Here is a 72,089-nt window from a genome sequence, read left to right on the forward strand (position 1 = left end):
GCAGTTTATTCCATGTGTACCATCGTCACAAACTTTCAATATTAATTAATTAATTATTTTTAATTTCATGATAATAATAATAATAGAATAAATTTATAAAGCGCTAAATATTAATAAAATTACTCTAAAGCGCAGTACATAAAACGCAAATAAACATAAATTAAGAACAAAGAATAGATTGATTACATGTAATTTAACATATGTGTATTAGAAATTATAACATTAAAATTATAAAGTTACATACATACAATTACGTCAGTAAAAACTGTCAGTGTTTTTTTCAGTTTTTTGGGAATGGAGGCTGGGGCCCTCAGAATTGGGAATTTCATGCAGTCATTTAAAAACCAATTAATCAATGATTATTTTTTTTAGATTGTGAAATTCTCAAAACAAATGAAACTTCAGATTTTTTTGTCTTTCCAGACTTTCATACAGTACTTCTACATAAGCCATCTTTTATGTGGTAACCCGAACAACAAGTACTGGATCTGGGAGAAAAAGAAGTTTTTGCTTTTTCAATACTTATTGTTTCAAAATTTGTTGCGAAGTCTTAATAATATACTTTTCATTATTTTTAAACTATAAAAGTAAGTTTACCGTTATGAAGAATCAGCAGTTCTCAGTTTGCCATGTTTATAAACAAGTATTGTATTTGATGCGGTATTGCCATACAAAGAATATTTAATATATTTATGTAATGTTAAACCTCATTATGATAAAGTGGCACTTACCCACATTGGCCTAAATCATCGGTAGCCTGGCATAGTATCAACGTGAAAGTTTGAGTAAAATAAACAAAATATACAGCGTTTGAAATCATCATTTTATATCCCGGTAAACATTAATTTTTGGCATGTCCGTTTAGTACCTTTGTATTATAGTTCATTGGAGGAAAATAATCCATGGGTATATTTTACTTTATAATTTCATTATAGCCATAAATAGAACACTACAGTGTATATTCCTCGTAACAAATTGAGATTATTAAATGGAATCTGAAGCGGAACTCTATATTACTTTTTTTTAACGATTTGAAAATTATACACGTAACAATTTTGGCATTTAGTGTGTGGTGCAAAAATTAATATGATATAACAAGCTGCATTAAAAGAAATTAAGTAAGATTTCTTTTAATCCAGTTCATGATCTATCAATATTACAATTATCATTCAAGCAGTTTTGATTACTGTCTCTTTCTGCCAGACGTGTTTATATGTTTCATTTAGATTTGATCACCCCCTTTTTATAGTCACTGAATTGACTATATCTTAGATATTTTATTGACTTAGTGGGTCTAAAAAAAAGGACGAATAAAAGCAACTTTTCCTGAAACTCTTTTTACTGAGTATATTTTGGTAAATAAATGTTTCATTCCGAATTCTTATACATTATATTTGATTGCTTTCAAGGTAAAAAATAAAATAGATATTGTAAAATAGATACTGTAACAAATGATAAGATTCTCAGAACATAATAGACCCAAAATGTGCAAAAATTTTATTTTTATAATATTTAAGGTGAGTTTGTCTAAGTAAAATGTAATATATTCAAAAAGATTTTGATGCCATTAAAGGCGGTTCTGCAATCATGAACACACTTATTGCACCTTAATTTTCCAGATGTGGGTATGAAGGGGGGGGGGGGGGGGTAACGAAGGTTTTTCTGTTATGCGTGAGTCAGTGTAGTGAAACTCTAAATTTACCAAGAGAATAAAAGATTGTTTGGAGTAACAAAACTATCTTAGTATTTACATCTCTCTTTTCCTGATATTTGATATTTTCCTGATATCATAAACATAATATGATGCTTCAAAACACTATGGAATTATTCTTCCAACTATAATAAATAAAAGATTTATAAACTTAGAACAAAAATTAAACCTGAATCTAAGTTCCTGTCTGATTTACAAACTGATCATTTTGATAGTTTTGTAGAATTGCACGATCCTAATGACATTCTTGACACTTTCTCTAATTGTTGAATAATGCCTTGACATGTACACCAAAGTTAAAAAAGTTTAAAAGTGAAACTCAACCAAAATGGCTAACATAGGAAATTAATGAAGTTAAACTTTTCGAGATTTTTTATTACCATCAGAGAGATTTTGAAAATTTGACAATGGAAAACTTTGTTTATCAGATCACCATCGCGGACAATTCAAAACCCAGAGAAATGAGGGAAAATTTTACTCCTACCCATATATCATTTACATTGACTCAGAAACTAACAATTTACAATGAATTGCTAATATTTTAAATGAGCACTTCAAAGGAATTTCAAGAAAACTTTTACATAATGTACCAAACTGCAGATTTTACTCAGAATTATTAAGACAATTTACAAAGTTTTGGTGATGAAAACTTGTTTACCCTTACGCTTTTTAGCGAGACTGGAGTTTGCAAATCTTTAACATATAAATAATTTAACTTCTGAAAAATCAAGAAATTTCACCTTTTGAAAACCAGAAAACTATTTTACAATATCTTTATACTCCATTCTATTAATCATTGTCTGACTATCTCGAGAACTTCACCAAGTAGGTACATAAAGAGAATATAAGCTCCAAAAATGGGCCGCTTAAATTATACTTGAAGCGTCCCCTGATGCACCATCAAAGACATTTTTTGAAAAATTGGTCTAGCTATCTTTTTTTTATTTAGTAACGTTGCACAAATGTATCTTATTGCATAAAATATTTTCCAACAGAGAACTACTTTCCTACAAGATTTATTTGTTTTTCAAACTTCTAATGGTTTTACATTCAGAATCAAATTTGACATTTGCCTACAAAACACCAATCAAGTTTATTTGTTTAAAAATTCCCTCCAATTATTCTAAATAAAACCCTTCAAACTATTGTTAGCTACAAAACCTGATTCGTAAAAGATACTAGCCACTATAAAGGAAGTTAAAAAGCATATGTGGAACATTGTGACATGTAGACAGCAAACAAACTTAATATACTTCCCTTTTTTGATAATCTAAAAAACAACTTACAAATACAAGTTGGTCTACTACATTGCCCAGTGACTTTATCACAGGTAAGCTCGCATGGTGTGGGACATTTTGACATACACATGCGTCCAAAGTAACCTTCTTTGAAGGATTCGCTACAGTTCATTCCATATGTACCATCTTCACAAACTGTGAATATTAATTTATAAGTTATTTTAAAGTTCATGTGGTCATTTATATACCAATAAAGTAATTATATTGTTAAAGTGTCAAATTCGCAGAAAAAAAATAAAAATTCATAGAACTGTTTTCTTTATTTTCTGAATTTTCAGATGCTTTGACAGTACCTCTACAAAAGCCATCTTTCATGTAGTAGCCTGAACAACAAGTATTGGATCTGAGAGGAAAAAAAGTACATGTATTTGCATTTTTCAATATTAATTAATACAAAACTTGTTACGAAGGTTTAATAATATACTTTTCAGTATGTAAAAACAATCAAATAAGATTCCTGTGATTAGATGTTGACAGTTCTGAATTTGTCATGTTTATAGACAAGTATAGGGTGTGATGCGATATTGTCATACAATGAATTTTTGATACATTTAGGTAATATTAAATCATTATTATGATAAAGTGGCACTTACCCACACCGGCCTGAAAAAAAAGTTTGTTTGGCAGAGAATTAAAGTAAAAGTTTGTGTAAAATACACAAAATCTACAGCGTTTTAAATCATCACTTTATTTTCCGGTAAACATTCATTTTAGATATTTCTGTATTAAAGTTCATTCGAGGAAAATAATTGATAGGTATATTTTATTGTATTATTTGATTAAAGCTAAATAGAACATATCCTTCCTGTTTCAAATTGAATTTTATCAATGCAATCATAAGCAAAACTAATTTATATCGATTGTTAACAGATTAGGCATGGGAAAATGCAGTACCAAAACTACTATGATGTAAGACGTTGCATTAAAAGAATTTTAAAGAACTTTTTTTTTTTTTTTTTTTTTTGAATTCAGTTCGTATCTTGTGATGTGTCACAAAAACATTTTTAATTAGGAGACCTATTTTTGTATTTATATGAAGCATAATTTATTTAAAACCTGTACATGAGTAAAAAAAAACACTTGGTATTACATATATCGACGACGTTTTATCAATTAACAATTGTTCCTTCCATTCATTTGATTGTTGACTCGATAAATCCCAGTGAGCTTGAAATGAAAGAAATCACAGAGTCTGACACATCTGTTTCATATTTGAATATTTTACTAGAAGAAGACCTTAATGGTAACCTAACGACAAAACTTTATGATAAACGTGATGACTTCAACATTTCTAGCGTCATCTTCCCTTATATTATAGCAATATACCCTTATCACCAGCATATGGGGTTTATGTCTCCACCATGATCTACGTGGTAACAATTTCTCAAACTAGACAAGCTATTGACAAACAAGTTGATGAAACAAGAATATCAACAGTCTGGTTTTAAGTTATCATTTCGCAAGTTCTACTGTAGATACAATGACCATTTAGGCAAATACAAACTATCATTAAGTCAAATGCTGACTGACGTTTTTTCATATTAATTGTTAGGCCATTATTAACACATTGAATTGTCTCCTAATATTTCCGTTTTTCCAATCCTGACAAGGAGCACATGGTGGATGTGATCGGTAGACAGGGGATGCTTACTCCTCCATGGCACCTGATCCCTCTTCTGATGTTTTTAGAGATCCACGTTTGGTTCGCTCCTGATTTGTATCGTTTAAATGGACTTTTGAGTTTGAATACTGTTCGTTCGTCTTTATTTATTTACATAAATTTTTGTTCCGTTTCCTTTTCACTGAGCAAATATTTGATCAGCAGTTATGACGTCATGAAAAGGTTTAAACTGTGTCTCTATCCATGTCACAATGCATGGAAGAGGAAGAGAGACGGAAAAGGAAACAGGAAAATTAAAGTTTTATTTCTTAAAAAGAGGTATTAAAAAACTCCGTGTTTATTTCCATGTATTTCATATAAATAAAAGAAAAATTGATTATGGAAAAATAATTGACTGTTTGAACTTTAAGTTAAAGTATATATGTAGAAAGATAATAAAACGATAAACTACGCACTTGTCGAATAAATAAACCCCTCTCAGGTATACTTGTGCTGGAGAGGCTATACATCCTATCCTTTTTTCCCAGAATAACTTTTTACAAATGGACAGATATTTTAAATTTTATATTTCAAGTTCACGGACCCGCCATACTTTGCACCACTTCACTCTAACTCTTCATCTGGGATCTCTTTTCAACATCCATATTGTCATATTCAACATCATGTTCACTATCAGCAGTGTCGTAATTGTCAGAAAATTCCTGACTAATATCAATTCCATCTGCTATTTCGAAGTTTTTTGCTAAGCTGTACCGATATCTGGGTTTGTAATCACAAGGATGTATACTTCCCTAGCCTGACCTGCTACATTCTGGTCATCTGGAATACTGTTTGATGTGAATTCTTTAACTTCAGAACTGATTTCTATTAATTGCTTGAGGTTCTTGTTTCTACCCGAGTCTTTTCTTTTCTGTGATCGACGTGGAATGAATTTTCCTTGTTTAACAGATCCGGGTATTACATTTCTGCGCCTTGGTTCTGCAATTATAGAGAAATACAATTGAAGGATTATAAGAAGGACAAATTTTCTACACTTTCCATAATTTTTTTCTTAGTTGAATCGTATTTTAATGTATCACATGTGGAAAATATAAAATACCTGATATTAATTGCATGTCTTCTCTTTTATGGCTAAAACAATTCTACAGACATCAATGTTGAACTTGAAGCGTTTTAATTGTTTCTAAATGCAGTAAATGAAACACAGTAAACACGAGGTAAAACTTATGGAAACAATAGCCACAACCTACCACATATGGTGACAGAGCAGAAATGCAATACATCCAAAGGACAAAATCATTAGCACGGAAGAACCAATAACAAGAACCCAGGAATTTTTCTTAAGGAAGCTCTCCAAACCATTGTCAGCTATAAAACATGTGTAAAAGTTACTAGTCACTCTAAAGTAATTGAAAAAGTATTTGTGAAATATTTTACATTTAATAAACACATTTCATATGCATACTTGATAATTTAAAAAAACTCACAAATAGAGGTTTGATTGCTACATTGTCCAGTGACTTTATCACAGGTAAGCTCGCAAGGTGTGGGGCATTTTGATTTACACAGACGTCCAAAGTAACCTTCTTGACAAGATTTACCGCAGTTTATTCCATGTCTTCCGTCTTCGCAAACTTTGAATATTATTATTTTTTTTAATCATTTTATGATGTCATTTACAAAACAGAAATGCAATGATATTGTTTAATTGTCAAATTCGCAGAAAAAATAAACCTGAATCTTAAAAGCCTTGTTTTCTCCTTTTTCAATTTCCAGTAGATTAATACAGTACCTCTATATAAGCCATCTTTCATGTGGTAACCTGAACAACAAGTATTGGATCTAAAAGAAAGGTTTTAATATATTTATGTAGTGTTAAAACCTTATTATGATAAAGTGGCACTTACCCACACCGGCCATCATCACCCGTAGTCTGACAGAGAATTAAAGTGAAAGTTTGAGTAAAATAAACAAAATCTACAGCGTTTGAAATCATCATTTTATATCCAGGTAAACATTAATTTTTGGCATGTCCGTTTAGTGTCTCTGTATTGTAGTTCATTGGAGGAAAATAATTCATGGGTATATTTTACTTTATAATTTCATTATAGCCGTATATAGAACACTTCAGTGTATATTCCTCGTAACAAATTGCGATTATAAATGTAATCTGAAGCGGAACTCAATATTACTTTTTATTAACGATTTGAAAATTATACAAGTAAAAGATTAGGCATTGGAGTGTGCGGTGCAAAAATCAATATGATATAACAAGCTGCGCAGGTATGTTAAGGTAGTACCCAGATCATATTTCGGCGAATTTAGACTTTTTTCGTAAAATTTAACATTGATAAATCGCAAAAGTCATAGATAAAACATTTACTATTATTATCCCTTGTATAGACGTCACTGAGTCTTAGGCTAAAAGAAGCACTCCACTACGACGTCATCATGTGACGTCTATAAATAGAAAAATTGCCTTAATGAAAAAGTGAAAAGTTCAACACTACCCCGGAGCTAATTCATTTCTTTTAGTGAAAATAATTATGTAAAAACATCACTGGGCCATGAAAAGTGCTGCTAGAATCCTACTCTCCCGACACAGAAAAAATATTCCAAAGTTTCACATGAAACCTTACCAAAATTTTACATTTTATACATACGATCAAGGAATTGTTATCAATTCATGTTAACCACACGATTCTAGCAGCACTTTCCAAGTACTATAGAATACAAGCTTTCGATACAAACAGAAAATTTGTTTCAAAGTATGCGGCGTAGTGTTGAACTTTTGCATCTTTGTTGTTATAGAACGACAGAGGAAAGGCTGATCGGGATTTCAAAGCACTGCCTGTGTTCATTATAAGAAAACATGATAAGAATATATCACCGTACCTGATTCTGAATCTTTAATTCCTTATGAATCACACATAAAATTCACGGTATATGATTTAAAACTCCCATTTCATTTATTTGTTTACATGAATTCTCGTCACGTTTAATTTCACAAGGCAAATATTTGATCAATACTTATGACGTCATGGGTTTGGTATTAACCCCCCGTGCTAAATACTTAGCTATTTATACCACCCAAAAACGACAAGATTTAGTTTATATTATGTTTTGAATGATTCCATTCATTTCTTTGACCTGAAATTAAACTTTAAATATAGATATTAAGAAATCATTATTTCTAAAGTTCACGTCATACCGCTTACTATGACGTCATATTGTAAAGGCAAGTAGGATATTTCTGGGTGTAGTCTTAACATACCCGCGTGCATCAAAAGAAATTTAGTAAGATTTTTTTTAAATTCAGTTCATGATCTATCAATATTACAGATATCATTCAAGCAGTCTTTACGTGTTTATATCTTTCATTTAGAATTGATCACCCCTTTTAATAGTCATTTAATTTACTATAATTTAGAGAATTCAGTAATTCAGTGGGTTTTTAAAGAAGAGGCCCAAGGGCCTTAACGGTCACCTGAGTATAGTACAACAATTTCAAGGATGCATAGAGTATAAAATGAACTGAAGGATGAAGCTTTGTTGCCCAAAAGCAAGAAAAATAGGGTGATCAGGATCAACAAAATAATTAGTCTTAGTATTAATTAACATTTCATAAATTATGTTCTAATCTGTTCCCTATTTATCACTATAACCATACAGTATTTTAAAAAAATTATCAATGCTTCTGTACTATTTTAATCTCTTGTTGATATATCTTACATTGGCCTCTCTTGGTCTTTGTTGAACATTTATTAGACAAGTTATTTTTGTCTCATTTTTATTTATCTACTACTTACAAGTCTACCTGATCATTAAAACTATGAAAGTACTTTTTGTATTATACAATAAGAATTCTTGCATAATTCTCTTATTCTATTTACCTTTCAAGTACATTATTTACAGTGATTAATTATGAAAAGTAAATGGGCAAAGGGGAATAACTCCTCTCAGTAGATTATAAATTAATAGAGCCCTGGCCAGGACCAGAACACTTGACCAAATGGTCCAGATGTTCAAAAATCTGGTAAAAATACCCTTCCTTATTAAAACTTTTACTCTGTTTGCCTCAGATATGCCCAGGTGCGGAGAAGATTTTTAAAGAAATAATGTATTTTTACTACAGATTCACTATATTATCAATAGGGTCACCCCCCCCCCCCCAGAAACACCAGAGCCTCTGACCCTGGGACCATAAGTTTGCTCATCATAACTAATCACTTTGTTTATCTGCTTAACACTAAGGAGCAGACAGGATTACTTAATAGAATTAATGCATTTTCACTATATTATCAAGAGCCCCACCTTTACACCAGCACATCTGACCAAGGGGTCATGAAATTCACTACTCTGGAAGAAGCACTCTTGCTGATCATAACCATACACTTCTTTGCTTTTTAACCAGAAGCAGATAAGAATATTTTCAAAGATATTTTGCTTTTTCACTTTATAATCAATAGACCCCCCCCCCCCTTCACCAGAACCCTTGAACCTGGTGTCATGAATTTCACAATTTTAACATTCTTGCATATCATAACAATGTATACTTAGTTTGTATAAATAATACCCAGGTGTCAGAGAAGAAGATTTTCAAAGAAATAATTCACCTTCACTATAGGATCTATATAGCCCCGCCCTAGCACCAGAACCCCTGTCCCCGGGGCCATGAATTTCACAATTTTGGAAGAGGCATCCTTGCTTTTCATAACAATGTACTTAGTTTGTTTGAATAATACCCAGGTGCAGAGAAGAAGATTTTTAAAGAATTCAAACATTTTCACTTTATAATCAATAGAGCCCCACCCTAACACCAGAACCCCTGATCCAGGGGCCATAAATTTCACAATTTTGAAAGAGGCATCCTTGCTTATCATAACTATGTATTTGATTTATTTAAATAATACCCAGGAGTAGATAAAATTTTCAAAGAAATAATGCACTCTCACTATATGATCTATAAAAAGCCCCGCCCTAGCAACAGAACCCTTGACCCTGGGGCCATGAATTTCACAATTTTGGTAGAGTCATCCTTGCTTATTATAACTATGTATATAATATGTTTCAATAATACCCAGGAGTAGAGAAGAAGATTTTCAAAGAAATAATGCACTTTCACTATATGATCTATATAGCCACGCCCTAGCACCAGAATCCCTGACCCTGGGGCCATGAATTTCACAAGTTTGGTAAAGGGTTCAATGCTTTTTACAATCATGTCAACAGTTTGACTGCTTGATGTCCAGGAGTAAAGAAGAAGATTTTTAAAGATTTTAAAGATTGCCCCAGGGGGGCAGGGGCCACGAATTTCCCAAATTTTGTTTCCCTTTACCCATAGATGCTATATGCCAAAATTTGTTGAAATTGGTTCACTGGTTCTAGAGAAGAAGCTGAAAATGTTCAAAAGTTTACGACCGACGGACGACGCACGCTGCACGACGACGGACGAAAAGAGATAGCAATAGGTCATCTGAGTAACCAAGGTGACCTAAAAAGCCGAATAAACACTGAAACTTTTTTCGATTGAGTAGTTTTTGGTCAATAAGTGTTTCATACCGTTCTTACAGTTTTCAAGGTTAAAAGTAAAGTAGATATTGTAAGAAATGATAATATTCTCAGCACTTGATTGACTCAAAACGTGCATTATTTTTTTTTTATCGTATTTAAAGTATGCTTTTTCTCGGTAAAATATCATATTTTCAAGATGATGTCGATGGCGTTACATTGTGATTTTGCAATCATGAACACACTTATCATCCTAATTTTCCAGATTATCTGGGGTTGTATATGAAAGTTTTTTTTCTCTTATGCCTGATTCAATATAGTGAAATTTCACATTTACCAAGAGAACAAAAGGTTGCTTGGGGTAACAGATACATGTTTGTTTTCCCTTTTTTAAAATAATACTTGAATAAATATAAAGAGCATTTTTTTTATTTTATGAAAGTATCAAAAAGTAATATGAAGGTAACGAACAGTATTCAATCTCGAAAGTCCAATGAAACAATACAAATTTGGAGCAGAGCAAACACGGACCTTGAAATTTAGTGGTAGGGTCAGGTGCCATGGAGGAGCGAGCATCCCCTGCCGTGTGCTCCTTGTCATGATCGGGGAAAATAAACGGAAAAATCCGTAGATAGTTCAGTGTATAAATAATGGCCTAACAATTAGTATGAAAATTGTCGGTCAGCAATTGACTCAATGATAGGCTGTATGTGCTGACAAGGTCATTATATCGACCGTAAAAGTTGCGAAATGATGACTTCAAACAAGACTGTTGATATTCTTGCTTCATCAACCTGTTTGGCAATAGTTTGCCTCGTTTTAGAAATTGATCATACGTAGAGCATGCTCTTGCGTATCGAATCAACTGAGAGACATAAACCCCATATGCTGGTGAAAAGTGTATATTGGTACATAAGTAAGGGAAGTTGATGATTGAAAAGTTGAAATCATCACGTTTATCATAAAGCTTTGTTGTTAGGTTACCATTGACGTCTTTTTCTAGTAAAATATCTAAAAATGAATCTGTGTTATCTTTTATTTCAAGCTCACTGGGTTATATCCAGTCGACGTCTGAATGAAAGTAACTAGAAATGATTTAAAAATCTCGTATTTCCGTGTTCATTATAAAGTTTGCAATCACAAATACATAATATGATTCTTTAAAACACCATGGATTTGTTTTGTAAATTATAGTAAATAAAAGATGTATAAACTCAGCTTTCTTTGAATTTGAAATCGGTTCATGTTAAAAACAAAGAATTTTAAGTCAATACAGCGTATGAGTAATAAACAATTTTACTGATAATATCAATATAGCATCTGGTATTGAAGTTTCTTGCAGAACAGGAAACGACAAATTTAATTTGATATTGATACTTATCTTTGTCCAATAAATCTCTAACAAGGACTTCTGGCTCCTCTATCTGGTAAATGATGTGTCCTCAACAATTCACGATCAACACTCCAGAATAAATTATTTGGTAAGTTATATCTTGATACGATGTGTACTCTGAACTGAAAAATTCATGGCAGGTAAAGTGGAAAAAAAAATGTTGAAGATAACAAATAGTGACCGATCTCTAAGAAATCTACAAACGATATATGTTTGGAAAATAAAAATTTTATTACTCTGAATAAAACCTTCATACACTATGGACAACAATAATATTATTCAGATAATATTGTTTAAGAAAATTAGATCCTTTTTTGATATTGAAAAGCTAAATGAAAAAAAAAATCGATAGTACACTTGATAGGATTACTTTGTACCCTACCCTTAAATTCCCGTATATATTAAATATTTTAATACTTTGATTTACTATAAATTCTGATGCGGTAGTTTCAGAGATTTTGCAAATCTCCTCAGCTTTTGGAGTCTTTGGACCTCCCCTTCAGCCACATACAATGATTTTTCTAGTCATGTCTTTTTGCATACAAACATAATATTTTGTACCACACTATTTATCAAGGACGAGTTTTGTATTTCCGTATATAGCTTACAGTTTCACATCACATACGTATGCATGAATATAATTTTTGAAAATACTAAGAGTTCATAAATATGAGTATTTGTAAATAAAGGCTGAACAAACATAAAAATATATTAAGGTTTCTTTAGAATTATATTAAAATTCAACAACGCTGATTTAAACTGCAATTAAATGATAGATAATTACCATCCAAACGATAGTGAAGGAGATTAGTTTATATTCACACTCGAGGAGCATGACATGTCGCAGCACGTAGTCGACGCAACCCATACCTAGGGACACACACTGGATGTCCTTATTACAAGGAATACAAGCTTCCTTTTAAGAGGTCTACCTACCATACAAGATCCTGTGTTAGGTGACACCAGCAGAAATGCTGCAGGTAATCATCTTGTGCTCATTTGCAGGTTGCAAAGCCTCCTATAGAACGCAAGACTGTAACTTTTCGTAGGATGTCACAGCTTAATATCGAAGAGTTCTTGACTTACCTTGACACTTCGCTAATTCTTTGTGATAAAAACGGCTCATTGGAGAATCTCATCACTAGCTATGACCATGAACAAACAGTCCCAGAAGAGACAAGAACAATCATCCTTCGTCCAAATACACCATAGTACACGGAGGATCTAAGGACTTCAAAGTAAGAAAAACGTCGGGCTGAAAGACAGATGAGGAAAAACAAACTTGACTATTCATATACAAATGTTCAGAGATAAATCCATTTAAGCAACCAGACTAATTCTAGAAACAAAAAAAATACTATTCAGATAAAATCGACGAGATTGGAAACAATCAGAAAAAGCTATATAAACTTACAAACTCACTCATAGGTAAAGAAAAAAACCCTACATTTCCTTCTAATGACTGTGAACAGGACCTTGCAAATGCTTTTGGGATTTTTTTCTGGATAAAATTAACACTATTAGAGACCATCTTTCAGTATTGAATAAACAGACCTCTATGGATGATCTAGGAGCAAATTACAAATTTGAAGGTGAACCATCAGATTCTTTTACACAGCATCAGAGGCAGAGGTTCGGAAGATCATTACGGCTTCTCTATCTAAATCATGAAACTAGACCCAATACCAACATCCGTCTTGAAATCCTGTGTTGACAGCCTTCTTCCAACAATTACAACCATTGTAAATGAGTCAATATTAGAATCAGCTATTCCGATATCACTGAAAAACGCTGTTGTTCGTCCTGGTTTGAAAAAAATGGGGATTAGACAAAGAAGTGTTCAAGAACTATCGCCCTGTCTCGAACCTTCTATTTATTTCTAAAATCTTGGAAAAGGTTGTTAATTCTAGGCTGGAAGATCATTTACAATAGTCAAAAGACCTGCATGATAGGCAACAGTCAGCATATCGTGTCCATCACTCAACTGAGACTGCTCTCTTGAGAGTTCACCACGAAATATCATCTGCACTAGACAAGGGCTCATGTGTTGTACTATTGATGCTGGACTTATTTGCAGCTTTCGATGTGATTGATCACACTATTCTTCTCGATCGCCTAGAATTTTCATTTGGCATAACCGGTGCGGCCTTGTCAGGGATACGGTCGTACCTAAGTGATCGACATCAGCGCAATGGTATAAGTTTATCTGAGTCGAGAAATTTCCATCTTGATTTTGATATTCCCCTGGGATCGGTCCTTTGAGGAAAGCTTTACAGCCTGTTTGCTAATCCAATTTGTGATATATGCCGTAAAAACAATATGAGTTTCCAATGCTATGCAGATGATACTCAGTTGTATATGGCAATAACACCTACTAGCAACTGCATTTCGTTTTCAATTTTGCCTATCCGATATTAATTCTTGGATGCGCTCCAACATGCGAATAATAAATCAAGAAAAAAAACGAAGCTTATTGTTTTCGCCCCAAAAAACAGAATTTATTATTTTAATGAATTTAGGATCAATTTTGACGTAAATAAATTAACGTCTCAACATGAGTGAAAAACCCAGGCGTCTTCTTTGATTCTATGCTGAATATGGATCGCCAGATTCGAAACATACCAAGTCATGTTACCACCAACTGCGAAATATTGGCCGCATTCAGCTTTTAATATCAGAGAGTGCTTGTAAGACACTTGTATGTTCACTTTTGAGATATCGTTTAGATTACGGCAATGCCTTACTATACGGTATATGTACCAGCTGTCTCGTTTAAAGTCATCATTTCGTAAGTTCTATGGTCGATACAATGACCTTGTCAGCAAATACAATTTATCATTGAGTCGAATGCTGACTGACATTTTTCATACTAATTGTTAGGCCATTATTTACACACTGAATTGTCGACGGATTTTTCCGTTATTTCCCGATCATGACAAGGAGCACACGGCGGGTGTGATCGGTCGGCAGGGGGTGCTCACTCCTCCATGGCACCTGATCCCACCTCTGATGTTTGGAGGTCCGTGTTTGCTCTGCTCCTATTTTGTATTGTTTAATGGACTTTTGAGGTTGAATACTGTTCCTTATCTCCATATATTTCATCCTGGAAAAATTTCAAAGGGTTCGAAACAACCGCCAACATCATTACACGTACCGAAGAAATACGAGCACATAGCATCCGTGTTAGTCATTTTGCACTGGCTACCCTCAGAACAGCGAATCCAAAACAAGCTGCTTCTACAGACTTTTAAAGCTTTAAACGGAACACCGCCATTATATATATATATTTACATATATATACAAAAATTGGTCCGGTTTACACGCCATGTAGTGTAGATCCCTTTGCTTAGAGAACTCTATGTACCTTGTTCAGTCGCGTGCGCGGACTAATTTATATGGTCACGGGCGGTTCGACGTGGCTAGTGCAACATTGTGGAACAGGCTACCTCAATACCAGAGATTTGAGAGGAATTAAATTCGTTTTGAAAATAATTAAAAAATTATCTATTTACTATTGCGTACCCAGATTATTCTTAAGTACTTATTTTCAAACTTGTTCACTTTTTTTAAAATTATCATTTACAAGGGACAGCACAGCATTTTTACATGTAAACATTTCTAGTCCTTTTCATACGTAGAGCATGTTCTTGCGTATCGAATCAACTGAGAGATATAAACCCCGTATTCAGATGAAGAAGGTATATTGCTACATAAGTAAGGGAAGTTGATGATTGTAAAGTTAAAGACATCACGTTGACCATAAAGCTTTGTTGTTAGATTACCATTAACGTCTTACGTTACGATACGTATATCGTATCGACATACGAATGGAAATGACCATTGTTAATTGACAAAACGTCGTCGATATATCTAAATGTCGAGTTGAACGCTACAGCAAGTGTTTTCTTCTTTTCACTTATAAGATTTTGAACAAATTCTGCTTCATATGAATAAAAGAATAGGTCTGCTAATATCGGAGTGCAATCGGTACCCTTGGGAATTCCGACAGATTGTTGGAAGATCTGGTCTCCAAAACCCACATAGATATTGTCAATCAAAAAATCAAGTATCTTTTTAATATCAACTTCAGAGTACTTGTGTCTACAATCAGAATTTTTTTAAGAAAATAATTTTGCAAATGACCATTGACAAGATAAGTAAATTTACAAGTTCCATTTTTTATTGAAAATGCAGCTGTCGATGATATCAAAAAGCCTAGACTTTAATTTAGCATGGGGAATGGTTATATATAAAGTTGAAAAATGTTTATGCTGTTGATATTGGTAAAATTTGTGATTTCAAATTTTCCATACGTTCCTTGGAGTTTTTAAGTATCCATATCTGATTTAAACCACTTCTCGAATATATTGTTGCACAGTACTCTTGAACTTCCTCCTTCACTACTATTAATATTTTACTGAGGAGTAAAGAAAGAGGCTGGGTTGAACATTTACTGGAACCCGCTATGTCTCTTTGCTTGTAAGGATTTTTATGAAGTTTCGGAATCCAATATAGATATGGTATTTCAAATTCATGTTTGTTGCTGGGAATAATGGGAATATATATATAAAAAAAGGTGTAAGTTGGATTACCACTTGTTCAAATTAATTCCAGTTCCTCTAGAATACAATTTAAATAATGAGCCTTACAAACAAAGACAATGTTGTTATCTGCTTTGTCAGCAGGGACCAGTACATACTGATCGTGTAATCTATTTAATTCTTTTTTCACTTCTGAATTCGTATTGAACACAGAAGGATAGTTGGTTTTTATTTTGCCCCTCAATCGCTTAATGCGAGATTTTAACATACATCCGATACATTTAACCCATTCTGACAAGGTGTCAAGGTCTTATTTTTCATGTCTGGTCCATCGTCTGTCGTAATCTTATATATATATATATATATATATATATATATATATATATATATATATATATATATATATATATATATATATATATATATATATATATATATATATATATATAAGCTAAGTATTCTGGCATAATCAAGAGGATCTTTCCTAATGTATAGATACATTTACAATATTATATGCATTGATTGATTGATTGTATATTGTTTTACGTCCCATTCGAGAATTTTTCACTCATATAGAGACGTCACCATATACCGGTGAAGGGCTTCAAATTTTGACCTTTACTCGGCACTCAGGGCCATTGAGCAGTGAGGGATCTTTATCGTGCCAACGCCTGCCGTGACACGGGGCCTCGGTTTTTAAGGTCTCATCCGAAAGACCCGCAACTTTCACTCCAAAGTGCCGAGCGCATGGCGAAGGAACAGTTGCTACCTATTTTTTATCGACGTAGGTCTGTCGCGGCCAAGATTCGAACTCACGACCTCCCGATCACGGAGCGAGCGCTCTACCGACTGAGCTACCGTGAACGGTATATATGCATTGAAAGTAGCTGTTCATGACATTGAAAGTCACATAAACAAGACGGACTTAAGTCCTTACTTAACTCCACGTAATCACATCAAGATAAGTGTATAAGGTAGACGGAGAGGGCATTGAGAAACAATGACGTTGTCGAACGTCATGAAACTAAACGGCGACAGCGCCGGGTGATCATATAATGTCTTTTTTATTTTAGAATAATTTGGCAAATAACAACGTAGCAAGCTAAAATTTTCAACATTTTTCAAACTTTTGTTGATTTATGTTTTCATGAATTTTGTAAGGACATACTACATAGTATTAATTTTATCGCATCAGTCCACGAACTTTCTGACAAACCCTCGTGTATATATATATATATATATATATATATATATATATATATATATATATATATATATATATATATATATATATATATATATATATATATATATATGTATATAAATATATGTATATATATATATGTATATATATATATATATATATATATATATATATATATATATATATATATATATATATATATATATATATATATATACATAAATATATGTATATATATATATATATATATATATATATATATATATATATATATATATATATATATATATATATATATATATATATATATATATATATATATATATATATATATATATATATATAAAGGGTTACAACTTGTAAGTTTCAGTCCTAGTATTTGAATTTTTTTTTACGTTTTTATCTCTAAAAATGTTTCTTATGTGCAGCGCTTTATAGTAATTTTATATTATATTTAGCGCGTTATAAATTGTGTAATATATATAAAAATAAATAAATAGAATAATTATAAATCATCCTATATGAACAATTTCCTTACCTGAATTTTTATCCGAATTTTAGCCAAAATACCAATTTTCTTAACTGACCAAGCAAAGAAAGTTGATTGACATTGATACTGTCCTCTTGTCTGACCATAGAAGTCTTACAAAGAACTCATTTTACTCTATTTTGTATGTAATGTAACTGAAGTGTAACTATTATTGAATAGTTCATAAAAAAGCTGATAGATAATGGTTGAATAAAGTGTTGAAAAGTCGTATGTTTTGTTGCTATTGATACACCTCTTATTAATAACTTTTCTCGAATATGTTGATGTACAGTACTCCTGAACATTCTCCACCGCTCTTACTATTTTGTGAGGATTAAGAAAAGAGTCTTTTACAGATTATGGTAATGTCTCAAAACATAGAATATACATTTATCCTTATGCATACTTTTGATTATACGATACTTAATATACCGGTACCTTTCAAATACTCTACGAATATGGGTGAAATGTGATCTTGATATATCAGTATGTAATTTATAATAAAAATTAATCTATATCAGGGTTCAATGCAATCAGACTGTAGAATTTTGATTATCAAGAAGAGTTGGTACTTTAATGAGATGAATGAATGGACAAACTGTAAAAATACGGAAGAAAATACCAAGGGAAATTATGGAAAGACATCACTTAGCATACAATCTACCAAATATGTCCATAATTGGTACCAGTGTCCTTTCTGGTCTGTTTATTGATGCCTGAGGATCGGAAAGTCTTGAAAGACCTTTTCATTGGGATTCCTGAAATTTCTACACCGTCACTAGTATTTATATCGTCATCAAACTCGTCACTATCAAATATATCTTCATCCTCAGGGCATGTCAATTCCTGTGACACCTTTAGCTTCCGGACTAGACTGTAGCGCGTTTTTTGTTTTGGTTTACTGTATTCTTCTTCCGGTTTGTCTATTTTATTTTTATCTGTAGAAATGTTGGCTCCTCTACAATCCTCAGCTCGAGGAAGTAGAATGAGGCTAGTTGAGTTGTTATGCATATTTCTGTCACTTTGATACCTTTCACTGCACAAAGGAATTCGAGTCTGGTTTGACGGTGAAGTATTATCTAATAAACACAAGAGACCATTGGATCATTGATTAAGATTTAATAATGTCCCCTCCAAAAAAATAATAAAGTCATGTTTATCTGGTGAAATCTTTTTTTTTAATCTTGAAATTGAAATTGGAACGATTGAATTATTTATCAATGTGTTTTTAAGTTGTTCATTTAAATTTACCCAAGGTTTCTTTTCTCTTCTGTCTACCTTTACTGAAAAAAAACGAAAGCATAATATGTTGTTATGAAAAAAAAGTTTTCAATTTTCAAACAGATGCAAACACCACCAGAAACAGACATAAACGGAATCAAAGAAAGAAATGTTTCCATCTTTGTTTACATGTATTGCTTACAGCTAAGTAATGCTAATAAGGTATAAAAAGTTAATGAAGGGACATGAGAAGTTATTGAAAAGAGTGTGGACTCTTAAATTGCCACATTCGAATCTTAAACATAAATCATTATTAATGAAATGGGGGTCCTACTTCTCCAAAGCATATTATCCCATCTCTGATGATTTTAGAAAGCTGTGTTTGTTCTGCTCCATTATTTTTATTGTTCCGATGGACTTTTGAGCTTATTTATAGTTCTTTTTCTTCATATTTCATATAAAAAATAAAAAGATGGCGAATATGTCTTGCTACATAATGATGACAAAAAAATACAGACAATGGACAATACATAAAATTACTGACGGTGCAATGGGCAACAACCACAGAAAATACTTTTTACTACTTGTAGAAATATACCCTTATCACCTGCATATGGAGTTTATGTTGATTCGATACGCAAGAACATGCTCTTTATACAAACAATTTCTTAAACTAAGAAAGACATTGACAAACAAGTTGATGGAAAAAGGATATCAACAGTCTTGGTTAAAGTCGAAATTTCGCAAAATCTTTGGTCGATAATATGACCTTGACAGCAAATGCAGTCTATAAGTCGAATACTGACATTTTTCGTACAAAATGTCAGGCCATTACATCTGTGGAATGTCTAGGGATTTTTTGTATGCTTGATCATAACAAGAAGCACACGGCGGTTGTGACCGGTTGGCAGGGGATGATTACTCTTCTATGGCACTTGATTTTTTTTTCTGCTGTATTTACAGGCCCGTGTTTGCTCTGCTTCCAATTTTTGTTTCAGTTATTGTTTCAATGTACTTTTCCGCTTGAATCCTGTTTGTTATTTCTTATTTATATATTGTTATTAAATCTTATACGTGAAAAGAAGAAAACACATGCTGTGGCATACAACTCGACATTTAGATATATCGACGACGCATTGTCAATTAACAATGGTGATTTCCATTCTTATGTCGATACGATATATCCCGGTGAGCTTGAGATAAAAGATACCATAGAGTCTGACACATATATTTCATATTAGGATATTTTACTTGAAAAAGACGTTAATGGTAATCTAAGCTTTATGATCAACGTGATGACTTTAACTTTTCAATCGTCAACTTCCCTTACTTATGCAGCAATATACCTGCATACGGGGTTTATATCTCTCAGTTGATTCGATACGTAAGAGCATGCTTTACGTATGTACAATTTCTAAAACGAGGTAAATTATTGACAAACAAGTTGATGTACAATTTATCATTGAGTCAAATGCTGACTGACGTTTTTCATACTAATTGTTAGGCCATTATTTACACTCGGAATTGTCGACGGATTTTTCCGTTATTTCCCGATCATGACAAGGAGCACACGGCAGGTGTGACGGTCGGCAGGGGATGCTCACTCCTCCATGGCATCTGATCCCACCTCTGATGTTTTGAAGGTCCGTGTTTGCTCTGCTCCGATTTTGTAATTTTAAATGGATTTTTGAGCTTGAATACTGTTCGTTATTTCCATATATTTCACTCCATATTTCATAGCAATTAATTTACTTACCAAACTTTATACAGGAGAAACACTCCTATACAACTACATGAAATGATAACAAGAACCGTGGAGGCTCCAGCAATGATCCACAGCTTATCTTTCAAGAAATTCTCTATCTTTTTCTCAATGCTGATACTCGTGGTGTTTTCATGCGCATCAGGCTGGGCAGTGTTGTAATTCATCAAACGTGGAGTTTCTTCAGGGCTACTTTCTAAATTGACGAGAATCTTTGCTTAGAGTAAAACCTTTAGGATGTGACCATTTATAATAGCATTTTTCAAATATTTTTACATATACCAAGTCAGTGCGATAACTTCTGCCAATTAGTGGATCAATTTACTAATATCTGATTTCATATTACCCGAACATTTCCCTGTTGATTTGCTGCAGTTGCGTTCACATTCTATTGGACATATTCCCTTACATCCTCTTCCATAATAACCGTCAGGACATTCACTACTACAGTTGAACCCGTATGTTCCAGGATAACATTCTATAAATGACAATTTTATATAGTACATATTTCTTCCAATTATTTTAAAGTGCATTTATATACATTGCCCTATGTCATGTCTGTAATATTTTAATGTCACAATCCGTTATGAAACGATGATTATTCAAGCAATAAGATTGCAGAGAATTTCATGACATATTGAATGCCTTATTCAAATGTGACATTAATTATTTTGATAAGTTATAATGTAAACATAGTAAGTAAGCAAAACTATTTTTCGCTCTGGTCGAATACTTAGATAGATTAAAGCTGAACAACATGAAAGCTCATGTATCTAATTCAATGTCTTTTATGCAACTTCTAAAATGTCTAGAAAATATATCTAACCTTCAGAAAAAAAATCCAAGAACTCGACAGATTTTATCAAAACATTTGATCACTGTCATAGAATTATTTTCTGTTTTATGTTTTATGTTTCTCGTTTAAAGTCATCATTTCGTAAGTTCTATGGTCGATACAATGACCTTGTCAGCAAATACAATTTATCATTGAATCAAATGCTGACTGACGTTTTTCACACTAATTGTTATGCCATTATTTACACACTGAATTGTCGACGGATTTTTCCGTTATTTCCCGATCATGACAAGGAGCACACGGCGGGTGTGACCGGTCGGCAGGGGATGCTCACTCCTCCATGGCACCTGATCCCACCTCTGATGTTTGGAGGTCCGTGTTTGCTCTGCTCCTATTTTGTATTGATTAATGGACTTTTGAGCTTGAATACTGTTCGTTATCTCCATATATTTCATGAAAACTTTGAAGAACGTGAATGTGGTAAGAAATCAGGAAAAATACCACTTTTTTCTATTGAAAACACATCTTAATTATTTTTAATTGCTAAATGTTACCTGTACATTTGTTGTCTTTGAGGAAATAATCAGAGCAACATGAGCCAGGACTGCAAAATAACAGTAAAAATCTGAAAGTTTCTTCCGGCTACTGGCAAAAGCATGTATAAAACCTACAAAAACTGTTTTCCGTACCCACACATGTTTGGATCGTTTGTGACAGCAAGATGTAGGACATTGAGGAACATAACCAAAAACAGAGCGTCCATTTTCAGTTTTGGTAAAATTATTTCAGTGGCTGCTTCCTGGTTTTTTTTTTCTAATTTATGACAGTTTTATATTTTTAACAACAAGGAAAAACATTTCCTTCCTCTTTAGTTTATGCAATTCAAGTATTTATTTTTATAGAATATCAATAGCATGTATCCTTAAACATCCTTTAAACATATTTAGCAATACAAAAATTGCGAGATATTTTTGAAGGCAAAATAACAACTAGTATATTTTCTTTAAAAACCTGTTCTCCAAGAAATTAGTGAACTATCTAATAATTATAAAAACCTTTCTTTGTCCAGGATTACATAATAAGCATACAGCTAGTTTTCATTGTAGCCTTGAATTAAAACACATTCACAATCATACGTTTACATATTAAAAATAGATGCTGTCAAAAGACAGTAATACCCGCACTTAGGCGTTTACCCTTAAATGCGCTCTCCTTCAAAATCTGGTAACCAGGGAAGACGCACACATTTAAATCAAACATAAATTGCTCTGGTGAACATGCAGTCCGTATGGGCCTCTTATGTAAGTATTTCATTACCAGTCTGATATTACATAATCTATAATGAATTTTTGAAAGGTTTGTGAAAAAGGGGGGTTAATTTTTGACCCATAATTGGAACTTGTTGAATTTATTGTCAAAACAACAAATATTGTTATTTTAGTGCATAGTTTTTTGGTGAACTGAAAAATTTAGATGCCCAAATGACAACTTGTGCAAATTTTTATCAGTATTTGGGTATGACTCGGAAGGCCTATATCATTATTACAAAGAGAAATATTAATAGTCAATGGATTTATTATTCTATGAAGTTAACAGAAATAATAACAGATGGTAAGTACATTATGAATATATTATTTTAAAAGTTAAGTATAGAACGGGATAAAATGGTTAGGGGCCTATAGTTTAAAAAAGGGTCAAATATCATTGGAATGCCATGTGCAAATTATACATGAGGCAAGTCCCTGGGGTCATTTCCACTCTTTGGAACCGGAAACAAAACAGCTTTCATTACAGCAAAAGCCCCTAAGTCATCTTTGTATTATGATACACTAAATAGGATATATGGGGTCATGACCCCCCAGAGGTCATTCCCAACCCTTAAACTTCAAATGATCATATATCTTGAAAATTCAATATTGTCCCTTGGGTCGTTATGCATTAAGTGGTAAAAGGTTATGACCTGCTTCATAATTGTTTCAGTGATAATCTGCTTGATATTTTATTCATGACCACCCTCCTAGAATCAGAAAATGAAAATCATTCAGAGACCCACGAATAAACTTCCTGTACATGTGCATTTTTGTATTTTTCACAATTTGTTTTATATCAAAACGAGTTATAAATAATTTGTATATTAGGGATGGAGTTATGTTTTCATGGTTTTAATTGTTAAAAAATCCTAAAATTTGTGAATATTAACCGGCCGTTTCCCACTTGTCATCATTATGTGCTGATCTTCTCACAACATACATATTTATTAAATCAATAGATCATGGACTTTTTGGTCATATGCTTAGCTCTCTTTTGGGGGAATTCAAAATGGGGCAAAATGTTCAGGCCCATCGAAGGCAGATAGGGGCAGGCCCACCCCCTCCACTTTTTTCTGAGTATGCAATTTTGCTATGGTAATTAAAATAAATTTTCCTCATTGTCCAAAAATTCCTGACAAATATCAATTTCCTCTGTTATTTTGGAATTTTTTGCTAAGCTGTTCCGGTATTTGGGTTTGTTATCACAAGGATGTGTACTTCCCTGACCTGCTACATTCTGGTCATCTGGAATACTGTTTAGTGTGAATTCTTTGATTTCAGTGCTGATTTCTATTAATTGTTCAGGGTTCTTGTTTCTACCCGAGTCCTCGTCTCTGAACGTTAGTGAAACTTCGTTTCTTTTCGAAATTTTCTGTGATCGACGTGGAGTGAATTTTCCTTGTTTAACAGATCCGTGTATTACATTTCTATGCTTTGTTTCTGCAATTATAGAGAAATAAATTTGAAGGATTAAAAGAAGGACAAATGTTCTATACTATACATCTACATACAACCGTATATATCTACCGTTTGGTTCTACAATTATAGAGAAATAAAATTGAAGGATTCTAATGAATACAAATATTCTATAGTATTCAAGATTATTTTCTTAGTTGAATTGTATTATAATGTATCGTATATGGAAAATATAGAATACCTGATATTAATTGCACGTGTTCTCTTTTTTGACTGAAACAGATTTTAAACATCTGTGTTGAACTTTAAGTTTTTCAATGGTTTCCAAGTGTGAATAAATGAATACTTATGGAAACATTAGGCATAACTTACCACATATGATAACAACAGAAATGCAATACAACCAAAGGACAGAATCATTAGCACGGAAGAACCAATGACTATAACCCAGGAATTTTTCTTAAGGAAACTCTCCAAACTATTGTCAGCTCAAAAACGTTGCCTAAAAATCACCATCCTCTCCAAAATGTCAAAGCATATGTGTATTATTTGAACATAAAAGCAACAAACCTATTTCAGAAACATCCTTTTCTTGATAATCAAAAAACAAAACCCTCACAAATAAGGACACTACATATTTAAGTGACTTTATCACATGTAAGCTCGCAAGGTGTGTGACATTTTGATGTACACAGACGTTCAAAATAACCTTCTCCGCGAGATTCGCTGCAGTTTATTCCATGTGTACCATCGTCACAAACTTTCAACATTAATTAATGATTCATTTTAAATGACATGCAGTCAGTTATAAACTAATTATTTAATGATTTTTTTTAAATTGTGAAATTCTCAGAAAAAATGAAACTTGATACTTTTTTTAATCTTTTGAATTTCCAGACGTTTCATACGGTACCTCTGCATAGGCCATCTTTCATGCGGTAAGCTGAACAGCAAGTACTGGATCTAAGAGAAAAAGAAGTCTTTGCATTTTTCAATACTTATTGGTACAAAATTTGTTTCGAAGTTTTAATAATATACTTTTCATTATGTTTAAACTATAAAAGTAAGTTTACCATAATGAAGAATCAGCAGTTATCAGTTTGCTCTGTTTATAGACAAGTATTGGGTGTGATGCGGTATCGCCATACAAAGAATATTTAATATATTTATGTAATGTTAAAACCTTATTATGATAAAGTGGAACTTACCCACACTGGCCTAAATCAGCGGTAGTCTGGCAGAGGATCAACGTGAAAGTTTGAGTAAAATAACCAAAATCTACAGTGTTTGAAACCATCATTTTATATCCCGGTAAACATTCATTTTAGTCATGTCCTTTTAGTGTCTCTGTATTATAGTTCATTGGAGGAAAATAATTTATGGGTAAATTTTACTTTATAATTTCATTATAGTCATAAATGGAACACTACAGTGTATAATCCTCGTAACAAATTGAGATTATAAATAGAATCTGAAGCGGAACTCAATATTACTTTTTATTAACGATTTGGAAATTATACAAGTAACAGATTAGGCATTGGAGTGTGCAGTGCAAAAATCAATATGATGTAACAAGCTGTTTATACGTTTCAGTTAGATTTGATCACCCCTTTTAATAGTCACTGAATTGACTATAATTTAGAGATTTCAGTAACGTAGTGGGTGTAAAAAAAAAGGACGAATAAAAGCAACTTATCCTGGGTTTTTTTTCTGATTATTTTTGGTAGATAAATGTTTCATCCCGAATTCTTATACATTATGATTGACAGCTTTCAAGGTTAAAAATAAAAAAAAAAGATATTGTGAAATAGATAATGTAAGAAATGATAAGATTCTCAGCACATTATAGACCAAAAATGTCCAATAATGTTATTTTTATAATATTTAATGTGAGTTTCTCTAAGTAAAATGTCATAGATTTAAAATGATTTTGTTGCTATTAAATTGTGGTTTTGCAATCATGAACACACTTATTGCACCTTAATTTTCCTGAGGGGGGGGGGGGGGTCGAGTTCAACGAAGGTTTTTTTCTGTTATGCGTGAGTCAATGTAGTGAAACTCTAAATTTACCAAGAGAATAAAAGGTTGTTTGGAGTAACAAAACTATCTTAGTATTCACATCTCTCTTTTCCTGATATTTGATATTTTCCTGATATTATAAACGTAATATGATGCTTCAAAACACTATGAAATTATTTTTCAAACTATAGTAAATAAAAGATTAATAAACTCTCCTTTTTTAGATTGCGAAGCTACTCAGCACAAAAATTAAACCTGAATCTACTTACCTGTCTTATTTACAAAATGATCATTTTGATAGTTTTGCAGAATTGCACGATCCTAATGACATTCTTAAAACGTTCTCTAAACTGTTTAATAATGTCCTTGACAGGCACACCAAAGTTAAAAGAGTTAATAGTGAAACAACCAAAATTACTATTAGGAAATAGGAAATTAATGAAGCTATACTTTTACGAGATTTTTATTATCATCAGGGAGATTTTGAAAATTTGACAATGGAAAACTTTGTAGATCACCATCACGGACAATTCAAAACCCAGGGAAATGACAGGAAATTTTTACTCCGGCCAAAATATCATTTATAGTGACTCAGAAACTAACAATTCACAATGAATTGCTAATATTTTTATTGAGCACTTCACAGGAATTTCAAAAAAACTTTTACATAATCTACCAAACTGCTGATTTTAACCAGAATTGTTAAGACAATTTACAAAGTTTTGGTAATGAAAACTTGTTTAGCCTTACGTTTTTTAGCGAGACTGAAGTATATGACTTGTATGATTTGTTGAACGGGTTTGATGTAAATAAATCGACAGGCAATGAACCTTCATTATATTGGACCTCATATCCTAAAACTATCAGTCAGTATCATTGGTGCATCAGTCACCCATTTAATTAATGTTTTTATCAGTTATGTATTTTATCATCGAAGTTGAAAGAAGCAAAAGTCACCTCTGTATACAAAAAGGCAACAGGGCAAACCCCGGTAATTACCGTCCCATTTCTTAACTACCAACATTATACAAAGAAATAGAAAAGCACATAGCAAATTACCGCAACTTTTAATCTGAATACAAAATCTCAGTATGGGTTCATAGAATTTTACTATTGTTAAGTAGGATTCATTAAACTAACTGATGCTTGGTTGCATGTTATGGATCAAGGTAATCTCATAAGCATGCAACTTTTGGATTTCAGCAAAGCTTTTGATTTAGTGAGTCATGACATTCTTATAGATGAATTTAAAAATAATTACAATTTTGATCGATTTGCAATTTAATGGTTTCACTCATATTTGAATGACATGACACAATGTGTAAAAATTGGTACAACTTCTTCTGGTTTCTTATATGTCACAAAAGGTGTGCCACATGTACATGGATCAATATTAGGCGAATTAATGTTTCTGTTATATATCAATGCCTTTACCTACATGTTTGTCATAACAAACATTGATATGTTTGCTGATGATGCAGCTTTGCATGCTTATGGGAATAATATATCGTGTAATGAAACATCTCTAAATTTGATTTAGGAAATATTGAAAAAATGGTGTTCAGAAAATCAAATGTTTTTTTCATATTGATTAAACAAAATGTAACAACAAAGATAAACGAAATCAAATAATCCAAAGTTTTGTTTACATGTTCATGACGCCTTGGCAGTTTTGAAAAGCAAAAACTACCCGGAATTATATATATAGACCAAACAGTGTAGACCCAGTTTCTGAAAAATCAAGAACTTTCACCCTCTGAAAACCAGAAAACTATTTTACTATATCTTTATACTGCATTCTATTAATCATTGTTTGACTATCACGGGAACTGCACCAAGTAGTTACATGTAGAGAATATAAGCTCCAAAAATGGGCCGCTAGAATTATACTTGAAGCTTCCCCTGATGCACCATCAAAGGCATTTTTGAAAAATTGGTCTAGCTATCTGTTTTAATTTAGCAACTTTGCACAAATGTATCTTATTGTATAAGATATTTTTCAACTAGAGAACCACTTTCCTACAAAATTTATTTGTTTTTCAAACTTCTAACGATTTTACTTTACATTCAGAATCTAATTTGACAATTGCCTACCAAAACACCGATCAAATTTGTTTAAAAATTCCCTCTAGTTATTCTAACCTAAACTCTATAAACTATTGTCGGCTATAAAAGATGTTTCGTAAAAGGTACTAGCCACTCTAAAGGAAATTAAAATGCATATTTGGAACATTTTAACATAAAGACAGCAAACAAATTTGAGATACTTCCCTTTTTTGATAATCTAAAAAAAACTCAAAAATAAAGGTTGGTTTGCTACATTGCCCAGTGACTTTATCACATGTAAGCTCGCAAGGTGTGGGACATTTTGATGTACACAGACGACCAAAGTAACCTTCTTGACAAGATTCGCTGCAGTTTAGTCCATGTCTTCCGTCTCCGCAAACTTTGAATATTATTTTTTTTAAATTATTTTATGATGTCATTTACAAACCAGTAATGTAATGATATTGTTTAATTGTCAAATTCGCAGAAAAAATAAACCTGAATCTTTAAAGCCTTGTTTTCTCTTTTTTTCAATTTCCAGTAGTTTAATACAGTACCTCTGCATAAGCCATATTTCATGTGGTAACCTGAACAACAAGTATTGGATCTGAGAGAAAAAAGTACATGCATTTTTCATTATTGATGATACGAAACTTGTTACGAAATTTTAATAATATATTTTTCAATATGTAAAAACAAGCAACTAGGTTTCCTGTAATTATTCGTTGACAGTTCAGAATTTGCTCTGTTTATAGACAAGTATGGGGTGTGCTGCGATATTGTCATCAAATTAATAATTAATACATTTATGTAATGTTAAAACATTATTATGATAAAGTGGCACTTACCCACATTGGGCTGAATCACCGGTAGCCTGGCAGAGGATCAAAGTGAAAGTTTGTGTAAAATACACAAAATCTACAGCATTTGAAGCCATCATTTTATTTTCCGGTAAACAGTCATTTTAGATATGTCTGTATTATAGTTCATTCGAGGAAAATAATTTATGGGTATATTTTACTTCATTATTTGATTAAAGCTAAATAGAACATATCCTTCCTGTTTCAAATTGAATTTTATCAATACAATCATAAGCGGAACAAATTTTTATCAATTGGTAACAAATTAGGCATGGGACAGTGCAGTATTGAAATGACTATGATGTAAGACGTTGCATTAAAAGAATTTTAAAGAACTTTTTTTTTAATTCAGTTCGTATCATGTGATTTGTCATCAAAAAAATTAAAATCAGCAGACCTATTTTTGTATTCATATGAAGCAGAATTTATTCAAAAACTTGTACATGACAAAAAAACCACTTGCTATTAGATATATCGACAACGTATTATCAATTAACAATAGTTACTTCCATTCATATGATTGTTGACTCGATATATCCCATTGAGCTTGAAATAAAAGATACCGCAGAGTCTAACACATCTGTTTCATATTTGGATATTTTACTAGAAAAAGACCTTAACTGTAACCTCATGACACCAGCATGTGGGGTTTATGTCTCCAGCATGCTCTACGTGGTAACAATTTCTCAAAAAAGACAAGCTTTTGACGAACAAGTTGATGAAACAAGAATATCAACAGTCTGGTTTAAAGTTATCATTTCACAGGTTCTACCGTAGATACAATGACCATGAAGACAAATACAAACTATCATTAAGTCAAATACTGACTGACGCTTTTCATACTTATTGTTAAGCCATTATTAACACATTGAATTGTCTGCGAATATTTCCGTTTTTCCGATCATGACAAGGAGCTCATGGCGGATGTGACCGGTAGGCAGGGATAGTTACTCATCCATGGCACCTGATCCCACTTCTGTTGTTTTAAGAGGTCCGCGTTTGGTTTGCTCCTGCTTTGTATTGTTTAAATGGACTTTTGAGCTTGAATACTGTTAGTTATATCTTTATTTGTTTACATGGATTTTTGTTCTGTTTCCTTTTGACTGGGCAAGTATTTGATCAGTAGTTATGACGTCTTGGGAAAGGTTTAAAGTGTGTTTCTAATAAAAAAGATTTAAATAATTTTACTCTTCCTACCAGTTAATTAATTTGTGAGAAATTTATACAAAGCGGACAATTTATTGCTGCAAAGAATTACAAGTAACCAGATGTGCCTAAACATTTCTTTTATTACAAAGAGAATACAATATTATTAAATGTGATAATTCCTGACCATAATATCAAAAACATCTGAATCAGAAATTCGATCTTATCACTACTGGACGAAAAAAGTGCTGAGAATCCCAAATTTTACTGATAATGTTTGATAATTACTGATACTGTGCTGTTCTTGCTGATAAATACTGATATTTACTGTTATTCTTACTGTTCTTACTGATAATTTTAGTTGTTTCTGATAAATACTGATAATTACTGTCGTCTTTACTGTTGAGTCTGATAAATACTGATAAATACTGTTGATGTGCTGTCGATGCTGAGATTTACTGATAATTACTGTGGTCATTGTTCTTGAGCTGAGAAGGTGCTAAAAATACTTGAGTGATGATTAATTATTTTAAAGAAAGTATTTTATCAACAAAATTCATTACAATCTACTTACTAGTTAAATTCTAAATGAGAAAGTCACATGAATTATTTGTTTTCACATTCCATTATTCATTTATTTATTTTTATTTTATTATTTTTTACATCTTAATGTTAAAATTAGATCATAAATGTTTATGTTTTCCTTTATCTTTATATTTCTCCTTTGTTGTAAATATCTGAAAAGGGGGGGGGGGGGTCATGCAGTTGTTACTCTACCTATGCAGGTACTTTTTAAAACAATTTTTTATTCACAAAGGTTTTTTAAAAAAAATCCCATCTCATATTTTTTCCGCGCGTATTTGTACTGTCGTTAAAAATTTTAGGAAGCATCTTCAATACAGTCAATGGTTGCAATTAAATTTATATTTTCATGTAGAGAACCTGAATATTTGACTAGTAACATGGGTTCCGTCTGCTCTGTTAGTTGAGACCCCCCCACCCCACCCCTTTACAAACCATTCTCCTTTTAACAAGGCAGTATTAAATATTTCTCACAAAAAATCTATTCATGTAACATATAATATGCCCTTTAATGAAGAATGTGACAGGTTCAAATAATAAGATTTGATCATGATCTTAAATTTGTTGAATTATCTCTTTTAGCTAGTGCTCTCTAGATCTATAATTTATGTCCCCCTCGCATTTTTTTTAATATCATTTTGTGGTATCAAGCTATCTATCTTTCGTTGCTTTTTTTAACAGATAGAAATCTTATGCAGTGTGATTTTCATTAAATGAAATACGGAGATCTTTCTTCGTTAGTACGATGTGCGTAATTACTGGTAACGGCTAGATCAGTTTAAAAAAAATAATAACCTGCTTATACGCGGTCAGTCAGTTAAAAAACAAAATAAAACAAAATTTGAAATTACTCGGTTGTTCTTAAAACACTGTAAAATATTCACATGTCCACCACGTGTAGAAGTTTCTACTTTCGTTTTGAGAATCGGGTCAAATATTAGTACACGTTGTATTTCTTACGATATGCATTTAGTAACATTGGTAAAATTAGAAATAGCCTTGTACAGAGAGTATAATATTTGTTGTCCATTTCTCTTTTTGCGAGACCAATGTACTCAAAGTACACGCGACATGATTCAGTTAGTTATTCAGACTGTAGCAGAAAAAAAGGGGGATGAAAGACTGTTAACTAAGCTGACAGGCGCAAGGTTGATTCTTTAGTTTTAAGTTCCATAAGTTATACATGTAATAATTACTAAATATCTTTAATATACATCAATAAATTATTTTAGAGAATCAAGAAACAATACAGAATTCAGCTATTATAATAACATTTATTCATGAGTGCGATCAGCATGTTAATTACTATTACATTCCGATAATTCATAACAGATTTTTTTCTCGGATTCAGCGATGTTCTGAACTGTGAACAGTTGATGCTAATATCATTACACAAATTGCTAAATCACTAAACCATCTTTTAAAAAAAAATCTCGTATAAATTTTGCATAATTATTTATTAGATAAACAAAGTCGAACTCTCCCTTATCAATTTCTCGTCTCCGTTTTACAGGCCCATAAACACTGTTAACAGAGATTCAAATGAATTTACATGTAGCACCCTCCCCCTGGATATTCTTTAAACTTTATCTCAAGAAATGTACGTAAAACTAACAAATGAAATTAAATACTGAGCAAAGATCGACGTGAATTAAAATAAATCTATTTTATTTTAACATGTTTAAGTTACTTCATTTAATTAATAAGTTTGTACAATGTATATAACTTCATTTCCATTTTTTTTTTATTTTGTACTGTGTCCTATATTGCTAAATATTTTTCTATCAATTTGATTTGCCAACCAAATCGATAACAAATATTAAATTTTTTGTGCATTCATAAAGATTGTTCCTGCTCCAAGTAGCAAGTACATGCACAGTGCAGGTTCATTTGTTTATTATTAACACCGGTGGCCGCAGACGCAGAACAATAGGTAATTAGTGCCCATTGTTACGCTGACCACTACAACTTACATGGAATATACAAGTTGTACCCGATTCTGCCCCAGTGCCTAAGACATGTACACAATAAAGCCAAATCACGGGTAGATCTTTGATTTCTGATCAATTTAAACGTGTATTCCATTCAGATCTGTGACCTTACAATATCAAAATCGATCAACTTAATAATCCATTATTTACATTTAGTAGGTCCCATTTCTTATTTTCCATTCCATAAAAATTAAATTAAATGAATGAGATTTTTATAACTTATTGAATAAAAATGTTTTATGTGGTGACTTATAAAATTGTAAGAGACCAACATCAAAATTACATGTACACGTGTATACCATTGCACTTACACTATAATTCTGACAAATAATTTTTGATCAGCCCCCATCTGCCGGTTGCACATGTATAAACATGTAGCAGAGTTGTATTCTGGGACGATCTACGGATGCTTGCATTACGTATTCCTAAAAAAATAAATTATAAATAAATAAAGAATGTGCCTCCAGACTGAACATATTCACCCCTTTTTTCATCTCTCAATTTATTTAAAAAAAAAAACAAACATAAAATTTATCAGTTTCGGGCAGATTTTCAGGGGAAAAAGATCCGAAAGACCGAACATTAAAAAAAAAAATAAAAAACTATGCATATCTTTTGGGAAGAATTAAAAAAATTGATATCATGTAATGCCATCTTTAAAAAGAAAATGATTGTTTGTCCTCTCTTGACCGAGTGAAAAAAGGTCCGAATCAATTTTTTTCTATTCTGCTGGAATTCTTTTTTATCCCGATTTTAGCCCACCCATTAATAATTATTTCCACTTCAGTGTTTTTAATGAAAAAATTCACCAACCTCCTTACCCAAATTTCTTGAGTCGGGCTATCAATCCTTTTTTTTATTTTATTTTTTTTTATTTATTTTTTTTAAAGCCTTAATGTTTTAGTATTACAGTGACTTATGTTAAAATGAAATCTTCATGCAAAAGGAAAATTCCATTTATTCTGCTTACAGACATACATGTACTTTTTTCATAGATTCTTGGAAAACATTTGCCTTTACGCTGACAATTTATTTAATGGTTAACTTTAATTATAATTGTCAAGATTTTCACAACCGTATTATAATTGAGACCAGTATCATATTTTTGTCACAAGCAGTAAATATCAAGAAACATGAAAATGTTGTTGGGAAAATTAAATGAAAAAGAAAGTAATGATTGAAGAAGGTTTTAATGTTCAACCCAAAGCTCTATTTTAGCACCTTCTCGCTCAAGAACAATGACCACAGTAATTATCAGTAAATCTCAGCATCGACAGCACATCAACAGTATTTATCAGTATTTATCAGACTCAACAGTAAAGACGACAGTAATTATCAGTATTTATCAGAAACAATTAAAATTATCAGTAAGAACAGTAAGAATAACAGTAAATATCAGTATTTATCAGCAAGAACAGCACAGTATCAGTAATTATCAAACATTATCAGTAAATTTTGGGATTCTCAGCACTTTTTTCGTCCAGTAGTGTATTATAGTTTGAGTATGAAGCTCAAATATATATATTTTTTGTTACATTTAAATCACTAATTTTCGTGGGGATTTAATTTTTCGTCGTTTTCGAGGTATGGAGACACCAACGAATCCATATGTCCGCAACTAAGTGTAAAATGTCAAATGCATTACTACTCAACACTTCCCCAACCACGAAATTAAATCCCAATATTTTTTCTCAAACCTCGACAAATTGACCCTACGAGAATTTGTGATTTACAGTATCTAACTTCCTTGTCCTGTTCTTGATTCATATGTTATAATTTAGAAAATAACTTTGTGCAACATAATGACATAGAGTTCTGATTATTTGGATAGATCAAGCTCTTAGTATCGTGACTATTGATAATAGACTTGAAAATAATATATAAATAAAAATGAGACAAAACTAACTTAACTTATCTCATTAAATGTTCTTCAAAGACCAAGAAAAGCCAAGGTGAGAAGGAATGAGATGGGTTTAATAATTGTGGTAAAGTACTATTGTTTTGTTTAGCCTGCTGATAGTGACATCTGGGGTACAAGTACATCTACTTTATTAGTTGTTACTGAGTACTAGACTAATTATTTCGTTCATCCTTTATCATCCTATTTCTCTTGATTTTTGCGCAACATAGCTTCATTTATCAGTTTAATTTTTTTTTTTACTACTATCGATCCTTTACATTGATGTATTATTCTCAGGGTCTCTTGTCTTTTCTTCGTGTCTTTGTACCAAGGGACTCATCCATGTCACAATACATGGAAGAGGAAGAGAAACGGAAAAAGAAACAGGAAATTTGAAGTTTTATTTCTTAAAAAGGAGACACAAAAACTTCGTGTTTCTTTCTATGTATTTCCTATAAATAAAAGAAAAATAGCTTATGGAAAAGTCAAAGACTGCTTGAACTTTAAGTTAAAGTATATATGTAGAAAGATCATAAAACGATAAACTACGCACTTGTCGAATAAATAAACCCCTTCTCAGATATACTTTTGCTCGAGAGGCTATACAATTTCCTATCCCTTTTTCCCAGAATAACTTTTCACGAATGGAAAGAAATTTTAAGTTTTATATTTCAAGTTCACGGACCCGCCTTATTTAGCACTGCTTCACTCTCACTTTTCTTCTGAAATCTCTTTTCAACACCCATGTTTTCATATTCAACATCATGGTCATTATCAGAACTGTCGCAACTGTCAGAAAATTCCTGACTAATATCAATTTCCTCTGTTATTTCGAAGTTTTTGGCTAAGCTGTACCGATATTTGGGTTTGTTTTTACAAGGATGTGTACTTCCCTGATCTGCTTTATTTTGGTCACCTGGAATACTGTTTGGTGTGAATTCTTTAATTTCAGTACTAATTTCTATTAATTGTTTGCGGTTCTTGTTTCTACCCGTGTCTTCTTCTCTGAACGTTAGTGAAACTTCTTTTCTTTTCAAAATTTTCTGTGATTGACGTGGAGTGAATTTTCCTTGTTTAACAGATCCGGGTATTACATTTCTATGCTTTGTTTCTGTAATTATAGAGAAATAAATTTGAAGGATTAAAAGAAGGACAAATGTTCTATACTATCCATGATTATTATCTTAGTTGAATTTTATTATAATGTATCATATGTGAAAAATATACCTGATATTAATTGCATGTCTTCTCTTTTTTGACTGAAACAGTTTTACAGACATCAATGTTGAACTTGAATCGTTTTAATTGTTTCTAAATGCAGTAAATGAAACACAGTAAACACTACATAACACTTATGGAAATAATAGCCACAACTTACCACAAATGGTGACAGAACAGAAATGCAATACATCCAGAGGACAAAATCATTAGCAAAGAAGAACCACCAACTAGGACCCAGGAATTATTCTTAAGGAAGCTCTCCAAACCACTGTCAGCTACAAAACATGTGTAAAAGTTACTAGCCACTCTAAAGTAATTGAAAAAGTATTTGTGAAACACTTTTACATTTAGATAAACACATTTCATATCAATACTTTTCTTGATAATTTAAAAAAAAACTCACAAACAGAGGTTTGATTGCTACATTGCCCAGTGACTTTATCACAGGTAAGCTTGCATGGTGTGGGACATTCTGATTTACACAGACGTCCAAAGTAACCTTCTTGACAAGATTCGCTGCAGTTTAATCCATATCTTCCGTCTTCGCAAACTTTGAATATTATTATTTTAAAAATTATTTTATGATGTCATTTACAAACCAGTAATATAATGATATTGTTAAATTGTCAAATTCTCAGAAAAAATAAACCTGAAACTTAAAAGCCCTATTTTTTTTTTTTTTTTTTCCCGATTTCCAGTAGTTTAATACAGTACCTCTACATAATCCATCTTTCATGTGGTAACCTGAACAACAAGTATTGGATCTGAAACAAAAGGAATTTTTGCAGTTTCTGTCCGTTTTTGTTACTAATCCAATGTTTATTGACAACACATTTGTTAGGTAAGCTTACTTGCATTCTTTCTATAATGTTAAAAATTTAAAATCTAGCTTACTGTATGCACAATGTTTACAGACAAGTATTGAGTGTGATGCGGTATATATTGTCATACAAAGAATATTTAATATATTTATGTAATGTTAAAACCTTATTATGATTAAGTGGCACTTACCCACACTGGCCTTCATCACCTGTAGTCTGACAGAGAATTAAAGTGAAAGTTTGAGTAAAATAAACAAAATCTACAACGTTTGAAACCATTATTTTATATCCCGGTAAACATTCATATTTGGCATGTCCTTTTAGTGTCTCTGTATTATAGTTCATTCGAGGAAAATAATTTATGGGTAAATTTTACTTTATAATTTCATTATAGCCATAAATAGGACACTACAGTATATATTCCTCGTAACCAATTGCGATTATAAATGGAATCTGAAGCGGAACTCAATATTACATTTTATTGACGATTTGAAATTTATACTAGTAACAATTTTGACATTGGAGTGTGCAGTGCAAAAATTGATATGATATAACAAGCTGCATCAGAAGTAATTTAGTAAGATTTTTTTTTTAAATTCAGTTCATGATCTATCAATATTACAGATATCATTCAAGCAGTTTTGATTACTGTCTGTTTCTTCCAGACCTGTTTATATGTTTCATTTAGAATTAATCACCACTTTTAATAGTCACTAACTGTACTATAATTTAGAGAATTCAGTAATTCAGTGGGTTTTTAAAAAAGACGAATAAACACAAGTTATCCTGAATTTTTTTTTTTTTTCGATTGAGTAGGTTTTGGTCAATAAGTGTTCCATACCGAATTCATATATATTTGATTTGTCATTTTTCAGGGTTAAAAGTAAAATAGATATTGTTAGAAATGACAAGATTCTCAGCATTAATGTTTTTATGGTATTTAAAGTAAGCTTTTTCTAGGTAAAATATTATATATTCAAGATGATGTCGATGGCGTTAAATTGTGATTTTGCAATGATGAACACACTTATCATCCTAATTTTCCAGATTTGTTGGGGGTTATATGTAAAAGTCTTTTCTTTTATGCATGATTTCACTACATTTAGTAGTGAAATTCTACATTTACCAAGAGAACAAAAGGTTACTTGGGGTAACAGATACACCTTTGTTTTCCGGTTTTTAAAAGAATACTTGCATGAATGTAAAGAGCAAAAATTCTTCAATTCTTGAAAGTATCAATGAGATATGAAGATAACGAACAGTAATCAATCTCAAAAGTCCAATGAAGCAATACAAATTTGGAGCAGAGCAAACACGGACCTCAAATTTAGTGGTGGGATCAGGTGCCATAGAGGAGTGAGCATCCCCCGCCGACCGGTAACACACGTCGTGTGCTCCTTGTCATGATCGGGGAAAATAAACGAAAAAATCAGGCGACAGTTTAGTGTATAAATTATGGCCTAACAATTATTATGAAAAACGTCTGTCAGCATTTAACTCAATGGTAGGTTGTATGTTCTGACAAGGTCATTGTATCGCCCGTAAAACTTGCGAAATGATCACTTCACACGAGACTGTTGATATCCTTGTTTCATGTTTGTCAAAAGCTTGCCTCGTTTTAGAAATCGATAATACGTAGAACATGCACTTGCGTATCGAATCAACTAAGAGATAAAAACCCCATATGCAGGTGATAAGGGAATATTGCTACATAAGTAATGGAAGTTGACGATTGAAAAGTTGAAGTCATCACGTTTATCATAAAGCTTTGTTGTTAGGTTACAATTAATGTCTTTTTCTAGTAAAATATTTAAATATGAAACAGATGTGTCAGAATCTGTGGTATCTTTGTTTCAAGCTCACTGTGATATATCGAGTCGACATATGAATGCAAGTAACCAAAAATCATTTAAGAATCTCGTATTTTAGTGTTCATCATATAAAGTTTGCAATCACAAATACATAATATGATGCTTTAAAACACCATAGAATTGCTCTGTAAATTATAGTAAATAAAAGATGCAAAAGAAAGCACAAAACACTAAACTTCTTTAAAATGGAAATCGGATTATGTTAAAAACAATGAATTTTCACTGATTCAGTGTGTGAGTTATAATGAAATATATGAAGATAACGAACAGTATTCGAGCTCAAAGGTCCATTAAACATTACAAAATAGGAGCAGACCAAACAATGACCTCTAAGACAACAGAGGTGGAATCAGGTGCCATGGAGGAGTGAGCATCCCCTGCCGATGGGTCACACCCGCCGTGTGCTCCTTGTCATGATCGGCAAATAACGGAAAATCCGTCGACAAATCATGGCCTAAAATAAACAATTTTACTCATAATATCTACATTGCATCTGGTATGAAAGTTTCTTACTAAAACAGGAAACGGCAAATTTGATATTGATACTTATCTTTGTCCTACAAATCTCTAACAAGGACTTCTGGCTCCTCTATCTGGTAAATGATGTGTCCTCAACAATTCAACCCTTCGGGATAAATTATTTGGTGAGTGATATGTTGATACGATATGTACTCTGAACTGAAAAATTCATGGTAGGTAAATTGAAAAAATTTTGAAGATAACGAACATTGACCGATCTCAAAGAAATCTACAAACGATACATCTTTGGAAAATGAAAATTTTATTACTCTGAATAAAACCTTCATACACTATAGACACCAATAATATTATTCAGATAATATTGTAAAAGAAAATAAAATCCTTTTTTTTTTTTTGATATTGGGAAGCTAAATGGGAAAAAAATAATGGAGAGTACACTTAATAGGATTTTTTCCCTACCCTTATATACCCTTATATAGTAAAATATTTTAACACTTTGATTTACTGTAAAGTTTGGTTGGGTAGTTTCAGAGATTTTGCAAATCTCCTCAACTTTTTGAGCCTTTGCACCTTTCCTTTTGCCACTTACAATGATTTTTTCTAGTCATGTCTGTTTGCATACAAAAATAATATTTTGGAATATTGTAATTTTGATGTATTATACCACTTATTGTGTTTGCAATTGATTATAGTTACCAAACTTCTAAGATACATGTTTGTAAGTTTAGACTCGTACATTTTGCTAATGCATGTAATATTTACTTGGTCTCAACTGGTGTTTTGCTTGTCAAATTGTGGTTTTTGTATATACTAGTTTGAAAGCTATCACGCCTTAATGAACAACAATTTCAACACATACAATTGTTAATTTATAGTTTTCAAAGTTACTGATCATTTAATTTTTGATAGAAAAAGGAAGCATAAAAAGCTTTATACATTGGGGGGGGGGGGGGTTATTATCTGTAAAACTTCATACTAATGATGTAAATCATAGTAATAGTATGTGAATATATGCTGGTAATACTTCCACTTAATATTACATTTAAGGAAGTGAAATAGAAAAATTTGAAATTCATAAGAAGGACATTTAGAGTTTCTATATTAAAAACGTTCACACTTTCGGAGTAAACTACTACAGTTAACTATAGTACTCTTTCTTTGGGTATATCTTTAATAGAATATCAATAACTAACCCTGAACCATGGAAAACACTCGAGATTTGTTCGTGGATTTTAACAACACTATGCATGCACTCTTCTCAGCCACATACGTTCGTTTTATACTTGTTTGCATTATGAAAGCAATTCATAAGATTTTAGAACACATATAGGCCTATTTTGCATCAGATTTATTTATCAAATTCAAAAAATTCCATAGTTTTCCAGAAGATTAACATACACCATATTCTGTGTTTAATAGTCAAGGATATCAAAGTAAATAAACAATGAACAATCACTTGCAGAAGAAATTAAAGATTAAATTAAAATATCACATTTTTTCCAGGTTAATTACCAGTAATGATAGCAACTATCATTTAAATGTACTAAACACTGAGTTCGTATATTAAGTTTGTTTTGTTTGTATGTTGTTTTACGTCCCTCTCGAGAATTTTCACTCATATGGAGACGCCACCACTTGCCGGAGGAGAGCTGCGAATTTTGTCCTATACTCGGCACTTACGACCATTGAGCAGTGAGGGATCTTTTTCGTGCCAGCACCTACTGCGACATGGGACCTAGATTTATACGGTTTCATCCGAAGGACCGGTCTCCACGTCCCACAGTGGGATTCGAACCCGCGACGTAAGGATCAACTCCTTACTCCGCGACTCTAGAGCAGATGCTCTAACCACTGCGCCACGTGGGAGACTCGTATATTAAGATATATGTACCAAACACTGAGTTTGTATATTAAGATATGGTGAAAAATTTTTAAATTGCACGAGTATATCTATTTTTGGTCACCCACCACCACACCCCCACCCTCACACATACACCTTGGAAACGTATATGGTTTAATATCTGAGGGTTTAGTCTGAGGGTTTAATTGACAGGTGCTGCTCAAAGCTCCTAGTCATCCGATACCACCACCTGCGGTTCCAAAATCTGTGTTTTTGTCCTCTAAACTTCACGTATTGTATATATGATTTTTGAGATCAACCACTATTCGTTATCACTCCTCGCAGCACAGTTAAGGATACAAAAAGGAGGTGTGGCCTAATATTAACTATGACACCATACAAAATTAAGAATTCTTAAAATAGCACAAAATGAAATAATTTGCTGATTTAAACTGTAACAAACCATCAAACTACATCAACACCTACTATAGCTTGCTGCTTTGTTATTAGTTCAATTCTATAAAGCAAAGGTGTAAATGTAACGTATTTACATTAAACACGGGGGTCGTACCTGGTCAATTTCAGGGTTTGAGGTGTTCAACATTAAATGGTTGGAAATAATTGGTCTGATTTTAGTGGACTACCAAAATATACAAATATGTCCTAACCTTATCTAGGGTAACAATAATCAAATGGTAAATCACTATAATAATCAGAGGCAAGCAATTAACTTAATTATCTGGTAGTCCTAATATAACCTAACACTAAAATGAGAGCCCAGTCGCCCTCAGACTATCGCATATACTGTACGATGCCTTATTCAGGGCGGAAAGCATCTGATAGCCCTTCAACCACTACACTCACTGTAGGATGCCTTATTCAGGACGGACAATGAGTATAGCAGCCTGGACAGACTGGTCAGCCAATGGAGACGAGATCAAACAAACTATCGCTAGCCTCCATATTGGATGTCAACCTCGTTTGTGGTAGGCCTTAACTGGTTTGGCCTTTTAAATCCTCTCTCTAACTGTAAAACAGGCCAGAACTATTACATGTGAATACTTCCTTCACCTCACTCGTCTTTTAACCTTGGCTGCGTCCGAAGAACAAGTCCAGACGACTGCAGAGTCTCGGTATTTATACACAACTGATGTCACGTGATGTCAACAGTGACTAATTGAGAACTCCGCATGGTCGTACCTTAAAACCCCGGAATCATTACATAAACAAGTCACTGATTGCAATGCACCTGACGATGTGATGTCATTTCGTAAAACTTGACGCAGTTTGTATGCAGTGAGAGACGGATCAAGAAATATTTTCACAACGAAAACTGTATTTTATAATTAAATAAAATATTATTTGTATATATTTAAGAGGCCATTAAGTTATATGCAATGTCTGTTTTATGCATTTATTCTTATATTTTTCGTACATTTAATTAAAACAGCAGTATGCTTGTTTGCGAGTACATCGGAGGGTAATGTAAGGATGGCAATAAATACATCTAGTGCAAGGACATACATTCAATAGATCAGAGCTAGCTTTTACAAATAAACTCTAGAAGTGTTAAGGTTTTTTTAAAAGTGCTGCGATCTTGGTGAAATCTTGAAAATGAATTTATTATATCTATATTTAATGCCATTAGCCAGCAAAAAATTGAGCATGCGGTCATACAAACATGATTTTTATCTATATAGGATAGGTGACCTCAATGCTGCAAGTATATGTGCTAAAATCACGTGACAGGTCTAAATTTAAAATCTAATCGCCCTCAACATGTAGTTAATAGCGATAATTACATATGTTCGACACATATAAAGTACTAAACAGAATTGCATCCTGATTAAGAATGTATTTTTAAATCACAAAAATTGCCGATATTTCCATTGTACACCTTGACTGCACTGCGTTTTTTTTTTTATTCAAAGATGTACTTATCTGCAGTAACAATGATCTCATATTTTTGTTACCAAAATGAAATGAGAAGTTTCTAACAAAGAGGATTCCACACTTTAACAAACATTTAATGTGCGAATTTCCTTTCCTTTGTTTTTATTCATAATTTGGTCTCCCACGTGGCGCAGTGGTTAGAGCGTTTGCTCTAGAGTCGCTGTGTCAGGAGTTGATCCTTAGGTCTCTGGTTCGAATCCCAACTGCGGGACCTGGATACCGATCCTTCTGATGAAACCGTAGATGTTGGCACGAAAAAGATCTCTCACTGCTCAATGGCCTTGATTGCCGAGCATAGGGCTAATGCAGTCCTTCGCCAACAAGTGGTGGTGTCTCCATATAAGTGAAAAATTCTTGAAAGGGGTTAAACAACAAACAATATTTATGCTTTTTTCCCCTAATCGACATTTATGCTTATTTTGTTCTTCGTCATCGTTTGCAGGCTTAAGCTTCATAATCTTAAAATTCATCTTTCGGTGCTGTAGGTTTAGGATCTGCGACATTTCACATTAAAATAACCCTTTCGTGGTGAAATAGAGAGGTGAATAATTCAACGCCCAGTCAGTCTCTAATATAAGCAACTTAATTGGTTACGAATTATATGCTTTTCAGTTTTTGGCTAAAATGCGATGTTAAAATACTTTACAGGAAGTTAAAAAAAGGAAAGCAATATAGACCACATATTCTCCAAAACTCAGCATTTCCGATTTATAACAGTTTAGGAACAGCATTCAAAACTTAACTGAAATAGATCTGATGAGCACTGATATGAATTTCTTCTAAGTACAATTAAAACATTGCTGTGACGTCATGCCTTTGTTCTTGCAGTCTAAAAATTTACCTGTAGCCGTCCGATAATAATAATTAGCAGTCCAATAATATATTATCGGACGGCAGTGATAACAAAATCGGACGGTAGTTACAAAACAACAACTAGAGTGAAATCAAGGTTTAATTTGTCCAGAAACCAAAAAAAAGTTAGGGAGAAAAAATTCATCGAAAGCGAACACGAGGAAATTAAGTTGTCAAAAATAGCAAATCCAAGAAGAAACTTGAGTTTTAACCTTCTTCAAAAGTAACACTTTCCATGTGGTTTTTTGCAAAGCATTTTCGATACAGCACTGTGAATAAGCCAATTTAAATCCTTTTCTGATAAAGAACCAGTCTGCGAATCTCTTCATTCAACGAGGTTTATTCGCCAAATACCGCACTTTTAAAAGATTTTCATTATATCATCCAATCAAAATTTAAGATAAAAATCCGCATTTTTACTTTAAATGCATTTTGAAGATATCATCCAACACTGTATCTGTATCAATGTCAAACGCACTTAATAAAAAAAAAGATTCCGAATCACCTGACCACCGTCCATAGTTCCTGCTAAGCCAAACGACTGCCATTGAATGAATGAAATAAAAGAGTTCCCTCACTGATTTTACTGTCTAAAGAAAGAAAAAATTCTCTTTTCTTTTGTCTACTTATTAGATGGTTTCAGGTAGAAAACTATTGATGCCTGAACTCCTATTGTGTAATTATCGGACTCCTCCAGGTAACTTTTGGACATTTAAATAGCAATGTTTTAAGTAAGATATACGCCTCATACAATTCTATATGTAAAATTATCAGACTGTTTTCGGCCTTAACGGGCCTCAAACAGTCTGATAATTTTACATATAGAACAGTATTCTGCATATATCCATTACTTAATGACGCAAGACATACAATTATTAGCATCAAACTTAACCTAAATGTTTCTAGATTGAAATATCGCATACGTTGAATGTTAACCCTGCCACATACTTACTATCGTCTTACTTTCCTTATTATTTTTTTAAACAAAATGTGTCGTGTATTTGCATCAAACAGGATAAAAGCTTGCTAATAATGACAAAACACTCAAGAAATTTACAACAAAATCTTCCTGTTTCCCAATAAATAATAAATATGAAGCGCAAATGTTTTTCCCACATTATTTATTAAGTAGGAGTTTCGTATTTCCGTATAGAGCTTACAGTTTTACATTATATACGCAAGAATATAATTTTTAAAAAAAAATGCTTAGAGATCATAAATATTAATATTTGTAATTTAAAGCTGAATAAACATCAAAATATATTAACAATTCTTTGGAAATATATTATATTAATTTCCAATAAAGCTGATTTATTCTTCAATTAAATAATAGATAATTACCATCATAATGATAAATCGTCCTACGTCATCAATTTTCTTACCTGATTTTAGCCAAAATACCTCTTCTCTTACTTGAGCAAGACACGCAACTTTATTAACATTGAACTTTGAAACTGTTCTATTGTCTGACCATACATTTCTTAAAAAGAACACATTCTATCTATTTTGTATATTATGTAACAGAAGTGTAATTACATGTATTAATTCATAGTTCATAAAAAGCTGAGAAATAAAGTATTATCAGTACAACATTGCACGAAATAGGAGATTTTATGTATTAATAAGATTAAAGATGATGAATGTTTGATTAAATCTAATTATGTATTTCTGTTTTTGTCGATCTAATTGGATTGCTTTTATTTATTTCCATCTGAAGTTAGATTTAGCTTTGACTATTGGTCACCATGATTCATCAACTTATTTGTTTATAGATTGCCTTGATTTCGAAGTTGCATGCTCTTACGTATCGAATCAACTTGGAGACATAAACACCATATGCATGCAGATGACAATAGTTACACGGTAGAAAAGTTGAAGTCTTCGTGTTTATCATGAAGTTTTGATGTTAGGTTGCCGATAATTTCTTTTTCTAGTGAAATATCCAAATATGAAACAGATATGTCAAACTCTGTTCTGTTTTTTTTTTCGAGTTCAAAGGAATACATCGAATCAGAGTAGGAATGAAAATGAATTTTGTTATTTGATAAAATGTCGTCGATATATCTAAAGTCTAATTAAATTGAAGGCTACAGCAAGAGACGTTTTCCTGTTGAAAGTTTTTTTGAAAGGTCTGCTAATAACGGGGTGCAATTGGTACCCATAGAAATTCTGACAGACTGTCGGAAGACCTGATCTCTAAAACCACATCGATATTGTCAATCAGAAACTCAAGCATCTTTTTGATATCAACTTTTGAGTTCCTGTTTGTACAATCAGAATATTTTTTAACTAAATAATTTTGCAAATGACCAAAGACAATGTATGTAAATTTACTAGTTCCATTTTTATTTAAAAAGCACTTGTCTATGGTATCAAATGCCGGACTTCAATTTATCGTGAGAAATGGTTGTATAAAGTGTTTTTTGCTGTTGGTTTTGGTGAAACTTTGCGATTTTAAATTTGCTAAAAATCCATAGGAGTTGTTTTAAAGTATCCACATCTTATTAACAACACTTCTTGAATATGTGGATGTACAGTACTCCTGAAGTTTCTCAACCGCTCTTACTATTTTGTGAGAATTAAGAAAAGAAGGTATTTTAACTATGTGTATTTTACTGAGTATTTTAACAGAGTCAATACTAAAACTAGATTTCCTTTCCAATTCATTGAGTGTGCCAGTTTATGAGTGTATTGTTACAAATATGATTTTACATGTATATATCTGTCATGTGATTGTAAATTTTATATCTTATGTTTATATTAAGATGCTAATTTTATATTCCTATGTATGATTATAAAGATCTGTTGATGCAGGACCACAATGAAAACTAGCTTTATGCTAATTGTGTAATCTTGGATAAATAAAGTTTATTATTATTATCATTATTACGAGGCTTTTACAGATTATGGTAATGTCTCAAAGCATAAAATATGCATTTATCTTTGTATATACTTCTAATGATTTGATACTTCAAAAACCTTTTAAAAATTCTCTATGAATATGGGTGAAATATGATCTTGACATATCAGTATTTAATTTTTTATAAAAACTTTATCAAATTTAATAACTATATCAGGCTTCGATGCTAACAGACTTATGATTATCGAGAATAGTTGGTACTTTAAGAGATGAATAAATGAACAAACTGTATAAAAAAAAATATATATATATATATATACCAAGGAAAATTTTTAAAAAGAAAACACTTAGACTTCATTCTACCAAATATGTCCATAATTGGTATTAGTGCCCTTTTTGGTCAGTTTGTTGATACCTGAGGATCGAAAAGTGTTGAAAGACTGTTTCATTGGGAATTCGGAGATTTCTACACCGCCACTAGTATTTGTATCGTCATCAAACTCGTCACTATCAAATACATCTTCATCCTCAGGGCAAGTCAATTCCTGAGACACCTTTAACTTCCGGACTAGACTGTAGCGCTTTTTTGGTTTACTGTATTCTACTTCCGGTTTGTCTGTTTTACTTTTATCTGTGAAAGATTTGGCTCCCTCACAATTCTGAGCTCGGGGAGGTAGAATTGGGCTACTACAGTGGTTATGCATGTTTCTGTCACTTTGATACTTTTCGCTGCATGAAGAAAATTGATTCTGGTTGGATAATGATGTAGCATTATCTACAAGATGCAAAGACAAGGTAAATTCCTTTGTGCACGCGTTATTCAATGAATTTGACTTTACATGAAATATGGTTTTTTGATAGATTGATTAATTGTGTGCTGTTTTACGTTCCGTTCGAGAATTTTTTGCTCATATAGAGACGTCACCATATACCGGCGAAGGACTTCAAATTTAGACCTTTACTCGGCACTCAGGGCCATTGAGCAGTGAGTGTTCTTTATTATGCCAACGTCTACCGTGACACGGGGCCTCGGCTTTTAAGGTCTCATCCAAAAGACCCGCAGCTTTTACTCCAACGTGCCGAGAAGGAATATTTGCTACCTATTTTTATCGACTAAGGTCAGTCGCGGACGTGATTCGAACATGCGACCTTCCGATCACGGAGCGAGCGCTTTACCGTGTTTTCTGATAAAAAGTATTGAGTTTTAAAAAAACTGTATTTTTTCTAGTAAAATATATTCTATTGTATTTATGAATTTTACTATTAATTTATTTTTATATAGAAAATATTAATTCAAATTTACCCAATGTTCTTTTCTTCTTCTGTCTGCGTTTACTGGAAAACAGGAAAAAAGAAGCATGAGGAAAAAATTTCGCATGTCGAAATATGGCAAAAATCTTCAATTTTGAAAAAAGCAAACGCTTTCAAAACAGACATAAACGGTATCAATAAGGAGATATCTTTTTTTTCTTCATCAGAGTTTTCAAAATACTGAGTAGACTTTTTCAAGTAAAGATTCATTTGAGTCATGAATCTGTAAACGAATAAGGGTCATTTTCTCCTTATAGGATATCAAAGAGTTTACAAGATATTGGGAAGACAATATTTTATTATGTCCAGAATGGTTTGATCTTTGACTTCTGGTCTTATGACCTTAATATCTGTTAAGAAAAGATATGCAAAGATATGCAAATATGTTTTTGTTGAATAATGATGACAGGAAATAAGACATACAGGCAAGAGATAGCAAGTGCTTTCGATATAATACAAAATATCCATTCGAATATATGTTTATTAATTTATCATAATGATATTTCTGATGGTGCGACTGCGAAGTTGAATATATTAAATGATACAAATATATATACCATTTACATAAATATATAATTTAGATCCGTCTCTTCAAACAGATAAAAGGTCAATGGTCGCTCTGGACTCAAACTAGGCTATGTTTTCATGGTATTCGGCAAGTTAAATGTAGTTGTATTTCCATCACGGAGTAAATTTATGTAGTTGCACTTCCATCACAAAGTAAATTTGCAAATATTACAAATATTTAAAGTAGTATTGCTTTTGTTTTTGTGTACTGATATGTAAGGAGTAAAGCCTTTTGGAAGAGGACGGCTTACTTTCAATTAAAACAAATGTTAGATCCTCTATTTCAATTTGCCTATACATGTATATGAAGAATTTTTTTTTCGAGATCTTTTCAGTTAATCGTTGTCTTGCTTAAGCCACCGAAGTACTATGCGAGAAAACAGGATTTAAAGTTTTACGTATTCTTCACATGGGCTCGTGAAATATTCTAGAACAATTAATTTCTAAATTTTAAGTTCGAAACTCCTTCTTTAGTGCATGTTGTTAATGGAGTATGTATATTTTTTCGGTATTATTACATGTTTTTCTTGCTTTTGAGAATTATACATAACAATCTTTAAAATTGAAATCATATATAAACCTTTTCAACCATCCATTGCACGGCTGTATTTTAGTTTTATAACATCTGTATTTCTAGACTACAATATACGATATAGATTATGCTATACAAGTAATTCATCTTATTTCCAATAAAATATTTACCAAACTTTACAGAGAAGAAAGACTCCTATACAGCTGCATGAAAGGATAACTACAACAGAAGACGCTCCAGCAATGATCCATAGCTTATCCGTTAGGAAGTTCTTTATTTCTTCCCCAATGCCATTGTTTTTATGCGTATCAGACGGGACACTGGTGTTATTCATCAAACTGGGAGTTTGGTTATGGGACTCCTCTAAAATGACAACTTATTCTTCGGATATAACATTAAAATTAGCTATATTTTAGAATTGTTCGCATGAATGACATTTCAGAAAATCACCAAACTCATCAAACATAGTTACCTATACATATCCCTGTTGCTTTTTTACAGTTATGTAAACATTCTATCGGGCATTTCTCCTTACATCCTTTTCCGTAATAGCCTTCGGAACACTCTTTACTACAGTTGACCCCGTGTGTCCCAGGATAACATTCTAGAAATGATGACATTATCAATATATATTTCTATAAGTTAGTTTTTAAATACATGTACATATATCTACATTGGCGTATGTGATGTCAATGATGCCCTTCCCATGTAAAGATGTAGTTGAGTTAATCAGTCATTGCTGTCATACTTATTGCTTGGTAGTGAATCTTGATTAAAAATATTCAAATAACTTAAAAGGAAATATAAACGTTAAGCATCAATGTTTTGCAGCTTATCAAGTTATATAGGTTTAGAAAAAGTGATAAGTCATGCATCAAAGACAACGTCTTTTATGCAAATCTTAACAATAAGAAAATGTATCCACCCCATAAAAAACTCAAGATCTAGGAGATACTTTTAAATACATTATATCTCTATCTTGGGAATTATTTTCTTCTTTAGTAAAAAAGAAAACCTAACAAAGAGTATGAAAAAAAGTTAGCAACTGAAAAAAAAAATCTTTTTCCTGCAACATTTCTTACTAAATCTCAAGTATTACCTTCACATTTCTTGTTTTCAAGAAAATAATCATTGCAGCATATGCCAGGACTGAAAAAAAAAGAAATTGTTTAAACGTTATCAGTCAGCTTTTACCATGTATCGATAAAACCTACAACAATTCCTTCCCTTACCCACACATGTTTGGATCATTGGTGACAGAGGCATGGATTACATTGAGGAACATAGCTAAAGACACAGCGTCCATTTTCATTTTTGTCAAATATATTTTATAGAATGCTTCCTGGTATATCCTAATTTAAAACAACTGTATATTTTTAACAAGCAGGAAAAAAGTCCTTCCTTCTTTAGCTGATATATTTCAATTATTATAGTTGAATTGAATGTTTCAATACCATGTGTTTTTAAAGCATTAATTAGGAATAATATTTTCATAAATATTTTAGATCACAAAAAATTGCACGGTATGTCATGTAGGCAAAATGACGAAAGGAATTTTCTTTTAAAATATTTTTAAAACATTTTCTCAAGGATATCAGTGAAATATATATGCTGAAAAGATAATCAAGAAATAATGTCATGTAAATTAGTATAATGCTCCAGTGAGAAGACGTTATTGGTTTAAGGTAGTATGGGATACCTCCACGTTATGACGTATTTCAGTTTGAAGAATTGTTTTGATTTGCATGAGTGCTTATCATCGGGTCAAAATTTGTAGATACACCGTTTAAAAGAACACTCTGAAGCTATTTTAATTTTAGCTCTCAGAAGTCGGCATTTTAAGTAAAAATAGACAAAAAAATCGCAAGGATATTAATTTACTTATAATTGTACTACGGTCATTTAAAAAGCATATACCTGTAAAAGGTAGTTTCAACATTGCTGCTTTTGAACACTTTTAAGCAAAAGCTGTATTTCAATTTTTGAGTAACTATACAGCACCCCGTGTGCGGTGAGGCATGGATAAGTGCGATTACTTCACATTGTGCTGAATTATGACCAATCAATTATTGCGTTAACCAGAGCTGGTCTTCTTTGTTATTTAATTCAAGAAGTAACTGTTTGGTCATAAATCAGCTAGCTGTTGTATACAGTACCAAAACGTTTAGATGAATGCAATTGCTCTGAACTAGAAACGCTTGGAAAGCGATTGTCCATGTATTGTTTTCAAAACAGTTCAACGTTGAAAACTACCACTGCAACAAAGTGCGATTTTTTTTAATCTAGTTTTGGAAAAAAATTCTCATCATTTCTGAAATAGCACCCATGTTTTTTCAACCCTAGGAAAATAAAGAAGGATAACTCTTCTATTCGGATATTTTAATTCAAAAAATTTTTAATGCATCCTATATTTGCCATTTATATATATTTTTTTCAATTTGTTTATTTCACTTTGCTAACATATTAACATACATTCTAATTGTAGAATTTCATGAAATGTTATCCGTCTGTTTTCAAGAAATGAAACTTTCCCAGTTTTTTACGCTTATTTTTTGTTGAAAATTAAAAAAAAATACTTAGACATATTTCTTGTCATTTTTGTTCTTATATACACTATATATCAATAAACTCCTGCCTATAAATTAAGCTTTTGTAAAAAGAATTATGTAAGAAAAAAATCATTTTTTGTATTTTTCATTAAAATTATTAAAAAGTTATTAAAATTACAATTTAACATACTGAAAAGTTGGGGTATTCAGATCCTCCTAATTCGGGTAAATAAATATGTAGGAGAAGTTTCGTTTGGTATCCCATACCACTTTAACATAAACAATGAACACCGATGACGCTTCAATCAGCACACATCAATTTCATTTCTTTCTTAAAATGTCCTTATCTAAACTAAATGTACCTTATTGAAAGATAAAACATACAGTTTTCAACGTCTCCCCCTTGTTGTTTCTTGGAAAAGTATGTTAAGGAACATTTCCAATAACAATAGTGGACAAATTCTTTTAAAAAAAAATATGTTGCATACTTAAATCTTCGATTTTATTAATACCATTTACACTATAACACTGAGAGAGAAACACAACAACAATGCATTTGCTGAAATTGTAACAGTATGGTTGTTCTCAAAAGATTTTTTTTTTTCTTTTGCAGACATTCAACTTTACGACAGTGCTCACCTGAACTTCTTATTCTATTGATTTATAATTCACAATCTTAATGGACATTGTTTAAATTAATCTGTCTCGGGGTTCGCATTTGGATACCGTTTCCTTATGTGAATTATTGCTCTGTACGTCTTTTTACTTAGCGTTAAACCCTAAAACTTTCTAATAAATAGTCCTAGAAACATGCAACCTACTGTAATATGATCCTATACGTTGACCTTAACACTTGTTAAAGGTCAAGGTCACTTGTTCAAGGCCAAGGTCACCTTATTTTCCTTTTTTCCTTTAAAAGTTTTATTTTTCCAATAGTTCATGTCATGTTTGGTTTCTTTTTCATGACATTTAGCTGTAGAGAGTTAAATATAAAAAATGAATTAAGTAAATGCATATATATTTACAAATTGTTCTCTTCATCCTCCTACAGATGCTGACAAAATATCAATACCTTAATTAAAGGGAAGATACTAAGAAGGAGTATACTGATCAATGAAAAATCACCTCAGTTTTGTCCAACGCTTAATTAAAAATCAATTTAACATTTGCAAGATGGTTTTGCTTCTTTTATGTTTTGATGAATGTTTCGTTGATTTGGCTTCATTAGATTAATTGTCATGGAAAGAGGATTACATATTAAGTTTTTTAATCCTGTGTCCAATGTCTTTGACATATTGCCAATGAAATATGTTTAGAACATAAAACGATATCTACTCAGAGTGGTAGAGTTGTAGAGTAATCAGTCCCATATGGCTCACACTGTTTGATGACTGTGGACTTTGCTTTGTGGGCTAAAAAAAAATACCGTATCTATCTATGAAAAACACCGGCGTGAGATACACCAGCATTGAGACTGATCAGACAGAACAATTTCTAACGAAGAGAAGATGGATAACAAGAAGTGGTACATTCCCTATATCAGTCATCCTTTGTGTTTCAGATAGGATCATTTACTCAACCCTTGTACATGAAATATATGGAGATAACGAACAGTATTCAAGCTCAAAAGTCCATTAAACAATACAAAATAGGAGCAGAGCAAACACGGACCTCCAAACAGCAGAGGTGGGATCAGGTGCCATGGAGGAGTGAGCAACACTCTGCCGACTGATCACACCAGCCGTATACAACCTTTTCTTCTGACTACACGCTACTATATGGGATCAATTATTTAGCCAAGCTAGTATCATCTTTAAATGTTAATTTGATAAATGAATGATGAAATTTATGTAAAAGAATTCAATAATTTTTTTTTAAATAATGTTGGAAGAAAAACCTAGATTAAATAACACACAATTTACATTTATTTTCAATTTCTGGCCTATTCTTTAGTCACTAAGTTTATTTTTAGAAAATGAACAAAGATGAATAGAACAATTAGTAAATATTGCATAGTATCAGACATTCATACTTTAGTTTCTGTCTGATCGGTCTCAATGCTGGTGTATCTCAAGCCGGTGTTTTTCATCGATAGATACCGTAATTTTTTTACAGGTGTTGTTTCACACATGTTGGGATCTTGGGTAACAGTTGAAATGGAAAAAAAAATTGTCAAGTGGATGACAAATATTGAAAATAATATTATTCACATCTAATTCACTCTGAATTAGATGATGTTATCGAAGGAAGTGCATGACATTAAGTTTTCCTAATTTGGGTTTACCCAAATCTAAAATTAATTCTAATGGTTATCGTCCTTGAAAAATTTGTCAATTGATTATTGCCCCTTTTAGGATATGCTTTGAGGGTACTTTAGTTGCAACTCCCTTTCTCAATTCTGCAGCATCAAAATGGGTCGGTAATTTTTTCTGTCTTGTTATGTGTATTGTAAACTCGAAACACCCACCCACCAAACCAATTTAGAATAGATACTGCTTTTCTTGTTTATTGTATTTTCAGATGAAGACTCATTGCAGAGATCATCTAAATATGACAACCCTAAACGTTTACTGTACTTCAACACGTAGGACTATAACATTAAAGTGTGGGCTTAATGAACAGTTAAGTAGAGCCTCATATTTTACTTTACAACTCAGAAGATTTTGGACCCGTGAGAGTTTGTGAAAGCGACATGCAAAATACTCATGTTAACAGTTATCATAATGGATATTCAAATACTCAGTGTCCAAATGGATGTGTCCTAGGATGTGGAAGTGATACGTGATTCATTGAACTAGACTGTGACAGGTGAATCAAACGCCGTTTCTGGAATAGACAGTATTTTTCGATCCATACGCAATATGTAAACTTACAGAATCTGGTACGGCTGTCCATTTCTTTTCCAGCTGATTTATGTGTTAACGAGTGACAAGAAATAAATAAGTGCTTGACTTCTGCACCTTCCAAGGTTAAGGCTTTTACCATGTTGTGGGATTATGTTTGTAAACTTTGACCTTTGAACTATGAGTAAACGAGCGGCACTAGGTTATTTTCTTATATGCGTAAACGAGCGACACTAGGTCATTATCCTATACAGTGATGTAACTCTTTATAAAATTTAAAAGTAAACTTTTGATTTAAATATATACATATATAAGTGCTTGACCTCTGCACATCCCAGGGTCAAGGCTTTTACCACAAGTGAGATAAAGTTTGTGAACTTTGACCTTTGAACTATGAACTTTGAACCTTAATTTGAATATTTAATGATGTCAATTGCGCTTGTGTTGTAGGGCCTGCCCATTGTGATTGGCGGCCCATCCATTGTGTTGCCAGAGATACCAATAGTAATTCGTGTCTCTGGATATACAGTCGTGCCCAATTATCGCCACAATAAAGTTTTTTTAATATATTATTTGTGTTTATATATGCACTTATCTGAGATAATATCATTTTATTCTAATAAAATGTATATATTCTCTAAAATGGATATTTCCTTTCATTTAATGTATAAAAGTTTTCACTTTTCCCCCTGCAAACAGGAAGAAAAAGCAGAAGCAATAAATAAAGGCAACCTTCACAATTTATAATCAGTGTAAAAATTTTTGGGTTTCTTAAATTATTTCACATTTTTTAAACTTATGACTCTTGAAAACCTAAACAATTCAAAAATTATAGAACCTTCAAAATCTTAGTCAAAAGGGGCCATTGGATAGAATTTGGTCATCTAAAATGGCAAAATTTTAATTTCAGCATGAGCTAGATAAAACATATTAAGATGGACGCTTGGATAATCTACAAAAAATGCTATACTCTTTTAAAACTTCACGACATCAGATTCAATATAATGAAATGAAAAGATAATGCTACCAAAATGATACTGTTATTTCATTAGTAGCTGTAACTGAACATGTAGATAATGTATTGCCGATGGTTTGGAAAATGTGAGAAATATCCACTGATATGCCTGTTTTGTTAGTGAATCTAAGGATGCTTAAGAATTCCTCTTGTAAACTTCTCCTGAAGTTTTTGTTTGTCACAGGTACATGTACGAGGTAAGTTCAATAAGGAATACAAAGAAACAAAAGGTCATAAAGAAATTGAGAAAAGCACATAAAGCAGGTTCTTTATGTATCTAATTCTTCAAAATATTCCCTCTTAACCTTTAAACATGTCTAGTCTCTTTACCCATAACCGGAACAGCTGAGCATACTCTTTTTGGAGGGTAACCCAACAACACTGATGGATAACTCTCCCCTCGAGAGATCTAAAGTAGAATCGACTTCCATTAATGGTTTTCTTGAGTTTATTTGGAATAAGAAAATGTCAAAATGATTGAGATATGGTAAAAAACGGGTGGTGGCTAAGCGTGTCATTCTTCAGAATTTCCTTTACATTTCTATGCCTATTTGCAGCCTTGTTGTCAGCTACAAGAAAATCACCCTGGGTACCGCTATTTGAACTTCTCGTACAGAAAACCCACTTATCTTTCCTTAATACAATTTAATCTAAAAGCTATCATTGATGATCCTTCCTTTGGGTATTGATTCATGTATAACTTGACCTGTCGAGTTAAAAGAAAAACCCGCATTAGACCTGTTCGGAGCTTTGGCTTCTCTTTGCAATAGGACAACAGCTTCCTCTCTGATCCCATTATTTTATTATTGACTTTCTATTTAGGCTTAAAACAATACACTGATGTTTTGTCAAACATCACACAGGTTAATCATACCTTCTGATGTAAAATGTTTATATTTTAATAGACATTTTGTACATTTAACGCGTGTTTAATGCACTCATTTGACAGAAATAATTTTAGATACATTTCCTTCGTCAGAACTCAATCAACTGTTGTGATAATGAAATGTTAAGAATCTTAGCAACGTCTCTCACTGTAAATTTTTCATTTTCAGATATCATGTTGCTCACAGCATCCCGTATTTGATAGTGACCCTACAGACCTCGATCGATCAGTTCGACTGCGATCAGTAAATCCCCTTTTCCACTTTTGAATTTTCTGATCCACCTAGACACTTTACTGCGTGAAGGACTGGTCTTTCTAGATCTATATCAAAACTCGTTTGAGTTCTTCGGCGATTTTTGTAAAAAAAAAAAAAAAAAAAAAAAAAAAAAAAAAAAAAAAAAACGCAGTTTTAACATCAGCCATTATTTTCTTCTTCTTGCCAGAGGCTATTTTTTAAAACAGTTCTAAGCTCAGTGAAGTGACAATGCTTACTTTAAAAATGAATTTCTTTGCAAAGACAATAGGAAAAACATGCGGTTTTCGATGATTATTAGTTCTTAAAAAGATCTTTTCTAGTCTGAAAAACTAAAATTAACTGCTTCAAAACTTATTACCATAAACGGTATGTTGCATTATTTATTGAACCATCCTCGCACACCTGATTTCTTAGTGATTTAATTTTTTTTTTTAAATATATGTCTTCCTACGTTTTCATATCTGTATAGCTTTAGTTAAAAAAGCATGCTCTTAGTACGATAAATGTTTAATCCGAAGCAAGCTTTTTACAAATAAGTTGGTGTTACTAGACTCTCAACAGCTTTGCTAAAGGTCTGATTTTCCACAAATTCTACGGTCGTTATAATAACCTTGTTTGCAAATACAACGTATAATTGGGTCGTATTTTGTCTGACATGTTTCATACTTCTTGGTAGATCATTGTTTTTTATACTTTAATATTTGACTCATTCTGCCTGATCAATAATGCCCAATGAGGGTGTGACCTGTCAACATGCAATGCTTGCTCCTCCTGACCTCACCTCTTATGTTTTCAGGGATTCCTGATTTTACACAGTTAACAATTCTTATTCTCTACTTGATCTATCAGATTGATCACTGTTTGTTATATGCACTTTTTGTCTTGAAAACTTTCTCTTGCTCTATTTACTGCATTCCAAACTTCCAAAATCCCAATACACAGCAAACTTATCTTGTTTTACCTGTTATAACGAATGATTTACTGCAAAACGGATATAACTGAACGGTAATCATGTTCACAACTCACAAGTCCAAGTAAAGAAAATATGTGCAGAGCAAACGGGAACTACTTAAAATATCAGAAGTGGGTTCAGATGCTGTAGAGGAGTAAACATATCGTGTCGACTGGTCACAACCAATGTGTGCTCTTTGTCTTTAAAACAGAGGCAGGGAACACTAGAGAAATTCGTAGTCAGTATGAAAATAATAGCCTAATAATTTGTACGGAAGACGTCAGTCAATATATGACAGTAAGGCTACTTTATTTATTGTGTGTTGTTTTATGTTCCATTCAAGGATTTTTCACTTATATAGAAATGTCAACGGTGACGAGCTTCAAGCGTAGATCACTCAGGTCATTGGGCAGTAATGAATCTTTATTGTGAAAACGCTACAGTGCCATGGAGCCTAGGTTTTTTAATGTCTCCTCTGAAAAAATGCATCTTTTACTAATGTGCGGAGCTCTTGGTGAAGAAACAGTTGCTATATTTTTTTTCGACTTAGGTCTGTCGAGACCAGCACTTGAACCAACGACCTATTGATCACGGTGCGAGTGCATTACTGACTGAGCTACTGTGACTTTGTGGGACCATTATGTTCTGTTGTTAAGTTTAGTTGGAATAAATCCATGCTTCTTTACAGCAGTAGATTAACGTTTTCTCATTCACACAAACGATTTTTTAAATGAAAAAAGTAAAATTTATGAACAGTGATAGATCTCAAAAAATCTACAAACAATACAAATCTGTAAACTGGGCATAAAACATGGATTCTCGGAAATTCTGGTGGTCAGATTTAGTGCCTAGAAGGAGTAAGCATCCCCCTGTTGACCGGTCACACCAGCCGTGAATCCTATATATTGGTAAGGTTGACGGAATATTCCAGAGTCAAATTTAGTATAAAGCAAAGGCTTAAAAATTAGTATGAAACATTTCAGACAAAATAGGACTAAGTGAGAGATTATAATTGTTAACAAGGTCATTATAACGACCATATGATTTACAAAATAATGACTTAAAACAGGGTTATTGAAGCATCAAATTATTTGTCAATAGCCTGGCTCGGTTTGAAAGTTGATCGCACTCAGGGCATGCTCTTGAATATCGAATAAATTTTAAGAAAGCGAAATATTACTAAAATATAAGGAAAGTTGACGATGGAAAAGCTGAAATCATCTCGTTCGTCATACAATTTAGTTATTAATTGGCCCTTATTCTACAACCAGTAAAACATCCAATATGAAACAGATGATGCCGTAGTGTCTGTAGTGTCTTTTACTTCAAATTCACTGGGTTATATTGAGTTGACATATGAATGGATTAAACTATTGTTAATTGATAAAACGCCGTCAAATATCTGAATGTAACGTTGAGGGCCACAACAAGTGTTTTCTTCTTCTCATGGGAATATACGAAGAAGTTGGCTAATAAAAGAGTAAAGTTAGTGCCAAGAGGACAATTTGTTGGAAGACCTGATCTTCGGATACTACACATATTTTATCAATGAGGAACTCCATCAGTCTTTTAATATCAACTTCAGAGTACTTTATGTGAAATCAGAGTGATTTTTGCGAAGTTATTTTGTTGATGACCAATAACAAGATATGAAAATTTCCGAGTACTATTTTTATTGGAAAGCAATTATGTATGATACAAAAAGCCTACTTTATAATTCATCATGAAAAGTGGTTGTATAAATTGAAAAAAGAGAAAAGTTTTAATGGTATTGACTTTAGAAAAACGGTAACAATAAATTTTCAATTTCTTCTGAGTTTTTGAGAATCCACATCTGATTTACACCACTTCTAGAATATGCTGTAGCAAAGTACGTCAGAAGTTTTTCCTTTACAGCGTTTAGTTTATTAGTAATGATAGGGGTTGGGTAGAGCATTTGTTGGACCTGGCAATGTATCCTTGTTTGTCAGGATTCTTATGAGGTTTAGGAATTAAGGACGTACAACACACCCACCACGAAAAATTTCCTGTCGTTTAATTTTCGCTATTTTTGTATATGTTACACATGACTATATATACAATGCGTATGCACATTTTGGACAAAATCGTTCGAGTCGTATTTGGACAGGAAGTTCCAAAAGTTACCCCCCTTTGGTTGTACACGCGGAGAAGAAATTTTCATTCGGCTGGCTATAAAATCTTTGATTATCAAAAAGGTTGAGCTAGTCTGGCCGTCAAATTTCATCGACTCATTCATATAACCATTATCCACTCAAATAAAGTATTTTTGTAGAGGTACTCATTGACAAAATATTTTTTGAAGAACTTAAACTGAAAAACTATGGTTCATTTAAGCCTTAAAAAATGCGTATTTTTTAATTTAAATATTTTTTTTATGAAAAAACCTATCGTTTAATTTTGGAAAAAATACTTTTTTCATGTAACTGGTTGCAAAAGTATTCTTGATAATTTTTTGTAATTTTTTTAAACGAGCCGTTTTGAATTTATAGCGAAAAATCACCCCCCCCCCTTCTCCTTCAGTCACGTTTCTCAAGTGTCTTTCAGACGTGGGACGAAAACATTTTTAGATCTACAAATACACATGAAAAATTCCAAGCTAGAAAATATTTTTTGCTTTAAAAAAATTATTTACATTATATATCGGAGTTCTTAAAACTTTTCAGTTCATTGAAATGCAGATGTGTAGGCAATTTTTGACGAAGCCCCCCCCCCTTTTTTTTGGACGCAGTCATTAGAACTTGATGAAACATAGGTTACCTCGAGATATATATTTAATCTTTTAAATCCCTGAAGTACCAATTCATTCATTCATTCATTCATGCAGATTAAAATTCTGACAACTAGAATAAGTCTTAAACTATCAACTACTAGAATAAAAGTAAAACTTTTTCTCTAAGGATTTTAATTCCGCGTGTCCAATATGTAGTCCATACACATGGCTGAAATGCATTTAATTTTATATCTACGTATGAATTCAAATTTCATTGAATTTTAATCTCATTTTTCATTAAAAGTGAACGCACAATGTTGAAAATTCAACTCTTCTATGATGTAAACAGACTGGTAAATGGAATATATTGTTTCTTATTTATTTCAAACAAGAGAGGGGTCTAAAAGTAACCCCCCCCCCCCCCACACACACACACTTGTATGAATCCTTCTTTTGCTTCCGTAGATAAAATGGAAATATCGTATTCGTCTACATTAACTTCAATTTATCAAACTGTAAATTCTTCATCTATGTTTAAATTATTCATGTGTCAAAATATTCATGTACAGTGATACATGTATCAAATTAACGTTTTGTTTTGATTCGAGGAAATGCGCACTGAAATTGTTTACAGAGGTAGATCGTAGATCTAGATGGTCGGATATGGCCAGTTTGCCGCATATAAGATATTCATTAATTCGGACCATTTCAGTGAACACTTCTATTGCATTTTCGGTACTTACTTAGTATATATTATAGTTTTCAGTTCCTGAGTTCATCAGAATTCATTGTAAATGTGTCTTCATAACTGATCGGCAAACAGGAGTAAATAACTCAAGATGGGAAGGGGAAAATCTCCCAAATTTTTAGAGTTGTTCCTCTTTGACCAGTGAACTTTTGGAAACGGGTCGTAAAACTTTTTTTTTTCTTAAAAGGAGAACAAAAGAGTATTTATATGGCTAATTCTTAATTTTAAGATAGGCCCATGATCTGGTAATGCGAATGTTACATAACCAACTGTAACAAAAGAAAGCAATGTATCATAAAAAAAATAAAGAATATTGTTCTGCTAATATTGATCACGGATACGAGTTTCTTACAAAATTAAAGAAATTTTAAGACATAATCTTTTTTTTCTTCCCTTTTTATGGAAGGAGGGGTGGGTTTTACATCAAAAGCGCAAACAATCAAAGATACGATTTGGTATTTCTAAAGAAACCACATCAAGTCCCTAATCCAATTTTCTTTTAATTACGTCGGGATCAATTCGGTCGTCATTTTGACGCTTTATTATAAACGTCAAATTTGACGTCAAGTTAAACGTTTAATTGAAATTGCAAGAGTTATCTCCCCCAGTGTGTTGTACGTCTTTAAGCATAGGTAAGGTAGATCGAACTCACCTTGACTGACTGGAATGTTAAAAGTATTAGGCGGCTAGGATAAGGCTGTCCGTAAATATCATATTGTACCAGCTGTACTAACCTCTCTAAACTACCTAGATATGACTTCAAAATACTGTATGACGCCAGGTCACTGCAGAATTGAGCTGATATATTGGGGAAAGTGAGAACTTCTACATTCCTTTCATATGACGTTCAGAAATGTTTTACGTTAATTTTGAACTTATTATCTTTCCCTAGTTTCTTTTTATCATGTAAATCATATACGGTACCAATTTTGATGCACCAGATGCGCATTTCTACAAATTATGTGATGCTCAAGCCGAAACGTTGGAAATCCAAAATATTTAAATAAAAAAGACTTGAAAGAGCTCAAAAAGGTGCTAAAGACTAGAACCAAATACGTTGAAGGATTAGAGCTTGCATGAGGGAGATAATTCTTAATTTTGAAATAAATTTTGAAACTTTTACCACAAAAAATTAATTTATATCCGTATTTTTCAAGCTAATACCAAAGTACTAGTATTATAATCGTGTATCGTTACGCTTCATTTAGAGAATAAGACAGTGTACGATTTACTACTTGGTCGTAATTAATTAGCGATAATTAATTCGTTCAATTATGTAAATAACACTTCACCAGAGTGCACCCGATAGACCAGACGCAATTCATAGCGCTCTGGATTTCTTTCTTCACAACTGTTTATAAACTTCAAATTAAAAAAGTAACACTGTAAATAGTTAGTGTTTGATAGTTTAGAAGTAGTGATAGTTGTTTTTGTTTCTCTGTTTCCTCCTTTGTTTTTATGACTTCTTAATAGTGTTTCTTTGTCCTGACTATATATATATATATATATATATATATATATATATATATATATATATATATATATATATATATATATATATATATATATATATATATATATATATATTAGGGATGGCAACGAATATTCGAACATTCGAATATTCATTCGATGAGTTGATATTCGAATACGAATTTAAGATTCGAATATTCGGTGTTTTTCAGATTTCATAAAAAGAAGTACTGTGGTTAATAAATTTTGATTAGAACAGTGCTGGAATTATCCCTGTTTAATTTACTAGCGATAAATTTCGATCGCCTGATTTCTTTTACTGCTTTCTTATCTTATAGATATACTAAAATTACATTTATTTTGTTTCGAGTAAGGTGTTAATTAAAGAATTGTAAAATAATGCTTTATGTATAATACAAAACGTACTTTCATAGTTTTTATTAGTTAGAAACGATCGGATCTAGAATCGAGGACAACAAAATGAAAACCTTCTTAGAATGTCTAAAAGACGTGAAGAGTATACTTATCAAAATAAATTTAATTGATCATTGAATGAATGTCCGATAGAATTTGTCTATAATTAACATTATAAAGGGCTCAAGTTCAGAATAAATGTGTAAATTACTTGATTATCTCGGGTTGTACATAATCCTGATTTTCATATTCATTATCGGGGTATTAGTTAATTACCTAAGAAAATTGACTATGGAAATATTTGTTTATATTTTAAAAATATTGTATCAAAAGTTATAATCATACATGTATCTATTATTAGGCAGATAATTGTAATTTATTACACGTATTGAAATCTGAACAGTATACCGTTACGAATATATCTTGCATTTGGTCAGACGACTGATTCCACAGTTGGAGCTACTATAAAATATAAATACGCATGTTTCATTTGTTAAAATTATACTTTTTTTTTACATTTAAATCAATTACTTATTTCAAACATTGACAAATATCAAATGGAATTTCTTATTGTACACCTACAAAAGTCTTCAAACAATATTACTTCCAATATAAGCATACCTACGCTAAACCTTTCATGAGAGTAGGATGATGCGTATTTAAAATAAAGCAGACTTTATTTATTTCATCGAATATTCGAATATATTCGAATACTTTCATTGAATTATCGAATATGAATTATTGACAAAATTGACATCCCTAATATATATATATATATATATATATATATATATATATATATATATATATATATATTGCAATATAATATCGTTATTCCTGTCTCCTATCTGATATATACAACGTATTCAAACAGAACAAAAAGTAGGATGTGAAATGCTTCCAGTGAACGTCCGTAGACAAAGTTAGATTTAATAAATCGTGTATATATTGGATTGGTACAAGTGATTAATAAGGATAAATTGAAGATATTCTGTGTGAATCTATAAGAGATTTATATTATCTTACTGAATTTTGCTTGGAGATTGAACGTAAAATGGTGCTCCAAGACGTTCAATGACGTTACCATTTATGGCTTTGTTCTTACGCATTGATCATCTATAAGTAGCGATAAAACAGTCATAATTCCTCCAATTTAATTCAAAATTTCGCCAAATGACGTTTCATAAATATTTTAGCTACAGCGACGGGTGTAATATCATTAATCTTTATGCGCTACAACAGTGCAAGTTTCAATTTCAAAAATATATCGCTGTAATGTAAAGGTGCGAAAAAGTAGCATGCTCCGTGAAGCATATTTATCTAAATAATTTAGCTGTATATTTTTAAAGATCGTCGGAAAACACCAAATCTTTGTGTATTAATTTAGAAAATACATATAGTTTTTATCTGCAGAGTTTTACAAATATCATGCAAAAAGCACGCTCACAATAGAATTGTCTGCGAACAATTCTAACAACCCTCGTGCATTGTATATCCTTTTAGTACTGCTCAAGAACATTGACCTTTTCACATAGATTACCATAGTTAATGTCAAATGAAGATTCTGTATTTGCTGTTTAGTTAAAATATTTAACATTAATAAACATTTAGTAGTAAAGAAAACTTTATTCAAAATATACATCTCACTTGTTTACCAGTAAAGTATAGGTATATATGCATTAATAGTATGAAGTTTAATTGCTGCAAAATAGAGATCATATACGTTTGTATAAATTTATTACTGCTATATGTAGACTGAACGGCTAACTCTCTGTCCATCATACATTGTTAGTGTAACACTGTTTTTCGTATGATTTTGGACTTCACATACACTATTCTAATCCATCTTGAGTTTCTATTGGCTGAAAAAAATTCTGTTCTAAATTTTATTACGTTTTAAAACAAATATTAGAAATCCTCATCGTTATTAAAATTATATATTTTTTTGATCAGTTCAAATGTATCTACAATGTATATATAGACCATGTGTTTTGGCAGATGAAATATCTAATTTAAAATAGATTACAGAGTCACATGTGGAAGTTTGAGCTTCAGACCTGTTAAAAGACTTTTTTGTTGGCCGGCTTCAGGAAACTGAAATTTGACACTAAAATTAGATGATTTTAAAAAAGGACAAAATCTCACCTGCAAATGCATATATTAACAAGCAGGTTAAAAAAAAGTACATGAATTAAAAATCAAGATAAAAAATTAAAATCCCTCATCCCAAACCCAACCTCTTCTTGAGTTCATACCATAATTCAGTAGACCTTTTCACAAAGTATTTTACCATTAAAACATTTTTATTATTCTTTTAGAGGAAAATTATAGTATGCCGCAAAAAATATATTTCTAGCTTGTTATGTACTCTGAATAATCCTGAAGATACTTGCAATTAGTAAACTTTATTAACAAAGAAATTACAGAGAGGTACGAATCTTGGTGAAAGGGGCCACAGGAAGATCCACCCCTCCAAAGTGCAAATTGAAAGTTACATGTACTAGTCCATATTAAGCGAGATAATTGTTGTCAATGACGTATATGACGATCGAGTGCAAAGTAGTTAAAATCGAAAGTAACAAGAGTATGTACTATAAGGGTGTTTTTGATTATTGAAAATTATTAAACTTCATTGATGCAGAGTAGGAATTAAAGTTACAATTCACGGGCATCTCGTTTATGCGGGAATTTGTCGCGAGATTCAAGAAGGAAAAGACTATGGACGCCATATTAGCGACAAGGTTCTCAGTTCCATAGGTATTGTAATGAAAATATAGTTTACAATAGAATTCAATATGCTTTATATACATACGTGTTACCTATAGGGAGAGTTTCGCTCTCACTGGACCTTCGGGCCTGTGAGATTGCTCCGCCCTCTGTTAATATTACCGGTAATGACGTGTCCAGAGGTAATATAGTTGAAAGAAGAAGAAGAGCAAGAACACTAACGAGGATTTTGTTTTAGATGACCAATATCTAGGCACTGTAAGAATTGTTTATCATTGAAAAATTGGGAAACAAGAGTTTGGGAATATCTATGGGAAATGCAGTGTGTAGACTTCAACTCGAAATATGGTGGAATGCAATTCTGAACTTTTTTATGATTTAGAATGTTACTAATGTTAACAGCATCTATTCCTGTGTCGGCAAATCCAAGTTTAAGGAACAGAGGGATTGAGTCAGAATTATCTTCCAACACCTAGTGGTTTGAATAGCTTATGCTGCGCAACATCCATAATCACAAAGAATTGTATTCTGCAATTGAAGAATCTGACAAAACATATTTGTCGTTTGCTGAATACATAAATATACCCTTACTTACAGATTTACAATAACATTTCATTGACAAACATTTTTGAAGAACTATTTTACAATATTTTTTGAAGATCACAGCTCATCGCAAAGTATGATTGATCGTTGGTGCAGTATACTATTCCAATTGATTGCCCCAAACACGAATATAAGAAATAAGCAACAATGTTAAAATGTTAACTGGGAAAAGAACTTAGTTTGTACATGATCAGATCTACTAATAAGCAGGTTCACAGGTTTTGGTCAAGTTCATTTCACATTAAACATATTAACGTTGTTTATTTTTAAATGCACATGGTTTTGTAAGTAACCGAGAGCGAGAGGATGAATAGATGAACAGAGAGAAAGAGAGAGAGAGATAAGCAAGCAATGGTGTCAACGAAGCCTTTTTCGAACTTTGATAGTGGAGTTGATTCGGTGGCATTTTTACACATTCATTTTATATATATTTTAGAAACTTATCAACTTATATAGCACGTAATCATATTAAAAACTAAAAGAGTAACGAATGATAGATATTGCATAACGCACTTTAAATGTTGAGTTATGATGGGATTGCCATAATATCAACGTTTCACCTTGAAAACATGTTTGTCCATTATTTTAACGAGAAATTACCTTTTTTTTATACCAACGTCAATCAGAATTCAGATTTAGTGCTTTTTGAAAACTCTATTTTTTCTTATTCAATCCTCTTTACTCAAGAGATATTCACAAGGATTACAATTTGCGTCTTGTCTATGACTTTGTGATAGCAATGTTTCTATACATATCAGACTGGCCACTTGTGGCATTTATCAATCTGGGAGTTTGGTTATATGAAAATACCTTTATTTTGGAAATGTTCGCAAAAATAACAATTCACCAAGCTTATAAACCCTTTTTTTTTCTCAAATTACCTATACATATTCCTGTTACTTTGTTACAGCTCCGAAAACATTCTATAGGACAGATCCCTTTACACCATCTTCCAAAATAGCCTTCAGGACACTCTTTGCTACAGTTGATTCCGAATGTTCCAGGATAACATTCTGTAAATGATGACTATATAAGTATATACTTCTACAAGTTAGTTTCTTTTTTTTAAAAATACAAGTTAATATATAGATGTCAATGACGCCTTCTACATGCAAAAATGAATATGAACTCATGCAGGTTTGAGACTCAGTCACTGATGTCATACTCTTTAGTGATGTTTTCTTTTAAAGAAAGTAATTTAAAAGGAAATATTAGAGGTAAGCATTTATGTTTTGCACCTTATCGGAATATAAAGATTTAAAACAAATCGGAAATAACGTCGTTTATACAAATCTTAACATTTAAAACTTGTCTCCATTCAATAAAACCCCCAAAACTAGGAGTTACTTTTAAATATATATGATCACTAATTATGAAATTATTTTCTTTATTTAAGAAAACCTATTAAATAAAATGAAGATAGCAAATTTAAAAAAATCCAATTCTTTTTTTTCTAAATGGTACCTGTACATTTGTTGTTTCTGAGAAAATATTCAGGGCAGCATATGCCAGGACTGAAACATAAAAGAAACTGTTTCAACGTTATCTTTCAGATTTTACCAGGAATTGATAAAATCCATAACAATTCCTTCCCTTACCGACACATGTATGGATCATTGGTGACAGAGGCATGGATTACATTGAGGAACATAACTAAAAACACAGCGTCCATTTTCATTCTTTTTCAAATATATTTCATAGATTGCTTCCTGGTATATTCTGATTTATAATAAGTGTATTGTTAACAACCAGGAAAAATGTCCTTCCTTTTCTAGCTTATATAATTCAAGTATTTAAGTTAAATAGGTAAATCGAATGTATCATTCAATGTGTTTTTAAAGGACTAAATGAAAACATTTAATAAATAAAGACTTGTTTCTTACATATTGCACATTATGATATATGGATACTGGTAATTTTCCTTCAAAATATTTCTCAAGGATATCAGTTATGTATACAGATATACAACTTTACGATAGTGCTCAACCGAAATTCTCATTCTATTAATTTATATAATTCAGAGTCTTAATGGACATTGTTGAACTTAATCTGCTCTCGGGGTTTGCATCCTGATAAGAGCGGAAGATTACTCCTCCTAGGCACCTGATCCCACCTCTGGAATTTCCATGGGTCCCTGTTTTATGCCCTCTTCACAGATTTGTATTATTTACAGATTTTTTAGATAGATTACTGATAGATTACTTATTTTCATCTTTACATAATGAACAGCGTAGACATTATCGCCAATAAATGTATTTATACAGAAATAGCTCTTTTTTTTAAATTTTTTCTTCGGTAATAAATAAGGTTCTTTGAATTGTGCCAAAGTTCGGGAGGCCTGGTTTTACTAAACTCACAAACTTAAGTTTTTGTATATAGTCAATCGGGACAGTTTTTTTTATTAATTAACAAAAAATGTACAAAAAATAGGTAAACAAATCCTTTCACACCTCATCATCCAATTATGTGTATGTATCTACCAGAACAGACAATGTATCAGAATATTGGGCAACATATTTTAAAAAGTACAAGTTTAACAAACATTGAAAAACTGTGAAGAAAAACGACCCTATCTATTTTCTAATATATCCAGGTTAATAATTTTTTTTATAAATAAATCTTTCAGCTTTATAATAAGTGATTTCTTTCCTGACTCAATCTGTTGATGGTAGTTTTTTACGTATTCTTATTTTATAAGTATGTCTTTTTACAAAAAATATTTAAAAGTTTAAAATAATATCAAATATAACATCAATTTATTATGTCAATTGCTCAAGATTGTCACTGATTCACTCTTCTAATTTACTCCATAGTATCTCAACATGTAAACATTCCCAAAACAAGTGGGTTATGGACTCAAGATGCATCACACAAAAAGTACACAAATCAGAATTAACAATTCCTATTTCCTTGAAATATACATTGGTACTCCAAATTCTATGTATAATTCGATGTTGAAACCATCTAGGTTGTGCATCTTCAGTGATGCAAAGGAATCAATTTATTATTTTCTTTTTCCACCACATTTTGATTACATTCAAATCAAAAATATTTTCCCATTTACTTTCATATTTGGATTTTTTTCCATTTAGATGCAAATCCATTGACAAACAAGTTGATGAAACAAGGATATCAACAGTCTCGTTTAAAGTCATTGTCACAATAACGTCCAAACATGGTTCCATTTATTTTAACTTTTTTTTTTTTTTTTTTTTTTTTTTTTTTTTTTTTTTTGCTGTGTAAATAACTAACTTAAATGTCATAAGATAAGTGTTCCATGACATTTCAATTATTCACTAGGATTTACTTGGTGGGTTAAAATCCTGTGCGTTTTTGTATTCAGTTTAGGTGTAGCAATTAAGTAGAGCAGACAGACCTCACTTGCTCGCATATACGTGTATTATTCTTCATAAAGATAAAGTATAATTGACAAGACTTTCACATCTCTTCTGAGGTAAGTTTGTTTCATCAATTTAAAGGTTTTATCTTATACAGTTTCTTAAAATGGACAATGGACCTTAGTTCTTAATTGTGATGAAAGTTACGTCATTGAGCAGTATGTGCATTGCAATCATTTCAAGTATTATTCTATTAGTGTACGAGTATATATAAGTATGTAGTATCTACAATGTATGGTGTAAAGTATGTCTGTATAGTACGCAAGTATTTCGTATATTTGGTGGAGTTATGCAGTAAAATGCTTGAGTAGTTGCAGTTAAATGCAGTAATGTAGTAGATGTTCGACTGGAGATAGGCCCTTTATCATATTCATTTTCAGTAATCAGTGAGTTAATCCATTTAAAAAAAATCATCAAAATATTTTATTAAATGGTGTATATGTAATAAATCTATTGAATAAATACAATATTCATACTCTGACATGCATTTTGTTATGATCGATTTTTGACTGCTGATATCAGATATGTAAACATATATAGGTGTGACATCTGCAAATCAAGACATTTTGTATGAATTTGAAATTATTACACAAATTCTAACTTCACCATTAACTAACTGAGAAAACTTGATTTGCAGGAAAAAATGCAAATGTATACATTACCTTTTCAGGAAATTGTTGCATGTTGATGTCTGCTAAGCACTGATTATTCATTTCTTCCTTTAATTCTAGAGAGTTCGCATCAAGGGGGATAATCATTAAGTAAAATAGAAGGAACTCGTGTAGAGTGTTTTTAGCTTTTAAAAAATATTGGAAATAATTGTGAAAAGGTTGAAAAATACAACATCTAATGAATTATCTGTGGGCTCGTTCCGTTACCATAGTAACACGATGCACAATTCCCGTATTTTTTACTTCTTTATAATTTACTATCACTATGCACAAAAGTGTGAAAGTTCCGTTCAGATTTTTTATTTTTGCACTTTCCACCTTTTTTAAGATAATTCTCAATGGTTACAGACAGTTTCTTTTTAAAAAGCATATGTGGAACACTTTAACATAAAGACAGAAAAGAGATTTGAGATACTTCCCTTTTTCTGATAATCTAAAAACAACTCACAAATAGAGGTTGGTCTGCTACATTGCCCAGTGACTTTATCACAGGTAAGCTCGCAAGGTGTGGGACACTTTGATTTACACTAACGTCCAAAGTAACCTTCTTGACAAGATTCTCTGCAGTTTATTCCATGTCTTCCGTCTTCGCAAACTTTGAATATTATTATTTTTTAAAATTATTTCATGATGCCATTTACAAACTAGTAATGTAATGATATCGTTTAATTGTCAAATTCGCAGAAAAGATAAACCTGAAACTTTAAAGCCTTGTTTTCTCTTTTTTTCAATTTCCAGTAGAATAATACAGTACCTCTACATAAGCCATCTTTCATGTGGTAACCTGAACAACAAGTATTGGACCTGAGAATAAAAGTACATGTATTTGCATTTTTCAATATTAATTCATACAAAACTTGTTACAAAGTTTTTATAATATACTTTTCAATATGTAAAAACAATCAAGTAAGTTTTCTGTAATTAGGTGTTAACAGTTCTACATTTGCTATGTTTATAGACAAGTATGGGGTGTGATGCGATATTGTCATACAATGAATATTTGATACATTTAGGTAATATAAAAACATTATGATAAAGTGGTACTTACCCACATTGGCCTCGTAAATAAACGTTTGGTTGACAGAGAATTAAAGTAAAAGTTTGTGTAAAATACACAAAATCTTCAGCGTTTGAAATCATTACTTTATTTTCCGGTAAACATTCATTTTAGATATTTCTGTATTAAAGTTCATTCGAAGAAAATAATTTATGGGTATATTTTACTTTATTATTTGATTAAAGCTAAATAGATAATATACTTCCTGTTTCAAATTGAATTTTATCAATACAATAATAAGCAAAACTAATTTATATCGATTGGTAACAGATTAGGCATGGGACAGTGCAGTACCAAAATGACTATGATGTAAAACGTTGCATTTAAAGAATTTTAAAGAACATTTTTTTTTTTAATTCAGTTCGTATCTTGTGATTTGTCACAAAAAACATTTTTAATTAGCAGACCTATTTTTGTATTCATATGAAGCATAATTTATTCAAAAACTTGTACATGAGAAAAAGAAAACACTTGTTATTAGATATATCGACGTCGTTTTATCAATTAACAAATGTTCCTTTCATTCATTTGATTGTTGACTCGATATATCCCAGTGAGCTTGAAATGAAAGATACCACAGAGTCTGACACATCTGTTTCATATT

At 32.0% G+C, this 72,089-nt stretch overlaps 1 long non-coding RNA gene across 1 annotated transcript; it reads right to left on the bottom strand.

Annotated features, from left to right (window-relative positions):
• Positions 1–3,106: 3,106 nt before the first annotated feature.
• LOC133191706 (uncharacterized) lies at positions 3,107–37,099 on the bottom strand. Its single transcript, XR_009721728.1, has 3 exons — positions 37,090–37,099; positions 36,793–36,842; positions 3,107–3,144 (listed from the first exon to the last, which is right to left on the bottom strand). It is a non-coding gene; the product is annotated as an uncharacterized LOC133191706 (long non-coding RNA).
• Positions 37,100–72,089: the final 34,990 nt, after the last annotated feature.

Source organism: Saccostrea echinata, unplaced genomic scaffold (assembly GCF_033153115.1).
Source record: "Saccostrea echinata isolate AGI-Se365-2 ecotype Australia unplaced genomic scaffold, CSIRO_AGI_Sech_v1 ptg000024l, whole genome shotgun sequence".
NCBI classification, from domain to species: domain Eukaryota; kingdom Metazoa; phylum Mollusca; class Bivalvia; order Ostreida; family Ostreidae; genus Saccostrea; species Saccostrea echinata.